This window comes from Trematomus bernacchii, unplaced genomic scaffold, assembly GCF_902827165.1.
Source record: "Trematomus bernacchii unplaced genomic scaffold, fTreBer1.1, whole genome shotgun sequence".
Lineage (NCBI taxonomy): Eukaryota > Metazoa > Chordata > Actinopteri > Perciformes > Nototheniidae > Trematomus > Trematomus bernacchii.
This window is the reverse complement of record NW_022987728.1, coordinates 1140643-1211738: the sequence shown is the minus strand read 5'-3', so window position 1 is coordinate 1211738 and position 71096 is coordinate 1140643. Positions and strand designations below refer to the sequence as shown.

Genomic DNA, 71096 nt, shown 5'->3' with positions numbered 1-71096 from the left:
CATATCATATCACATCATAATGTATCATATATTTCCTTATTTGAGTCAGCTTCTTGAGCCGTATCTGGCCGTGCAACACTCACAGTGTCACATACTGTATGCAGAAGTATTATTTTAAGCAACACATTAAGTTGACGAAACACTCGAGTCAAATGTAATTAAAGTCAGATCCACTCGTGTCTTAGACGGGGCAGTGATTTCATAAACCTGTTAATGTACGCATTCAAACGCTTTTTCTTTTACCAGCTGTATTCACCTTGCAGGTGCAGCTATGTGGCTTTTATCCTGGATAAAGTGTTTAAGTCATGGATGTTTAAAGTTTAACTTCTTCATATATGACTAATATTAAAGTTCACTTTTCATTCAGGAAGTATGACGCTGCGCTGTCAGTACGCTTGTCCATGTTTGTGATTGGTCGAATGCTCCAAATACCACCCCTTTCATGTGAACGCGCACCTAACTAGATAGGACACGGCTGGCTTGAGCGATCCACTTGATAACCAGCGTCGTAGTACAGTTTAGCGAGAGCGCGTATGTTTTGGATTGGGCCAACCGGCTAACTCAAACATATCCAGGTTAGGTTGAACCAGCTTCGTAGTACAGGCCTCTGGAACACATCCTTCTCGGGGTGTAGATGACCCCGAGCCATAAGCGACAACAAATGTGATTCAGCGTCCTCAGCTGTTTAGTCTATCTATTGAAGAATGTTGATTACTACACTCTGAACTAGTTAAAACCTCGAGCTACAGGAGGGTTCTTCAGAATTGATTGTGGCGTCTCAACCGTGTGGTCAACTCGTGGCCCGTGACGTGTCGTGTGAATTCTCCGGCCGAAGCTCCAAATAAACCGTCAGTGTTTGCCATCAAAGCTCCAGCTCTCCATCGTGTCTCTCTGAGTCCTGACTCCAATTGCTTCAGAAGTTTCCCCCACACATTAGAAAGAATACAACTTTTATTTATTTACTTTGAAAGTATTTACAGTCTTTGTACATTGAAAACATACACCCTCATAAAAAACAAACATGTTCTGATCATTTGTGTTTACAAATGTTGGCAAAAAGAATCAATTAAGCACACTAATCTATATGAGGGTAAACAATGTTTTCCTTAATAGGCAGAACTTAAATAATAAATGCAAAAAAAAGATCCTCATCGTACATTTTTGTAGAAAGATGTGAGAAGCAGTTTCATTTTCGGGAACTTAAAGAAACGTCAAAAGTGTGGTGATTTCTTTTTACAAAAATAAAGTCGGGATTATTTTTACAAATGGAAAAATAAAAACAAAAGTGTCTGTCATCCAACAAAAAAAAGTGATATAACTGAGTCCCAGAACCAGAACATATTTACAATCACATTAAAGTCCTGTTTACGGTAGCCACATGTGCTCCAATGGTGGTAGCCATCTTGATTTTTTGAAACAAGTCAATCAAACGCTGTACACCAAATGTTACAATTACTTTTATAAAACATTAAAAAAGGGTTATTCCTAAGAGAAAACCATGGACAACACGACAATATTGAGTAAGCAACCTGTCGAAAAACACGTTGGCCCCACCAAAAAGCTTATTACTCATTGGAATATCATTTACAAAATAAACATCATGCTGTATTGAAGAAGACACTAAACTAGCATTCGAGAACAAAAACTCATTATGATAAAGTTTACTGAGGTAATAAATCAAGTAAGAAGTAGAGTCATTTTCTCATAGACTTCTATACAACTGGAGCCCCCTACTGGCTGTTTAAGGGAATCACGTGGTTTTGGCAAAAGGGCAGATTTGTTTAGTTGGCTGTTCTGGGATCAGAAGATCCATGAGTTATATGTGGATGGCTGTGATTGTGCACATCAATAATAGGCCTAAAACACTTTAAAGGCCTTATTTACTATAGTGTTAGTCAAACTTTAACTTTCTCACGGCGGATAAGGAAATGTTCATGGACTTTGCCCTCCAAACAAGTGTGCCTTTAGTCTCCTGTTAAAATGCTGGATCTAACTAACTAACTACTGTAACTAACTAACCCCTAAAAGGCCAGATTAATCTCCCCAGGGGTCCCAACCTCAACGGGACAGATGGTCAACGGCGCGGTGTTCTTCCCGTTGTCATGAAGACACGGGTTTAAGTACGGGTAGAGAGGCTCGGTGAAAAGACAGCCTGTGAACGTGTAAATGTGGGTCTTTGCGTCTGCGTTGTAGAAGGACACCGACCCTTCCTCGTAATCCAGGAAGACGGCTACTTTCTGGGGTTTTTCCTGGAGATGGAGGGCGACGGAGGGTCCGGCACAGGCCTTGAATTCGATGCCTTTTCGCAGACAAATCGCCCAGTAACCGGCGTCAGGACGAACCGTGATCGCCCCCTTCCTGTTGATGGACTCCCTCGCCACACCAAGATCCCAGTCTGACTTATCCCCAACCTGAAACCATACGTAGAGAATTGAGATAAGTAATATAGGCAAATGAAAGCTGCAACCATGCTCACTTTTCCTAAATGCAAGCGGCCTGTAAACAAAAGTCGGACACACCTCCACAGGACATAATTTAAGTATTCTGTCACCCTCTCCAGGATTAGAAATAGGGGACAAGGTTGGATCGAAATGTATTCCAGTCCCTGATGATCTTGTCTTCATCTGTTACAAAGAACATCCTTACAGCCACAAGGGGGCATTGAAGAGCTATTCTTTCATATCAAGGGATGTGCAAGTGTTTTTTTTCTTTCCTGTACTTATAAACATGGCCGTACCCGTAAAACAGATATCTAGATCATGAAAATTTAAAAAAAAAGCCCCCCTACGGGCCCTAGCATGTTTTGGACCTCGGTATTTACGAAATCATAGATACGGGCCTGCTTATAGATGACATCCATTGGTCAACTTTATTTTGAAATACAGCCAATCCATAAAGCAGGAATACATCCTTTTAACCTTTGACGATTGGTTGCACTTGGAGAGAACAGTGTAGAGTAGAGCAGGGGTGTCAAACTCAAGGCCCGGGGGCCAAATCCGGCCCGCGACTTCATTTAATGTGGCCCCACAAGAGCTCTGAAAGAATATAATAAGTTTATTATACGGTTACATGCCGATTTACAGAAGCACGTTGCCCATAAACTACATGTCCCACAATGCATCTCAAATATGAATGTTGTTCAGAATTGGACTCTTTTCTCAGAATTTGACTTTTTTGCTTCAAAATTTCGCATTTCTTTACATTTTCAAATCTTTTCCAGATTTTTTTTTTTATCATTTTGTGACATTCTCACTGAAGAGACTTCCAATTATTTGCCCTAGACTTCTGCTTTCAGACGTAGTTAATTATTAAGTTATTACCCTATCCCATAATAATCCAATGCAGAGGAAATATTGTAATATAATACATACGTTTATATATATTAAATATTTATATATGTATTTTTATATAGTCTTAAAGTTACAACCGGCCCTTTGAGTGCAACCATAATGCTGATGTGGCCCGCGATGAAATTGAGTTTGACACAGCTGGAGTAGAGGGAATATCATCAACTTCAAAAACGTGCTTATTGAATGTATTTCCCTCATCCCAAGTTACATTTCTCATGAAAGCAGATACAGAAATGTTGAATTCTGGAAAAATAATATAAACCCCATTGGCAATAAATCTGGTTCTGGTCTGAGTTCCTACCTGGACCACCCAGTAACGTCTCCCCGAGGTGAAGCTTCGTTTCCCCAGAACGGAGACGCAGGAGTCAAATCTGCGAGGGTCGTCAGGGGGGGGAGGTTTCTTCTGCTGGCTGCTGACGCTCACCTGGAGATCAACAACAACAACATCACTTACGTTCAAGTGTTGGAATATATCAGATAATTCCGTCATTAGTCTTATTAGTCCATGACATGTTACTTGTTTCCCATCTGCGGACAAACACAGCCAGCCAGAAGCAGTCACTGGATCCAACGTCACGTCCACTGGAGAAGGAGGAGTTGTAAGTCAGATCACATTCAATTAACTTCACCAAATTAGACTATATGAGCGCTATTGGGTTTAAAGTCCAATATTTCACTTGTACAAATATTCTGGTGCAGGTTTTGCATGTACACACAATAACTGTACAGTATGCCAATACATTCAGACAGAAATAACAGACTGAACCTAGATAATAGCGGACTAAAGCTGCTTTTTGGCACGCAGTTTAGAAGTGCTGCAGAACTCAGATCAGTTTTGTGACTGCTGTGTTTATTACATGGATACATAATGTATACAAACTCTGGATAATGTTCAACGAGAAGTCATTAATTGGATATTTTCTCTTTAAGTACCTATTTATGGCCATTTTTGTTTCTAGGGACTAAACATTAGTGACAATGGGATGATTTCACATATTCAGAAACATACCTGCATATTGACTTGCCTTACTCATCTCTACAGAAAAGAAGAACATAATTGTTAGTTACAAACATGTATAGGCTATGTAATGTTGATTCATTTGACAAATGATCATGTGATACACCTATAATAAAGTATAATACGCTCAATGATAGACAGTTATAAAGTGTTTATTTGAGGATATAACTAACCATGTCTTGAAGTTACTGACCTTCTGCAGACAGATTCTTTTCGAGCACATGACACACATCCATCAGCTTGGTGAAAGATCTCCTCAGAGTTCCTATGTTGTCCGAGTAAACTCTGACCTGAGACCAGTCCTTAGCGGCCAGCGGAGCACTCAGAGAGGGGAAACTCTACCACAGGAAGCAGAGGTGGGAAGTAGTGGAGTACAAATACTTCGTTACTATACTTAAGTACATTTTTCTGGTATCAGTACTTTACTCCACTACTTATTTTTCTGACCACTTTCTACTTCTTACATGTTGAACCCAAATACCTGTACTTTCTACTTCTTACATGTTGAACCCAAATACCTGTACTTTCTACTTCTTACATGTTGAACACAAATACCTGTACTTTCTACTCCTTACATGTTGAACCCAAATACCTGTACTTTCTACTTCTTACATGTTGAACACAAATACCTGTACTTTCTACTTCTTACATGTTGAACACAAATACCTGTACTTTCTACTTCTTACATGTTGAACACAAATACCTGTACTTTCTACTTCTTACATGTTGAACACAAATACCTGTACTTTCTACTTCTTACATGTTGAACACAAATACCTGTACTTTCTACTTCTTACATGTTGAACCCAAATACCTGTACTTTCTACTTCTTACATGTTGAACCCAAATACCTGTACTTTCTACTTCTTAAATGGTGAACACAAATACCTGTACTTTCTACTTCTTACATTTTGAACACAAATACCTGTACTTTCTACTTCTTACATGTTGAACACAAATACCTGTACTTTCTACTTCTTACATGTTGAACCCAAATACCTGTACTTTCTACTTCTTACATTTTGACACAAATACCTGTACTTTCTACTTCTTACATGTTGAACACAAATACCTGTACTTTCTACTTCTTACATGTTGAACACAAATACCTGTACTTTCTACTTCTTACATGTTGAACACAAATACCTGTACTTTCTACTTCTTACATGTTGAACACAAATACCTGTACTTTCTACTTCTTACATGTTGAACACAAATACCTGTACTTTCTACTTCTTACATGTTGAACACAAATACCTGTACTTTCTACTTCTTACATGTTGAACACAAATACCTGTACTTTCTACATGTTGAACACAAATACCTGTACTTTCTACTCCTTACATGTTGAACACAAATACCTGTACTTTCTACTTCTTACATGTTGAACACAAATACCTGTACTTTCTACTCCTTACATGTTGAACACAAATACCTGTACTTTCTACTTCTTACATTTTGAACACAAATACCTGTACTTTCTACTTCTTACATGTTGAACACAAATACCTGTACTTTCTACTTCTTACATGTTGAACACAAATACCTGTACTTTCTACTTCTTACATGTTGAACTCAAATACCTGTACTTTCTACTTCTTACATGTTGAACACAAGTACCTGTACTTTCTACTTCTTACATGTTGAACACAAATACCTGTACTTTCTACTTCTCACATTTCCCAAACAGGCTGGTTCCTTTAGTTTGAATGTGTGTTTGGTGGCGTGATCATTATTATTTAGAGTCATTGCGTGCCTATTGATTTGAACACGATCCGTGTATCCATCATTTCCTGGTCTTCTCTAAAGAAGAGGGACCAATGAAAACGTTGTCATGTTGCCGTTGTTCAGCATGGAAACATTCATTAGCTAACAATGACATTATTGTTCTATTAATATAAAGGGAGGTCAGGTACTCTTTAAAACAGCTGCTAGTTATGGGTACTTTTTACTTAAAGTGGACCTATCATGCTATATTTGAATAATATAGTGTAGGACCATACCTATATAAGGCATATTTATACTTTTTTTTTTTCAAAATACCAAACAGATCATGCATTTTAGCCATGCCTCATTTTGCTCAATTTGACATTTTCTAGCTCTGTTTTAGCAAGGGCTGATTCAGTGAGAACAGCACCATCTACAGGCCTGGCATATGTACTACAGCGTCTCCAGCGCTTTCGAACGGCAATGGCCGTGGCTGTCTCCTCCTGATTGGTGGAGTTGGCCCAATAGCCGTAGCGCCACCGTCCTGACGTCAGGACAGTGTTCAAATCTGGATCAGTTTTTATCAGATCCGTTGCAGCCCCTTTTTTAGAGATTTGGGTATTGGAGGAAAATAGAGAGGGTTGTGTTTTCTGACACTTGGTGAGTTCCCTGGAACACCGGGGACACATATTCATGTAGAAAAGACGTACAAAAGTGCATTTTGCATGATAGGTCCCCTTTAAGTACATTTCAAAGCCCTCTTTACTTTTACTTGAGTAAAGAAGTTTAGTCAGTACTTCTACTTTTACCAGAGTATTTTAAAACACGAGTATCTGTACTTCTAGTTGAGTAAAGGACGTGTGTACTTTTGCCCTCTCTGACAGGAAGACAGTGACAACATGATCAGCAGAAAGTATGAATAAAGGTTGTTTCCATGCCATTCTCACCTGCAGCAGATGAAGAGGGTCCTCGGTGTTCTCCAGGTGCTTCAGCTCACTTCTTCTTTTCCGCACTTCATTAATTTCCCGTACGAGATCTTTGATAAACTCCTCCTCCATCCTCTCAGCCGCTTCGTGCTTCTGCTCGATCTCCTCCACGATGAAAGAATGGTCTCTCTCGATGGCACTTATCACCCCGGTGACCACCTGAATGCTTGTTTGGATCTGCAGTTCTTTGTTTTTCTGCAGATGTGCACAATTTGGTGTTAATTAATATGTAAAATAATGCAAAACACCACATCAGAAGAAAGTTAAACCAGAGTTTATATCTGAGTTGTGTTACTGGCATGTGTGCTTTACAGTCATACTCTAATCAGTAGATTATATGTTTATACATCATTTAGAATCAGTAATATTTTTTGTTTATCAATTTGACACTGATTAATTTGGTATTGTATAATAATTCTCATGTTACATTTTTGTTTTACACATTTGAAATAAATCTAATCAAGTAAAAAAAAAATAAAAAAATCACACCTGATTCTTTCCTCTTTGACAATGCCAATTATTGACCAATGTATCCCACTTGTCCTGTTCCATTTTAAAGTACAAAAGGGAAATGTCATTTGTAGTGATCATTGAACACACGAATTGTGTCTAAAGCCCTTTAATAGTGTTTTATTTGTATTTATTTTTTGTTGTCAGAGTATATATATATATAGATTTTCTATCTTCACAGTCTACTGTATATTTTCTACTTTTTAATGCCGTTTTAATTCTATTTTGAGATGTTTAATTTCTAGTATTGTTTATTTCTACTCATGTGCAATGCCTTGTTTTTTTGTATGCTGCTGCAACGCAAAAAAAATCTCAATTTGCGATCAATAAAGTATCTGTTATATTATCTTAGTGCCATAATTTGTACATAAACTAACATCTTCCAATCCAATTTCAAAACAGATGATGAAATTCAGGGCATTGCCAAAGTTACTCATCTACTGTAAGTGGGACATAAATGGCTGGAGTAAAGTTAAGGGCAATCTATAGTCTATTCCTGCTAAAAACAAAATCATACAGTTCAATGCTTTGTAATAATCTTTTTGTCTGGTTCCTACAACAAAGTCAGCTTCATTTTGTATTCTGAAATGTAAATTGCGAGAGTATCTACTGGAAGAAGGGGCTTCAGTTTCTTTATCGTTGAGCAGAAATAAGCCAAATGCAAAGAGACAACGATGACATCTCTTGTTAAAGTCAAGAAGGGACCTTCAACTTACTTTCCTCAACTCTGCCGATATGTTGATCTCCTCCAGCTTTCTGCTTCTTGCCTGGAACATCTGATTAAACTCTGCTTCCATCTTCTTCATCTGAGTCTGCAAAGGAATTCATAATCAAGAAAATGCTGTAAGGCAACTATCAGGATGAGGAAATGCATTTTGTTTTGCAGAAATGTTTTGTAATCTCAAGGTACACTGGAAAAAATGCTGCTCCGAACTTGTTTTCATTATTCTTTCACTTGTTTTCACTTGAAATAAGTACAAAAATCTGTCAATAGAACAAGTGAAAATTAGCTTGGTCAGATTTCTTGAAATAAATCAGATCTTGTAATTAGCTCGGAGAACTCATTTTGAACTATATTTTTACCAGAATTAGGAAATGTTGCGTTACAATATAAGCCTCAAATGCTCAAAAGTGTTCTGTTTTTTTATGTTAGTTGGTGATTTTCCAATAAATATATCAAGTTTCATCTGAGATACAACTCAAAATAAGATTATTTGACTTAACAAGATGATGCATTGTCTAAAAACAAGACCCTATATCTCACTGCAGTGTTACTTCTGAAGTTATTATGTCTTAGTGTAAAGACACATTCTGACTAGATATTAGACGAATATACTTGGCAAGATTTCAAGTTTTTGTCGTGTGTTCCTTTCCTCACCCTGACCCTCTTGCTTTCCTTCTCGATGGGGACGATCTCATGGCTCCAGTGGTCCATCTCTCTACATTTCACACAAATAGGCGTCTGATCCCTCTTGCAGAACGTATCCAGGATCATGTTGTGACTCTTGCAGAGGTGACTGGTGACGAAGAAGGCCGGATCCGTCAGTCCGTGCTTCATCAGCGGTGGATCCCTAAGATGTGGCCTCAGGTGAATCGTACAGTAAGACGCCTGGCACACGAGGCAAGACTTAACCGCTATGATGTCGTTTCCTGGGCAGATGTCACAAGAAACTTCTTCCGATTCTTGTCTCTGCACCATCATCTTCCGCGGGGCTGGCTTGTATTCACGATGGCCCTTTATAGACCTGTTGATTCAAAACAGATTTAGTTCAAGTCAAATTGGCTTAAGAGAGTATGTGTGATTATGCAAGCAGAGGTGGGAAGTAGTGGAGTACAAATACTTCGTTACTGTACTTAAGTCAATCTTTCTGGTATCAGTACTTTACTACACTACTTATTTTTCTGACGACTTTTAACTTTTACTTCTTACATGTTGAACACAAATACCTGTACTTTCTACATGTTGAACACAAATACCTGTACTTTCTACATGTTGAACACAAATACCTGTACTTTCTACTTCTTACATGTTGAACACAAATACCTGTACTTTCTACTTCTTACATGTTGAACACTAATACCTGTACTCTCTACTTCTCACATTTCCCAAACAGGCTGGTTCCTTTAGTTTGAATGTGTGTTTGGTGGCGTGATCATTATTATTTAGAGTCATTGCGTGCCTATTGATTTGAACACGATCCGTGTATCCATCATTTCCTGGTCTTCTCTAAAGAAGAGGGACCAATGAAAACGTTGTCATGTTGCCGTTGTTCAGCATGGAAACATTCATTAGCTAACAATGACATTATTGTTCTATTAATATAAAGGGAGGTCAGGTACTCTTTAAAACAGCTGCTAGTTATGGGTACTTTTTACTTAAGTACATTTCAAAGTCTTTACTTTTACTTGAGTAAAGAAGTTTAATCAGTACTTCTACTTTCACCAGAGTATTTTTAAACACGAGTATCTGTACTTCTACTTGAGTAAAGGATGTGTGTACTTTTGCCATCTATTCATAAAAAATGTGCACATACTTTTTAAATTGCTCGGTGATGTCTCTCAAGGCTACGTTGACCCTGAGATCTGGACGGGTTTTGAAGTCTTCTTTGCATAGAGGACACTCAAACTTATGCTTCGTGTCCCAGAAGCGTTTGATGCACCTCTGGCAGAAGTTGTGTCCACATGGGATGGAGACGGGGTTTCGGAACATATCCAGACAGATGCTGCACAGAAACTGATCCTCGGACAACGCAAAGGCCATGTTTCTGACTGGAGAAGAACATTATTTTACTCACACAAGCGGTAACAACACTTATTGTACATGTTATAATGTAAAAAAAACGTTGCTTAAAGTTGAGTTTTAACCTAAAGGTGTTGGGAATGTGAGAAAAGTACAAATTAAACTTTTCTGTAGATACTATATGCAGACGATACCTTGCTTTAAAAATCAACATCATCCAAAGCAGCTGTTTAGATCAACTGAATTGTGTCTTCACATTAAAAATACTCAAAGTGCATAGCGGTGGTTATTAGCTAGCTACACGTGGACTAAACACACACAGAAGTGGAGCCTTTTCCTGCTCAGGACGTCATTTCTTCACTGGTACTTTATCAGAATCAGATAATCTATTTAAGAAATGTTACAGGAAAGGGACAGTGCAGATAAAAGTACTAGATATATTACATAAAGAGGCAATAACCTTTAAAGTAGGTGAAAGGGTTTTGTTAAAAAGTACCTCACTTAAAAAATGTATTAACCTTTGGTTTGTGTCTTTGACAGATTCAATTATCCCTAAACACTGGTTAAAAGAGCATTTTTGTTTTGGTTTGAAAGTTTGTGCCTCATATGAAATCCACTTAAATTACACTTAGCCTTTTTTGGTTCATCGTAATGCAATCTTTATAATATCCACTTTGACGTTTCTAGCTCCGAAGCTTTTGTCTTTTAAAAACATTCCTGAAAATGTTAGCATTCACGACAATAATGTGTTCAAACTAAAGCATAGACTAGTGATACATACTGTTGTATATGCCAGAGGTGGGAGTAAGTCCTACATGTGCAAGTCATGAGCAAGTCTCAAGTCTTGACCTACAAGTATCAAGCAAGTCCCAAGTCACTGTGGTGAGAGTCAAGCAAGTCAAGTCAAGTCATTGCTCAGGTCAAGCAAGTCAAGTCATTGCTCAGGTCAAGCAAGTCAAGTCATTGCTCAGGTCAAGCAAGTCAAGTCATTGCTCAGGTCAAGCAAGTCAAGTCAAGTCATTGCTCAGGTCAAGCAAGTCAAGTCAAGTCATTGCTCAGGTCAAGCAAGTCAAGACAAGTCATTGCTCAGGTCAAGCAAGTCAAGTCAAGTCATACGAAATTCTGATGAGTAAGCCCAGTTTCCGCATTTAAATCAGTTAAAAGACAGTGGTTATGAAAATGGATTTAACCCACACTATGATCTTCATTACATACACAGTTAATCATTTGAAATCTAATTTAGACCGATGACAATCATATTAGATTCATATTAACCCTAGAACTGCAGACAATATAGCTACTGTAGGACTCAGTTAAAAAGTCTGTTCAAAAAGGCAGAATTCCAGGTAAGAAAATCATATATGGCATTTGCCATTACACATATTTAATTTAAATGTCTGTTAACACTAGAACCGCCAACAGCGTCAGCACCTACATAGATATCATTTTCAAATCATTTAATTTGTTCCTCTTCATAATTTCCTTATAAACTAAGTAGGACGATTTAAAACTCAGTTAATTGGGTTAATTTAGAAATTGCTTCAGTTTATCATCATAACAGATCAAAAAGTTCAGATTCATTTTTACAATAAATCAAGGAATGATGCACTTCTACAAACAAAACAACATAATTAAAACATTTAAACAAACTACTAAAAGTAGATGAACTACATTATTCAACAGTTTACAGTAACTTCTGAGAATAACACAGGGGAAATAAACGAGGCATCTCCTTTCCTCTCTCTCTCTCCCTCTCCTGACGGCCCGTCAGTATCGGGGTTAGTACAAATGAATCCCTTGGCGGTTCTAGTGTTCATTTACCGTTTTGTCTTCTCTTTGTAATGCTTAATCGATTTGAAACCAAGTCTAACGTAGCTTACACTTAACGTTAGCTTTCTAGCTAACACAACACATTCACGCACCTTTCTCTGTGGGTTTTTTTGTAGTGACGAATGAAGTTGGATGTTGTGGTGGTCGTGTCACTGATCTTTATGCTGCAGACCCTGCATACCGCTGTTCTCTTCTTATTATCGTGATCGACAACATAATCCTTGAATCCAAACTTCACTATTTTTCGAGTAATTTGGAGTAGTGCCATGTTAACTGACGCTCCTGCCGTCTAGTGGGTTGCGAGGTTTGCGCGCATGGCGCTATAATCACCCAATCACGTTTTTCGAAAAAACTAAATGTAATATCTCACTACAAAAACAAACGCAAATATTTAATTTTAAACAGACAAGTCCTTTCAAGTCATCTGTCTCAAGCTTAAGTCAAGTCTCAAGTCATGAATACCAAGTCAAAGTCAAGTCAAGTCTTTTATCAATGTTAGTCAAGCAAGTCTCAAGTCAAAACATATGCGACTCGAGTCAAGTCATGTGACTCGAGTCCCCACCTCTGGTATATGCTAATACTCTGTATGCTTAATATAATGTTTTACCTGTGCGTGTCGACGAACAGATGCTCCTTGTGTGTTGCTAGCAGTATGAATGCAGTCATAACAGATATCTTGAAATGAACACTGGTTCAAAGATCCTCCCACATTTGTCAAAACGTGTAATTCTGGTTCTCCTTCTCAGCCCTAAAGGGGGTTACAGTAACTTGTTATTGTCTTTAACTCTAACTGTTTTCCCTAAATACAAAGTGAGCACAAAATTAGCTGCATGTTCCTAAGAGTTTGTTTTAGCAAGCTAACCAGAGCATCAGTAGAACTATGTTTTAATTAGTCAATATATATATTCTTTACGGAAATGTGAAAAGCATGAAGTTATTTCTGGCTTGTTGAGTAAAGCACGCTGGGAAACAAACAACATGACTCACGTTCATGTTTCTATCAGCAGCCACATGACAAAGTCAATGTGGTTGATTATTGGATGTGGATCAGAATAGTTTTTAACCCTGAATTAGTGTAAATGTAAACGAAAAATGACCTATAGTATGTATGCTGATCTTTCTGAACTAGCTAACGTATATGGCGTTTGTCTGTTAATCCATTAAAGCAAATAATGTTATGTTTGAGGTGTTTTGCCTTCTCCTCCTTCCCTCTGTCTTCTCTCTCTCTCCTGTGCAGTGTGGTGATCGTTAGAAGGCGCAGCTGGTTCACAATGAGGAGCACCTGTTCTCATCTAATCAACTCCTCCATAAAACCCTGGTCATGTTCACACTCCAGTGCCAGATAATTCCGTCTCACTCGTGTCTGCTCGAGCCAGCCTGTGTCCTGCCGCCGCCACCAGCGTGAACTAGATCCACCTTCATTTTGTGGATTGTTTTTTAGTTGTTCCTTTTTGCCTTTATTAAACTTTGTTAAAAGACTGCATCCATCTGGTCTCTGCCATTGTAGGTCCTGAACTTTTGACCCAGCCCTAACAGATAAATAATAATTCAATATGTTGATGATTGCTGTATCACACATAAATATAGCTTTTAACCCTGAATTTGTGTAAAAGTAAACAAAATATTACTTATAGTATGTATGCTGATCTTTCTGAACTAGCTAACGTATACGCCATTTGTCTGTTATCCCATTCAACCAAATGAAACATAATTCAATATGCTGAGGATTGCTGAATCAAACATAAATATGGTTCCAAAAAGAAAAACTTAATTGGAAAACTTCCATAAAGACAGTTTCCAAGTGTTGTCGGTGTGTTTTTTTTTGCATGTTATTGTACACTCCTTTGAATTGTTGACCTACTGTATGGAGCCGTTAGAGATTCTGCACCTCCCTCTATTTATCCTGAAATATTCCTCTTTTGTGCTCCAGACTATCAATATCTTTTATAGTTTCATCTGAATGTAAGGCAAGACAAGGCAAGGCAAGTTAATTATATAACACAATTAAAAGTGCTTTACAAAATGTAATGTGCCTGGTTCAAGATGTCAACACCCTGTATTCTCTGATTCTCACCTTTCTGTTTATGGTAGTGTTTGCTTATGCAGACACAACAGCAATGACATTTTTTTAAGTTGGGTGATTGTCCAATTAAGTTCAGAGTAATTGCTTTTGACAATAACTCTGAACTTAATTGGACAATTACCTAAAAATGTAAAAACATAATTATTAAGATTATTTTCAATTGGAACATTTCGTATGATAAAATCCCCATAGATTAGTCTTTCTTTTAGGGATTTCATACTGTTGATATACCTTTTTGTTGCTATTTGCTACTATGACTGAAGCTAAAATGATTAGGACAAAGGCTGCCAGCGCATTCCACCTTGGAAAAAAAAGAATATGTTATATCTGAGGCTTTGAGCTGACTTTAAAAAAAAATGTTGTGCTACTAAATGAAAATATCTGAATGATTTACTTTTGGCATTATGGTAGCATGCCAAAAGTCAGCTTGCTATCACATCACATCTCCCTCATTAGTGCCGAGTACAACCTGTACGTGTGTGTGTGTGTGTGTGTGTGTGTGTGTGTGTGTGTGTGTGTGTGTGTGTGTGTGTGTGTGTGTGTGTGTGTGTGTGTGTGTGTGTGTGTGTGTGTGTGTGTGTGTGTGTTAGTGATTGTGAAAAACACTAGACCATTTTTCTTTTCTTATTTGAGAAAAATTTGTTCGACTGTAACTGACTCCAATGTTGGTGCATCTCACAAACAAATGTCTTTTTTGGGAAAGACTTCATTACGGGGAGATCAGTGAACAGAATTTTTATTTTTTCAAGAAGCACATAAAGGTCAGTTTGAAGGAAAAGGCTGTTTTTTTCTTCCTAGGCCTATATTTAAAAAAACAAACAATGAGGAACTCTCAACACTTTCTAACATCCCTACCTCTTTTTTTTAGCTAATTAATTTCTACTGTAAATATTTAAAACAGATCAAAAATATAACCTTTCATATTTTAACAAGACTGACTATAAAGAGTAGTGATGTGTCGGTCGCGAACGAGCCGATTCTTTTGAACGGCTCTTTGGTACGAACGAGGGGAACCGAGTCCTACTTGGTGAGAGCCGTTCTTGTTATCGTTCAATCGTTGGTCCGCACGGTCCGCACTCACTGCCTGCCAAAATCCACTCGCCTTTTAAAAAGCTTGATTTTGTTCCCCAAACGTATTCTGTGAAGACCCGCCACTACTCTGATTGGTAGGTTTCAGCACGAGGAGTGAGATGGGGTGGGTCTTAACGGAATACGCGCGAGAGAGAAATCATAACAAGTGGTACAGGACAGGGAGACGACGTGTTTTTCGGATGGAAAATGAGCCAAACGCGAAAACGCAGCAGCATTTGGATGCACTTCAACCAAAACCCAGGCAGTGATAAAGCGCACCATTTGTAAAGGCAAAAATATCCTTTAAAGCAGGGTCAACAAATAATCTCCATCGCCACTTAAAAAAACAGTATCTAATATTAAGAGTTGCATGAATTTCATTCAAGGCAAGGCAACTTTATTTACTTAACACATACAGAGGGTAAATTCAAAGTACATTCACTGACATGAATGACATGGATATGGCGCCACCTTGTGTCATGTTTACAATGCCGATTATTGACATTCGGTCTGGCAATCATTATCCTGGTGATTATTTTGCAGATAAACCTAGTAACCTTAAAAAAACGGCTCTTTTGAACGGCTCTTTGAAAGGAACGGAGCCATAAGATCCGGCTCCCTTCAAAGAGCCATAATTCCCATCACTAATAAAGAGAGCTACATGCTAACAGGCTAAGCAAGTATAGTGTTTGCCGTGTTCAGTGCAGCTTATGGTGGTGGAAAAAGACCAATTATTAAAAGATATCTTGTAAAGTAGTAAATAGTATATATATTTTCAGCTGATGATTCAATTTGGTTCACTTGTGAAGCAAATGTGTATTTACAGTATCACAATCGCGTATGTGGACAAATACAAAGTACAGTACCAATGTTTGACGTTATCAATCTTTTCTCCAGTGCACCATGCTGTGTGAATTTGTTTATGTACTTTACTGACCTGATAAGGAACATACTCTAGATGTCAATCTGTCGGTCAGAATGTGTTATTCAAACTGAGTCACTCTGTACAATTGCACGATAGGAACATGGTGTGCTTTGAAATGGGCGAGTGGGAATGTGTTCAGGAAGGGTGTGTGTGTGTGTGTGTGTGTGTGTGTGTGTGTGTGTGTGTGTGTGTGTGTGTGTGTGTGTGTGTGTGTGTGTGTGTGTGTGTGTGTGTGTGTGTGTGTGTGTGTGTGTCGCCCCTCCCTACTGGCCGATCACGCAGACTGCGTGGGGCCTCACCTCGCGGAGGGGGCCTCAGCTTGCGGAGGGTGCTTCATTTTGCGGAGGGTGCTTCATTTTGCGGAGGGAGCCTCATCTGAAGCGCAAATGCGGCGCACCTCCAGTGTAAGCGCGCCACAGTTTCGCCGCTGCGAGGCTCCACTAGCACCCGTCCGTCCGTCCGTCCCCGTCGACGCTCGCGACACAGAGGGCCTCATCATATAACTTTGCGTGGGGCCACAAGTTGGCCAGGGGCGGCCCTGGTCGCACGGTAGCCTCGCCCTGAATCAAACCTTGCTTTAACAACATTTTCTTAAAAATCTTGATATTAAAAAAAGGGTATATTTTTGCAACCATTGGAATAAGCCCCCAGTTGGCTTTTAAAGAAAGTTTAACGTTTAAGGCACAATTACATTTGATAAATGTTTTACAAAATGGAGCTAACTTGTGCGCTGGAGTTTCCCATAATTGGGTATGCTAACTTAATCAAGAATATTTTTAGAGCAGCCAATAGCATTATTAATCCAAAACATAATTACTTGAACTCACCTCTTCTTATTATAGAATAACATTTCCCACATCTATTTCATTCAATGCCGTCTTCTGAGACTGCATTCATTTGCCAACTTAATTTTTTTCACTGTCAACAATTACTAAATTACGCAATTACTCGAACCACATCTTAAATAGCTTCCTGTAGCAGTGCCAGCTGGAGCACATGCTTACAGTAAGTTGCCGTCACATGATGCCATTGTTTTTCTGTGGAGAGAAGGGTGCCAAGAACCATTTTTAAAAAGATCTAAATCTGACCTCTGTAACTTACTCAATTGTTGGTGCACCAAACATCCCTAGGGTTAGGGTTAGTGCTTGTTTGAGATACTAGACCATGTTTTAATTTTTTTTATTCTAGTGATGTTCACGTATGCGCCTTCAGAAACATAAGCACGCAAACAGGCACCAGAATAACCCCATTCTGTGTTTCTGTTGAACAGGCTTTGATTCTTAAAGCATCCATTTGATTCTGGAGTAGATAGTTCAAGCTCATTGCATTTTGTTCGATAGAAATGTGTGTGAAAGGTGTATGTGGAAGTATTTGTTTCCTCTTATGCCAAGAAGCATTTAAAACAAATCTAAATCTGACTTCTGAAACTTTAAACCACTCACTTTTTGGGACAGCGACCATCCCTAGGGTTAGGGTTAGTGATTGTGAAAAACACTAGACCATTTTTCTTTTCTTATTTGAGAAAAACTTGATTATGGGGACATGATCAAATAAATAAAAAACTGTTTTTCCTATGTTATTCTGGTGAAGTATGTGCTTTCAAAAACCAAAACACGGACCAGAATAGCCCATCCCACTGTTTCGGTTGAACAGGCGTTGATTATTTTCAAGTTTGCATTTGGTTCTAAGTATAATTGTTATGTTTATGCATGGGTTTTGTTGTTGTTGTGTTATTTCCTGTTTGCTCCTTTTACCCCTCACTACTCTGTCTCTCCTTCTCTGCAGGCCTGGTGTGTGACAGGAAGCGCTTGCTGCCCAAGGTGTAATTATAGGCATGGGCGTCGCAGCCATTATATGAGGGTGGGACAAGTCCCCCCCACTTTTTCAAATGATTAGTTTAGACCCCCCCACTTTTACTATGCGGAAAGTCCGTGAATCGGTCTATCCACTCGCCGCACTTTGTAGAGCGCTGTGTCAGTGCTTCACTATCAAATGAAATCCATTCCACTTGCTTATTGAGAGAATGCCCAAATCAATGAAACTCCGTACTCTAGTGATCACTGATTCATACACTGGGGTTACATAATTCAATCCAGGAACTACAGGTTGGGGGTATTGTTTCGCACGGACACATATCTTGACGGTACCTCCGGGGTACCTACTGGGTGTTTCTCAATCGTGAGTAAAGCTGCTTCAGAGCCACTATTTCAAGCATACTACGTCATCGAGTGCCGCCGAAGTACTGTTCCAATCTCCAGCATACTTGGAAATTTATTGTTGTATATAAATGTACAAAAAATGGGCATTTAAACTGCTTTTTATTAATTCAAAGACAGCTCTGAATTAATAATCAAATATGTTTCCTTTCTTTACTACTGGATGAAATTACAAAATGTACCCATCATTTTCCTCATGCTAGTATAGCCACATAAAAGTATCAAACCACCTGTTAAAATGCACCAGAATACAGGAAATCTATATATTTTTTTGCCCCCACACCCCCCGTTAAAAATGTCCCCCCCACATTCAGGATGCTTCCTATGCCCATGATTATAGGGCATCATGACAGAGCCCTGCAGAAGGTAATGGAAGCGATTCAGGAATGAACCTCCGGTGTGACCAACCTCGGAGGCCGTATGGATCAGGTCGCAGCACATCTCTCCACGCGCCCGCTGACTGCCAATGCTCAAGGTCCAGATCCTGCTCCTCCACCTCAAGCTGATCCGGAACGACAGCCCTGCAATCCTCGTGAGCCCTTTAGCCCCACTCCCGTCAGGTATTCAGGAGATTTAGGGTCTTGTAATCAGTTCTTGCACCAATGTAGTCTTGTGTTTGAGCAACAACCATTCACTTGTTCCACTGATAGATCTAGGGTTGCTTTTATTATGAGCCTACCAGTGGCGGCCGGCCCATAGGGGCGCTAGGGGCGCCGCCCCCCCTCTTCCCACATTACAAATTAAAAAAATTAAAAAAATTAAAAAATATATATTTAAAAAATATTTTTTATTTTTATGTTTAATAAACAAGGTAAATATTATATAATTGGTATCAGTAAAATGTATAATCTACAATAAAATCTCGTTTAAAATGTTTCCTGCCGGCCTCATGGTCTTTTCATCTGCCGTGGGTTAAGTACGCCCACAACTCCCTGGTATGCTCTGCCACAGGTATGTCACCTTTTATGGCTTCTAACGGCTTCCAACCCCCCCTTTTTCCGGTTCAAGAGAGAGAGGTGGCGGTTCCCTCGGTGCAGGGGCATCTCCGGCGAGCCCGCAGAGTCTGGCGTGAAGCCCGGGCAGCTCTCACCCGCACCTCTGCCCGGAACCAGAGGCTGGCGGACCGTCACCGCCGACCAGCTCCTGATTACCAACCGGGCCAGAAGGTTTGGCTTTCCTCCCGTGACCTCCCTCTACAAACTGAGTCTCGGAAACTCACTCCCAGGTACATTGGACCTTATGAGATTGAACGTGTCATCAATCCTAGTGTGGTTAGGCTCAAGTTGCCTCTTGCCTTGAAGGTGCAGCCAACTTTTTATGTGTCACTCCTCAAAAAAGTTCCACCCGGCCTTCACTGTACGGCGGTTGCTGAACGTTCGAAGGCGGGGCCGTGGTTACCAGTACCTAGTGGATTGGGAGGGGTATGGGCCAGAGGAGCGACAATGGGTTTCTCGCTCGCTCATTTTGGACCCTGATCTCTTGAGAGACTTTTATGCCCGGTACCCGGATAAGCCTGGTAGGCCGCCAGGAGGCATCCTTTGAGGGAGGGGTACTGTTATGTTTATGCATGGGTTTTGTTGTTGAGTTATTTCCTGTTTGCTCCTTTTACCCCTCACTACTCTGTCTCTCCTTCTCTGCAGGGCTGGTGTGTGACAGGGGGCATGGCTGGTATTCTCCTGGCTGCAGATGAGGCACACCTGTTCCCACTCAGATAATCACCTGCTCTTTAAGAGCCTGGCCCTCACCTCACTTCTCTGCCAGAAAATTAAATGCTATTCGTCGATCCAGAGTGCCTTTCTGCAGCCTTGAGTCTTGTTTTGTTTCTTTGCAGTTTTTGAGCAACTTTTTGAGTTTAGCCTGGGACGTTTTCCCTCTGCTTTGTTTTTGGACCTTTCTGCAGCCAGCCAGCTCCCTGTCTTCAGTACCTGCCTTGGCCTATTATTTATTAAACACCTTGAGCTTTACTTGTGTCTGTCTCTGCTTTGGGGTCCAAGAATCCATACGTCACAATAATGATAGTTCAAGCTGGTACAAATTGTTTCTTCAGAACTTTTTGAGACCTTTGCAAACTATTTGTTCGACTGTAACTGACTCCAATTTTGGTGCATCTCACAAACAAATGTCTTTTTTGGGAAAGACTTCATTACGGGGAGATCAGTGAACAGAATTTTTATTTTTTCAAGAAGCACATAAAGATCAGTTTGAAGGAAAAGGCTGTTTTTTTTCCTCGGCCTATATTTAAAAAAAAACAAACAATGAGGAACTCTCAACACTTCTGAGTACAACCTGTACATTTCTGTGTGTGTGTGTGTGTGGGGATACTGCAGATAAACCTGTCACATTAAGGATAGTGAGATGTGTGTGTGCTGATAAACTGTGTAAATAAAGACAATCCTTTCTCTGTTCATTGTTCCTTTGTCAGGTTCTCATGAGAGTTGTGCAATACCTGCTTAAAAAACTGAGGGTTAGGCTAGGTTTCTTCTGGAACAAGTCCTGTTTCTTGCTCGAGGCCAGAAAAAGGCTAGTCTCTGTGACCTTTTTACCTGTGCTGGACTATGGTGATCTGATTTATATGAATGCACCTGCCCATTGCCTGGTCAAGTTAGATGCTGCGTATCACAGTGCTCTGAGATTTGTGACAAACTGTAAAGCATTAACCCATCACTGTACCCTGTATGCAAGGGCTGGTCTGCCTTCACTAACTGTACGGAGGCTCAGTCACTGGTACATTTTTATATATAAAGCCATGTTAGGGAAACTTCCATCCTACATCTGCTCCCTGATCTCACGGCGAATTGTAAGTGGCTACAGCCTGAGATCGCATGCTGTGGTTTTATTAAATGTGCCAACTGCTAGGACTGTCTTAGGGAAGATAGCATTTATATGCGCAGCTCCACTGTCCTGGAATAGTCTGCAATTGAAATGGAAACTGAGCAATCTGGTGCCACTAAATGTTTTTAAAGCTCGGTTGGATGCTACTGAATCGGAAGCTGTTGGTACCTGTTCATGTGGATAGTTATGTAAATTGTAATCCCTGTAATGATGCTGTATGATGTCCTTTTGTTGTTCTGTTTATGTTTTTAATGTTTCATGTGGAACCTACTTGAGCAGGTCTCCCTTGAAAAAGAGATCAATGATCTCAATGGGATACAACCTGGATAAATAAAGGTTTGAAATGAAATGAAATGAATACCTCCCTTTGTATGCATCGGTGAGCAGAAGATGCGTCACACTTCAATCCTCCAGTCATGTATCTCTGGCTTTATTTAGCCTTTTTCACCGGCATCCAAACAGTCCTGTTTATTACGGCAACAACAGCAGTTTCTGACTCCATCATGCAGCCCAAAGTCATCCGATATCCAAAAAGTGAGCACGCCTAAGAAATCTAACTGCTGTCCAAATTAAGGGTTAAGCCATGAAGTAGGTCTGTAAACTGTTATGGGTCTGTGTATAATTATTTAACTGTTAACTGTGGCTAACTTTGGTCTGTTTGCCTTACAGCTTGGGCTTTTTTTCCCAATTGGACCTATTTTTCTTCAGCAATTTTGCCTTGCTTGTATTAGTAGTGCAATAGTAGGGTCCATGTAAACACACTAGAGGTTTCCATTACATTACATACTCAATACTGTGGGCAATCCCCACAGGAGCAATTTGGGGTGAAGTGTCTCAGGGACACAACGACATGCTGACTGCAGTGGGGTTTGAACCTGTGACCCCCTGATCCGAACACCAACCACTAATTATGTATAATTATGAAAATGTTCCCAGCCTTACCAGGATTTTGCACATGACATGTTATAGATGTGAACTTAATGCAGTGTTATTCCCACCCATTACAACAAAAAGAAAAGTCTGACTGCATTGTACTTCATTGCCACCGAGTGGAGCTGTCAGGAAGTGCTAAAATATCTATCGAATGCATTCATTTATTCAATTAACTTCTGATCCAGTAGTGGTTTGAAATGATTATTATTGTTAAAACAAATATACTTTGTGTAGCTGATACTTCTCATACTTTCATTTTGATTCACTTATGGATCTTTCTCATGATATTCCTCATCAAAATTGAGTCGATCATTTACAGAATATGCACTTGCATTTCATGATATATGTCTCCACATGATCTGTTATTGCCAGGAACCCTAAACTATGAAAATATATTGAATTAAAGTAAGAAATAAGTTGTTCTTTAACTTAAAAGCTTAAATCGACCCACAACATAATACATGCAGGACATAATAAACATCAATGTTCAACAAAGGTAATGCAGGACTTAATTAAGCACATTTTGTACCTTATTGTGTATTTTTATCTCCTACTTATGTCACTTAAAGCAGATCCTGTTTGAACTTTATGGACTTTTTAAAGGTCCCATCACACACCTGTCACATGATCTCTAATCTGTCAATGAGCAACTGTTTCCAAGCGTTTCCTTATAGTAAAACTCCTGCTTTGTTTTTACATGTAATGATGTGTTTAGAGGCCTTAACTGTAACCTAATCTGCTTTTCTTCTTGGTGTTGATTCAGGCGTAAATAAGGACGTTTTATTTTAATTTTACGAGTAACAGGCCGACTTACAGCATTCCTCAGTTCAGGCTGTGGTGTAAACTCTGTTTCAGGTGTGTCATAGCGTGGAACATGTTAACCATTGGACTCAAACACCACACCCATGAGGCAAACACACAACTTCCCTGTGTGAGAGCTGCTATTACTGTATTTCCATGATCATATATACACACACTAATGTCTTCCACAACATGGGAGCGTTGTAAAATACACTAACTAATGGAAGGTTGTGCCATAAATGCTGCTATTTAAAGATTAGGTAGTGAACTGAGAGAGAAACCAGTGTTTTGCTCGGCAGAGGGAGGGTTGGGGCTGATGAATAACTGTGTTGACGTTAGATTTTCCTGTTTCACAGCTGTATTCATACTCATTCATGAAGCAGGAGTGCCACCTGCTCCGTCACAGAGGACAAGAGTGAGACTGACCATCTTCACGGGAGAAAAGCAGCTGTAAGTATGAGAGATATGAAATACTAGATCTGTTTGGTTGTTAAAAATACTTGGCAGGTGAATAAAAGTTACTTAGGTAAGAGATGAATGATTTGGGGGAACAGCGCTTTCATAGTCTGAAAACTGACAAATATGCCACTGTATGTTCACCATGGAAATTGTAAGGTTTGTGCTTTGTCGTGGTTGCCTTCAAAATGTTTAAATTATCCACAATAACAGTTTTGAACCAATAGTTAATTAATTTCATATTTCCTGATTATTGTGGAATTGAAGGATGAGAGGAGCAGCAGTTTAGGTTTGATGACTCAGGTCTGTGTAAATAAAGCCTTAAGCCTTACTTTGTTTTAAATATGTGTGTACTAAGGGAATAGACCTATTTAGATTCAAGATAAACGACTTGTTTGAAGTGTTTTAGTGTTTAAAAAACAAGATATATGCCTGCTATGTTATCAGTGTGCTTTATATATCCTGCTAAATGGATTATGTTTGCTTTAGGAGATAGCCAGGCCAGCTGTTTAAAGCCTTTAATGTTAAGCTAAGCTAACAAGATGCTAGCTGTGTAGCTTCATATTGAGTGGACAAAGCTATGCTAGCATGCTAACATAGGACCTGATTAGATTGACAATAAAAAGAGACATAACTAACCTGTAACACAAAATGCTGTTTAATCATGTAGGATGGAATATTTTGAAGTTAATATCACAAAAAACATACTTCAAATAACAACATATTACAATAATAATGTAGTGATGAGAAAGTGTTGGCTAGTTAGCATATTGGGTCTTCTGAACTGCATGAATACTACCAAATCTGAAATGATATCTCTGTATGCATAACACCTATACCAGAGATTGGCATTTAAGTTTAATATAACCCTCTAAGCATTTCAGCAGTTTTATAGGCTAACACTATTATTTGGTTCATCTCATCAGTAATGGGGTGTTGATGCACTTAATTATGTGGATACTTTCTGTGGGAAGTGAGGGTTTGTCTGGTCTGTCGTGTGTATTTAACCTCGAAAACTATGACTAATAGTTGCAAACCAAACAGTGCAGGGTGTACAGTTTAAGTCCTGAATTTCAAGTCATGCATCGAAACTCAAATATACACAGTAGCCTACTTTTGTGTTTGTTCTGTGGATATAAATCGTTGCATGCACTTCCTGTGCACCTAACTTCCTATTCTTTGTATTGTTCTGCAGACAATGCGTCCTCAGGCAGAGGTGGGAAGTAGTGGAGTACAAATACTTTGTTACTGTACTTAAGTACATTTTTCTGGTATCAGTACTTGACTTTTTACTTTGACTTTTTTAACCCAAATACCTGTACTTTCTACTTCTTACATGTTGAACCCAAATACCTGTACTTTCTACTTCTTACATGTTGAACCCAAATACCTGTACTTTCTACTTCTTACATTTCCCAAACAGGCTTGTTCCTTTAGTTTGAATGTGTGTTTGGTGGCGTGATCATTATTATTTAGAGTCATTGCGTGCCTATTGATTTGAACACGATCCGTGTATCCATCATTTCCTGGTCTTCTCTAAAGAAGAGGGACCAATGAAAACGTTGTCATGTTGCCGTTGTTCAGCATGGAAACATTCATTAGCTAACAATGACATTATTGTTCTATTAATATAAAGGGAGGTCAGGTACTCTTTAAAACAGCTGCTAGTTATGGGTACTTTTTACTGAAGTACATTTCAAAGCCCTCTTTACTTTGACTTGAGTAAAGAAGTTTAGTCAGTACTTCTACTTTTACCAGAGTATTTTTAAACATGAGTATCTGTACTTCTACTTGAGTAAAGTATGTGTGTACTTTTGCCATCTCTGTCCTCAGGTAACATGTTACCAGAAAAGCAGTTCCAGTGTAACATCTGTCAGCAGGTGTTCACCGACCCCATCACCACTCCCTGCGGACACAACTTCTGCCAAACCTGCATCGAGAATGTTTGGGACAGCAGTGATGTCTGCCAGTGTCCCACCTGTAACAAAACCTTCATCTCCCGTCCTGAAACAAGCATCAACACAGCCTTCAAAGAGCTGGCGGACACATTGAGAAACATCATAGTGTGTAAGTCTGCTGCCCCGCTGTGTGCAGCCAAACCAGGTGAGGTGTTGTGTGATGTCTGCGCGGCAACCTCCATGCAGGTGAAGGCGCTGAAATCCTGCCTGGTGTGTCTGACGTCGTACTGTGAAACCCACCTGGAGCCTCATCAGAGAGTGGCCACCTTGAAGATCCACAAGCTGATCGATCCGGTGAAGAACCTGCAGGAGAGGATGTGCAAGAAACACGAGAGGCTGCTGGAGATGTTCTGCAGGGACGAACAGAAGTGTGTGTGCCAGTTCTGCACCGAGACCGAGCACAAAGGTCACCAGGCCGTCAAGATAGAGGACGAGAGTGCGGAGAGGAAGGTAAAATGTTCAGAGAAGACTATGTGTTATTGATCAAGTTATAGAAAGTCAATGCAAAGACGCAAACCAGGACAATACAGGCAAAGGTTATCCTGACCATAAGCAGACGTGACTGTATTGTCTATTTTACTCTAAACTGTGACTAGGACTCTTACTTCTCTAAAAATGGACAACATACTGTTTTGAAGAACTGTTAGAACAAGCTATTAAGACTATAAAGTCATTAGGAAATCTTTACTGTGGTAATAAATCAAGTGAGAAGTAGAGTCAGTTGCTCATAGACTTCAATTGGACTTCATCCCCCTGATGGAGATAAAGGAGAGTGACGCTTTGAGGTCTGTCAGCTCTCTAGGATTACACCTGTTTTGGAGGAATGGTGACCTTACAAATGTTTTTGAAGGCATCTAACTGTGGTACTGAAACGTGTAATGTTCAAACAGTCAGTCAGGACCTTTATCCTTGGTGATAGGAAATTAAATGATTCATATTTACCTATTTCTGTTTTACAGTACATGTTTGTCCAATGGTCTCATTTGCTAGTTCTGTCGGTGAAAAACGTACTTTCTGTCGACTGAAAGTTTCAATTTCTGTTTTGCCTAAAACAGGTCAAAATAAAGAATACTGAAGCAGATTTCCATCAGATGATCCAGGAGCGCATGAGGAAAGTGGAGGAGATCAAAAACTGTCTGAAGCTCAGCAACGTGAGTCCTAATCAAGTTAAATGCCTAAATATTTGTATTTGTTTGAATAAAATAACTCATAGCCATTGATTTCACTTTAAACAAACTCATGAAAAGGAAGCAAGTCCAACTTTTCTTTACTATCATATAGAGAGGCTTTGTCGTGGCAAGATACTAATGAACATGCTAACACTTTTTAAAAACTTGACCTTATTAATGTTAACCTTTCTTATGCCCGTCCAGACGAGCACAGAAAAGGAGCTGAAGGAGAGCGACCGTCTCTTCACGTCTCTGATTCGCTCCGTCCACGAGAGACATACTGAAGTCAACACAGAGATCTCAGAGAAGCAGAAAGCAGCCGAGAGGAGAGCAGAGGAGCTCGTTGGTGATCTGAAACAGGAAGTCTCTGAACTGCAGAGGAGAAACACTGAGCTGGAGGAGCTGAGGGACTCGGAGGACCATCTGCACGTCTTACAGGTTAACATCCTCCCAAATAAACGGTTATTACTGGATCTTTAGGTTCCAGTTTAGGCTTCATAAACACCTTTTTCACCATGATAACATTTACATTTCTTCACCGTGTTTCCCCTCATATAGAGGTCACCCTCTCTTATGTGCTCTCCACCCACCAAAGAGTGGATGGAGATCGGCATTCACCCCGAACTCTGTGTGGGTACGGTGAGGGGAGCCATGTCTAAACTGGACAACACTCTGAGTAAAGAACTGAATAGTCTGAAGGAACAAGGTAAAGTGTAGAAAATGTGCTTCACTGAAACTAATCATCATCCTTCTTATGTCTTCATTTAGCCTCTCTAAAGTTTTGTTTCAATTCCATATCTAACATGTCTCATTATCTTCTTGGCAGAGATGAAGAAGATGCACAGATATGCAGGTAGGACCTCACTTTAATCGATGTTTGCTTTTGCCATGTTTAGGTGAAATGCACATTGGCATATTGGATTGCTATACAGTAGTTAAAGTAATATGGCAGGACTTTGCTGCCCACTTGTGGTTGTGTCACAGAAACCTGAGGAAACCGAGATAATAGGGCTGAAAGCAATCACTGAAACAGTCCCATTTTCTACACACTAACACTTTAATTGCCTTAAACGTCTGAACATATGTACTAGGGATGCCAGAAACTGACCATGATCAAATTCGAAAATCGGACAGCCCTGGCGAATATTAATCGATTATTATTATATTGAAACTAAGCCAGGAAAAAAAAGAAAAACCTAAATAATAATAAAAAAATATATAAATAAAATCGAATTTTAAATAATAAATAATTTTCGATTATGGAGACTGTAACGAATATTCGAAAAATCGAATAATCGCTGGCATCCCTAATATGTACAAGCATGGAGAAAAGTGGTAAATGACTCATAGTGTAGAAGTGATCGCAGTGGCAATGGTACTATCCTGTTGGTTATTTTCCCCAAATGGCTGCTCAAAAGTATATTTGCAATTTAAACATTTTCCATGCCACCACAACATGCATAATATTTGGTTTTGAACTCTATATTCAACTTAAGAGAAATAGCATTATGGGAGTGAAGTCAGAAATTCTCCGATCCTAGTTTATTTATGATTAAAATCTGTACTGTTGTTGTAAAAAGTTAGAACAGTCCGTGTTAAAGTAACTGCACTATATGTGTACAGAAATAGACGTAATCAGTAGCAGGAAGTGGATGCAGAAGTGATGTTTTTTTCCTTACTATTAATTAAACGTTTCTCCGTCTTATCTCCGTAGTTGATGTGGTTTTAGACCCAGAAACCGCCCATCCAAACATCGTCCTGTCAGCTGATGGGAAGCAGGCGGGTCGGGGGGAGCTTCTGCACATCGTCCCAGACAACCCCAAACGTTTCGACCCCGTTATCTGCGTTGTGAGCAAGAGAGGCTACCTGTCCGGGAGGTTCTACTTCGAGGTCAGGAACTTGTTTGTTGACGGATCAATTGTTCAATGAACCGTCAGAATCTTCTCTCAAGGATTCAAGGATTCAAGGCTTTTATTGTCATGTGTACATAGTTAAAGTGTAGATATGTCAAGGAAAATCTTAGGTCACAGGCTCCTCCAATAGTTCCTTCATTTATTCCCTCCATTAATCACATGAGATACAAGTTTGGATAAAACTTGAGAGAAGGGAACGAAGAATCTAACCAGTGACCTTTCCAACATTATACAAGTGGTCTATTTAGGGCACCTTTTAAAGCATTTTGTATTACTAGATTCAAGGCTTTTATTGTCATGTGTACATAGCTACAGTGTAGATATGTCAATAGAAATAGTGCAAGGAGAGTCTATATACAAGTAATTGGAATATTGATATATATAACTTGCACACAGATGAATGTTTTGGATGTTCTCTCAAAAGTTCAGGTGTTTAACAGTCTTGCTTTGACCATCAGGTTGCAGTTGGGCCAAAGACCTTCTGGGACCTTGGCGTGGTCAAAGAGTCGATCAACAGGAAGGGGATGATCACTTCCAAACCAGAGAACGGCTATTGGACGGTGCGTCTGAGGAACGGAGAAGAGTATCGAGCTTTGGACTCCCCCTCGGTGCTTCTCTCCCTGAAGAGGAAGCCTCAGACGGTGGGAGTGTTCACGGATTACGAAGAGGGAACCGTGTCGTTCTTCAACGTGGAGGCCGGGTCTCACATCTACACCTTCACCGGGTGTATGTTCTCCGAGAGGGTCTTCCCCTTCTTCAGCCCGGGTGTTTTTGATGATGGGAAGAATACAGCGCCATTGGTTATCAAAGTGGTAAATCATGAGACTTAATGTTGAGGCTTTGACTGCTTTCTGGTGCTTCAAGAAACCAACAGAACGGATTGAGAATTTAAAGTTTGGTCTAGTTTTATTGGTATCTGGGTTTCTACTGTACGTACACCAACAGTTTCAATTATGATCGTTATGAACCACAACCTCAATACAAGGCAATTTGAACCTTTAAGGCCTAATGGGAAATGTTTAACTGTTGCTACCGAACTATAGACAAACTATTTCCTAGTTGGAGAGAAGATAGAAAAATAATATTCCAATCCAGGACAATTGTACGCCATGATGCCAAATGCCAAACCTAAACTAATCATCTAACTTGTGCTTAAATATATATATATATATATATATATATATATATATATGTGGGCCGGGGCGGTACCAAAGTGGGCCGGTCGAGAGTCCCGGGCTGATTTGTAGTCCCAGTCCGCCCCTGATATATATATATATATATATATAATAAAGGTTGTGTGGTGCTATGGACTCTACAGGCTTAGCATAGCATTGTTGTTTCACTGCAGCCTTTTGAGTGAATTCTTTACATTACATTCATTGACATTACAAAGACTATTGGGGATGCTGATTACAATTTAAGATAAAAAATGTAATGAGAATAATGCTACAGCTAGCATGTTTGGCTAGCATATTTGTTTGTGTCGTGTTTAGGGTGACCAGGTGCCAGAAAGCCACAAGTGGGACAGAGAGTATGTTTGTGTGGGACAATGTGGGACATGTAAATGTAATGTTGACGCATGAACTGTCAACGGGGGGGGGGGGGGGGGTTGGGTACACTGTGGACCTCTGTCGCCTGTCAGCGCAACTTACATAATGCCGTTTAAAACATATAATAATGGGCGGTGCCGGCCTTTCTCCGCAGAAAAGCGTTTTGGCCAATCAAAATGAAATATGCGGGACATCGTCTCAATTTGCGGGACGCACCAAAAGTCGTGAAAATGCTGTGCAGTCCCGTGCAAAGCGGGACATCTGGTCACCCTATAGTCGTGTTTGTTTTGTGTGTCTCACCTGGTGATTTGTTTTTTAAATAAAAAAAACTAGTTTAAATCGTGTCCCAGAAACCTTTTATGTTTTGCAAAACCTTTGCATCCGTCCCGACAGAGCGACCCTGTTTCCATGTGCTTTGCATTGTTAGAGGACATACGCCTCATGCAAGGAGGATTAAGTAACACGCATTCATTACATACAAATAAAGAGCGCCGTATTCTTTTACTAAGTCAGTGTCTGTGCAGCTCTCACTGCTTTCTCTCTTGTAAAGACCGTCTGATTTCTTCATCACAGGTAAGTTTTATCATCACAATTATATGATGTCATAGTTAATCATCCATTCATTTGTTTTGAAGATCAGTCTTGAATTTTCTTTGTGTGTGTTTTAATTTCCTATAGAAATTGCAAACCATGGATAGAAGAATGTTTGGCATTTTGCTCTTCTCAGGTGAGGTAGTGAAGAACATCTTGCTGTGACGCATGATTATTAACGGCCTAGAGATACTCTTGTATTGACCTTTACCATACTTTTGCATTCTGCATTATAGTTAAGTACATTTATTGGGTACTTGTACTTTGACTTAACAGATAACGATACCTTTAAAACTAAGATTTCAAATAAAAGAACACATGATGAGTTTATAAAACACAATAATCTGTTAAAGATTAAACCAGGAGTTTCCAACATATTGGTTTGCGACCATGAATTGTAGTTTCTCTGAAGGTAGTCTTGCCCTCTTTACTTCTAAAACTGATTCAATTAAACACCTGTTTAAAAGCTCAAAAGCTAAATAATCCAATATCTCTAGAAAAATAAGAGATGTGCAAAGTAAAAATAAAACTGGAACTTCGTTTTTTTCTACTTTTCTAGGCCATACATGTTCTTAAAAAACCATTGGCGGGGAAACGTTGTCTAAACATTGTTGTACTTATTAAGGGAATATCTATATATATATAGTTAAGTACATTCATTGGGTACTTGTACTTTGACTCAAGATACTTTTAAAACTAAGATCTCAAATAAAAGAACACATGATGAGTTTATAAAATACAATAATCTGTTAAAGATTAAACCAGGAGTTTCCAATATATTGGTTTGCGACCATGAATTGCAGTTTCTCGGAAGGTAGTCTTGCCCTCTTTACTTCTAACATTGATTCAATTAAATACTTGTTGAAGGCTAAACGATTGATTCCAATATCTCTCAAAACATAAGAAAAGTCCAAAGTAAAAATAAAACTGGAAGTAGTTTTTTTCTACTTTTCTAGGCCATACATGTTCTTAAAAAAAACATTGGCGTGGAAACATTGTTTATACATTGTTATAAAACGGACAAGTCAAATCAAGCAATCTGATTGGTTCTTAGCCGTGATATAATGAGCGTATATCACGGGTAGAATTGTAGTTACTTTTCACAACAAGTCAGTATCCCTCCGCGTCTGAGAAAAGCTACAACCGTTACAACTGTTACATTACGTCCGTTACGAAACTAACTAACTAACAAAGCTTAAGATGGAAACATGTAAGGGATAATGTGCAGCAAGGACTTATTGACCGTTGTTAAGGACGCTCACGCGAACTGAAGAAAGAAGTCCGGTCGCTTCGCGTCGGGCCGAACCACGCCCCTTAGCTGTGATATAATGAGCATATACCACGGCCTGTCGTGAGCTATTGCTTAATTGTACTGGCCATCAAACTCTTCACCCTTCAGTAAAGGGAACTGAGAACTTCCACACCACCACTATGTGCAATATAAATACCATTACCGTCATTACAAAACACGATACCACTTTACAATAAAGCTACCCTTATAAAGGGTTTACGAATAGTTTGTAATTTATTTATTAATTAGGTTGTGAACACTTTATAAATCATTAATAAGCTTTTATAAGACATGAGATAAACAGGGCAACTGTGACCGGTTGCTTGCCAAATAGTGAGCCCACATTTATCTGTACTGCTAAGCCTTATATTGGCTAGCTTACTTCGTCTCCTTCATCAGCCAGCATCCTTGGTATCTGTTGCTCACTGAGTTGATTCTCGCTAAGTAGCCACTATAAGGCTTAGTCATCTTGCCAAATAGTGAGCCTGTGATGATGTATGAAAACTATGTTAGAACTGGTTTATAAATGGCTCTTAATGATTAAAGTGTTTACAACCTAATTCATAACCTAATTATGAAAACCCTTTATGAATCCTTTATAAGGGTAGTCTTATTGTAAAGTGGTACCCAAAACACTCGTTGCTATATAACATGTGCAATATTATTATTATTAATAATGTACTATGATAACGTGCAATTACATATCTGCCACTACGTTTTTTTTTTGCACTACTAAATACTGGTAATAATTACATTAATTATGTGACGTCTATGTTTCACCGCGAAACTCAGCCTGGGCACACACACCCGCAGCCTGGCTGGGAGTTTGTGTGTGCGCCCAGGCTGAGTTCCGCGGTGTCTCGCTGTCTCCCAGCGGGACACCAGCTCACAGTGTCCCGCTCCTCGCAGCAGCGAGCCTCGCAATGTCCCGCCGAGTGTGTGTGTGTGAGAGGAAGTCCGCGGATTGGTCCAAACGCAACGGCTCCGCGGACGTAACGTAACTATACCCGAAATACGTCACTCTACCCAAGAAGTAAACAATGGAAAAAGAGAAATCCCCAACGAGGCGTTCTGGGGCAGCATAGACAGGTCTTTTCTGTGTTAGAGTTGTACTCGGACTCTGCAGACCGTTTACATGCAGAAAAAGCTACATAACACACAAGGGGACGGGTATTAACCAGAAAAGCATGACATGGGACCTTTAAGGAAATATCCTAAAACTTCTTCCACCCCTGTCCACAGGTTTGTTCCACGTTGCGTTCCCTCTTCATCGTCCTCGGTACAACTTCATCGACGAGTCCAAAACGTGGCTCGAGGCCCGTCAGCACTGCAGGGAATATCACACCGATTTGGCCGCCGTCAACGATGAGCAGGACCTCGTGGATCTAGGTAGTCTTGTGGATTCTGAATTCTCACACGTCTTCATAGGTTTGCAGAGAAGTTGGGGATGGTCAGTGTCCGACGCTGACGACCACAAAGAGGGAGAACCGTCCTACTGGAACTGGGCGAGTGATGAACCTGAAGGAGCCAAACATTGTGGGTTCATAAGAAACACCGGAAAGTGGTTTGCTGCAAAATGCAACACTCCTTTGAAATTCATCTGCTACAACGGTAAGTATTCTCTTTGATCCAAACACAATTACACATTGGTTTAAAAAGTTACATTTCATTGAAAAATGTAAGAACCCACTGAAAATAAACGTTTTTTTAAAAGAATTTATTGTTGACTAAGAAATGGTGGTATTGTTGACTTTTTATTTTAATTTCTGTTGTACCTATATGTTCACTTTGTTTTATGGGGTTTTATATTTTTATATTGTCGCATCGACTCAGTTGTCTTGTGTCATTATTTATTTTATTTTATTGAATTTGTATTATCATACCTTTTACCTCCTTGTGTCTATTAACCTGATAAAAGGTTATATTTTGCTGCATGTACCTTTTAAAGTTCTTAACAAATAATCTGAGGGGAATTGTTTTTTACTTGTGATGTGTCATTTTGTAAAGCACTTTGAGCTGCATGTGTTGTATGAAAAGTGCCATATAAATAAAGCTTTATTATTATTATTTGCAGAATCCACAACCGATCTCTCTGAGAGGTTTTTTTTGTATAACGACCTCGTGGACTGGCCCTCGGCTCAGGCGTACTGCAGGGAGCGGCACACAGACCTGGCCAGAGTTAGAAACCAGCTGGACAACGAGGCGCTGCTGGATCTATCGCTTAGCTTCCGGACATGGATCGGGCTGAAGGCAGAGTCCTGGGTGTGGTCCGATGGGAAGGAAGCATCCTTCATACCCTGGAGACCTCAGGAACTCTTGGGAGTCGCTGATTGTGCCGCACTGGATGTCAACAGCAAACCTCTGGGAATAGTGGACAAGGATTGTGCTGAAAAACTGCCCTTCTTTTGCTACACTGGTAATACGTATGATATAATAATAATAATAATAATAATAATAATAATAATAATAATAATAATAGATTACATTTGTATAGCGCCTTTCAAGGGACCCAATGCCGCTTGACATGGTGAACAAACAAACAAAAGGGCAAATAATAAGGTAAAACAAATAGAAAATTCAATAAAAAGCAGTAGGAGTGGAAGCAGGGGCACGGTGACGGGTTAGGGGTCAAACGGGTTAGGGGTCAAAGGCCATGTGGAACAGGTGAGTTTTTAATGAAGAGTTGAAGATGTCATGATGATATGGTACATCTCAATATGTGTAGTTATGAGAAATGCTACTGATATGCACTGTATATGAAAAATTAAGATTTTTTTTAAGGGGAATAGGGACATTATTTTTCCATTATATCATATTTTACATATCCAATCCAACTTTATTTATATAGACCAAAGTGCTGTACATCAATACATATATAAAAAGCAGCATAAATACTTTTAGACCAAACCGATAGGATATACAGTATATGTGTATACATTTTACATATGTTACATATATTTTTGCATTTTCACACCACAAAAATAAAATGTAATATACCGTTTTTGATGTAGTTCATAAAGAGACACCACTATTAAATTGAGTTTCATGACAAGTGTATAGTTTCTCTCATTGATTTTAACCAACAGACTGTCCTACTCTTGCTAAAGATGAGCATACTTCCCAAAAATGTTTTACTATTCCTTTAAATAGGCAAAAAATATTGTCCCTTTTTTCTTTTTTAAAGAGCCAAGGAAGAAGTATTTGGTTGAAGTGAAGCTGACGGCTGACGACTCTGTGAACATGACGGATCAAGCTGTGTTGGATTCAATCTTGAAAACGGTGACTGTTCACATTTTAACCTTTGACGAATTCCTGACGACTTGTATGGAGTCATTCAATTGTTCCTGGTGTAAAATCACAAATCCTCCCTGATAAAACCCCTTTGAATCAATGATCATGTGTTCAATATAACATTTTATACCTCTTTTTGTTATGCCTAGGTGGAAACTAAACTGGGCGCCACTACAGATGTTCAACTGCGCTGGAAGAAGCTTCCAGAGATGGAAGAAAACTCAAAACAAGAGCAGACTGAAACACCTGATTTACAATGTGTTCCATAAAACACACATTTAGTTTGATTTTGTGTCAAATTCCTTTAGGGTGATGTTATATCTGAAAAAAAACATATTTATTAGAAAATAACAGAATTATTGTAAAATATATGCTACTTTCAATTAGTGTCTTCATATTTAAGTAATGCTAGTTTATATAACAAATGTACAATATCCAGAAAGTAGATGCAACATATTATATAATGTTTGCATCTACAACCTTTCCCCTGAAAGAGTGTCAAATGTAAGGACCGTTTTCAGTGATGACATTAATAAAGTTTTACAAAACGCTTGAAGACAGCTGGGTTTTATTTGTCCAAGCAGTGAGTACACATTTTACATTTAAATTAAAATCTTACTATCTGCTTTGCATCCGGATCAGTGACAGTACATTTCCATTTGTCTTTGTATCCTGGTGCTCAAGCCTTAGAGTTTTTTTAATATATCAACCATGATGCTGGAATAATTTAAATATAGTTCAAATCAAAGATCAGGCTGCTTTTAGGGGAGAATATATAGTAATTTAAACTAAAAATCTATCTCATTGGACCTCTGCAATTGTAGTCTGTGTTAACTAGAATTGGAGTCCGTTGTAATGCATTTACTTGAAGCCCTGAATGTTGATTTACTTAGTTATTATCACCTGCAGATCAATATTCACACCCTCTGAATCACCGACGATAAAGCCAAACTTGCTTTTTCTTTGCACGACATGCAAGACAAGTTAGTTAGCATTCGCAACTTTTATGAATGGATAACTATAGAGTAAGTTGAGTAGTAGTGTGGTGAGCCATTCGTTTTAAGTGATTATACACTAATGAGCATAGTTCATATTACATGAAATCTCTGCCAATAAACACTACTTTATTCTACACATATCATAGGTCGTGAAGGACCACATTTGGTTCTGGTTTTTAGCACCATAGTAGCAATCTGCGGTCACTAGAGGCAGTCGAGCCTTTACGCTATTTTACGCATTTGACGTAATGACGCAATGACGCAATGACGCATAGACTTGTACGTAAAGAAGGAGGAAGGTGTTGCCTCTCTCCAACATGGCGGCGACCATAGATACCAGCAATGCCGTTCAGGCTACAAAGAAAAAGCATCTCGGGATCCCCGAAGCTATTTTTGTGGTGCGTAAAACTGACATGTACTGCTTTAGGTTGTCAGAACTCCACATTGACGTCTGAAGGGTGAAAACACAAGTGTTATTGTTGTGGTTTGTGTGTGGGCGCGTCATGCTGGCTATGAGCTAGTTAGCTTAATGCTAATCCTGCAGTGTGTGCAGGGCGGCTCCTCACGTCCATCTATGGACATCATCCCAGAGTCTGTGTGTGTGCGAGCTGCTTCTGCATTTTACTGCACCTCTTTTCCTCTGTAGGCTTTTAAACAACTGCAGTTAGCTACATGTTAGCCTAATAACATGCTCTGCTAATGACAGTCTGACTAAATTAGCATTAGCTGCCTCCAACCTCTTCCCTTTTTCAGGAAATATCAATACTGTGGAAGGATATTTCACATTATTTACTGAAGTAAAAGTATACTTTCAATTCTCCACTACAGATTAGTGCCATGCATTAAGTAGCACATGTGTAACTTATCAACATTATGTGAAAGTACTGACACAGTAGAATGTGTCAGTCAGTGTTTTCCTAATATATATATATGACGTTTTTGGATTGATATTACGATAGCATCATTAATGTATTGCACTACTGTAGATGTTTCAGCATTGTAGTAGACTAAAAGTATAAAGAAGCATGAAAATAATGTATCAAGTAAATAACATTCACTCAAATTGTATGTATTGTAAGTACCTCAGTTAATCATTCCCTTCTGTATACAGTAGAAAACATGTACCTCCTGATCTGGTGACACAATGACGTTTGAAGTGTTCATAATATATAGGTTAAGAGTAGACTTAACATTTATCCATTTGAAAAAAGAAACATCATTTTTTTTTATTGGTGAATTGTTAACCAAGGTGCACAATTTTCAGTAGAAATGAGAATGATATGTTAATGTTTGAGGTAGTTTTAAAATGGTTTTGCTATATCATCGGAAGTACCCAACAGAGACTGGTCAATTCTACCTTTGCTGCTCTTTGACAAATGTTTTTAAGGCAACTCAAAGTGACCCAACTTAAAATCTATGCTAGATGATTTCTCTGTTAGGTTTTAATGTCCTGTCTCTTCTGATGTGTCCTACAGGAGGATGTGGACTCCTTTATGAAAAAGCCTGGCAACGAGACGGCAGACTCTGCGCTGAGGAAGCTGGACGAGCAGCACCAGAAATATAAATACATGGAGCTCAACCTGTCCCAGAAGAAACTCAGGTAACACCAACAAAAAGAGACTTCATCTACTTGCATAAAATAAGTTGCAACTAGTGTTTGATTTTATGAAACTGGACTGTCTTACTGAAATGTTTTACTTCTCTTGATGTGTAGGTTGAAAAGCCAGATCCCACAAATCTCACAGACGCTAGAAATCCTGCGACACATGCAGAAGAAAAAGGTGTGTATTGCTCTTATAAACGTACATTTATAAATAGTAAACTCAGTATCCTAACTGATGCTATTTGTTGTTGTTTTTGAAATGATTTAATCATGTTTTTATATTGTATCTGCCTTGCATTTTAATTTAATTGTATTATTATAATGTTTTGTTCTCAGGACACCAAAACTCCCATGGACACGCACTTCCTATTGGCCGACAATGTTTACTGCAAGGCTTCAGTGCCGCCCACCGATAAAGTGTGCCTATGGTTAGGGGTAAGTACCGCTTAGATTAAAGTCAGTTGTATTTCCTGATGTGTGGTCTGAGACCCTGCATGAGAGCTGTTTTACGGAGACAAATATAAGAGGTGAAGTCGGTGAACGCCATAACTGAAATCCTCTCTCCATCTTTCACTCCTTCCCACCCCGACATTTCCCTCCGAAGGCTAACGTGATGTTAGAGTACGACATCGATGAAGCCCAGGCTCTGCTGGAGAAGAACCTGTCCACGGCGTCTCGTAACTGCGAGACACTCGAGGACGATCTGGACTTCCTGCGAGACCAGTTCACCACCACCGAAGTCAGTATCCTTCCACAATGTAGTCCACTCAGGTTGGGCTTACCGCAGATTCTAAGTTCTGTGGAGGTGTTTTTTTTTTTTTTACAGGTATTTTTCAACACAAACTCATATGTTTTAATATTGTTTTCCATAAAGGTGGCTGTGCATTTGTGTTGAAATGGTGCATTGTTGAGGAGCATTTGATTTAGAGAACGGTGACATCTGCTGGCTAAACTTCAATGATGTGTGTATGGATGGATACAATCAGTTGGTAAGGGGGTCTCACTACTGTCTTTATATTTTTGGTAAAATAACACGGATACATACTTCAAATTTTCCAGAAGCATTAAGCCCCATAAAGGTTTAACATATATTAAAGGTTATGTAAAACAAATCTCAATTGAGTCAGGTTACCCACATGTACACACTACATTGCTAGATACTTGAGGTAAGGGAACACATATCAGTTTGAATGAACTGAACCTTTTTAAAGATGAATGAATGCCAGAGTGAATAACCATCACAATTTTCTCAAACAATGTCGATATTAAAATGTATAAAAACAGCCAATCCTCACATTTTAATGACCTGGAACCAGTTGTTTTTTTCTGAAACATTTCTGGTGGTTTTATTATTTTTGATCAATGCATCTCATGAAGTGTTTTAGCCCAAATGTAACCCTAACCCTCTTAAATAAAAAAAAATGTAGTATTTCAGGGTTCTTACGGTCATTAAAAACCTGGAAAAGTCATGGAAATTCAAAAAGCTAATTCCAGGCCCTGGAAAAGTTATGGAAAACAATATTTTTCCCAAAGTTTTGGAAAAATCATGGACATTTTTACTGAAGTTACATCAAATTAGTATATTTTATCTAATCGCCAAAATAGTAATACTATAATGATAATACATACTGTATAGTAATGAAACGTAAAATGGCATTTAACTGTCGAGGTATTTTGCTGGTGAGAGATTTTAGTAGAAGCTAGTAAGCCTATTTGATTTGTTTTAGATAGGCACAACATGTTTCATATGCAGACCTTATTTTCCTGTTCCATGTTAAAATAATCCATTTTCAGTGGTACCGCTGAGAAAGAGTCATTTTTTTGGTCATGGAAAATTAGGTAGAGGTCATTGAAAATCATTGGTGAAAAAGTGTATGAACCCTGGTCTTTGTATTTGTAGATCTTACAGTTTACATAATCCTATACATTATAAAATAAAAATGTAAAACACTGTTTTTTATTATGAATGATTCTGCCACATCCTGCTGCTGTCGTTCCTCAACTCCCGCTCCCTCAGACATGGCACGAGTTTACAACTGGGACGTGAAGAGAAGGAGCAAAGAAAACCTCCTCAAATCTGCAGACAAGTCTTAATACCGACAGCGTCCACATCCCGTCTGCTAACTATGTTCTACTCTCATAAATACGAATAAAGACCCAGTCCCCTTCAAGTCATGTGTATGTTCACCCCTATAGCTCTGTGGAGAAGAGGGCATATTTCAAATATAAAAGTTGTGTTTGATTTAACTCATTGAGATTAAATCACTCTTCATTTGAAATATGCCCTCCGTTAAGTCAAGCTTCCACCACTACTGTTATCAGTTGATTTGTTACTTTTTAAAGTATTTTTTTCAAGTAAAAAATAACAAAAACAAAGGCAATTTTTTGTATTCTTTTTTTATTGATTTAAGTACTCCTATCTTTGGCAGATTTATGTGTGAGGGTTTTCTTGCATCGTTTTTCCCTCCCTCCTGATTCAGACTTATTGGATGACAAAGTGGTTCAGTGTTCACTCCTCCGTCCTTTAACACTCTGCCATCTCTTCCTCCTCCTCCTCTTCCTCCTCAGCCGCTGTTCTGTCTGTATTTATTTGTCTCACTGTATTCACTATACGCTGAATGAAGTAAAAGAAGAACATTTGGGCAACGAGAAAATACCTTCACCTGGTGTGTTTATTCCTCTGATTTGAACAGATGGGTTAGAAAATGTTTTTTTACCTGCAGGTTAAAATGTGGTTGTTTTTTTTAAGCTTAAATGCAACATTTATTTACAGTAACTTACGTACAATTAAATATGTACGGTATATTCCTCAGGTTTCATAAGAAGTCTTGACATTTTGGCAAATTCTTAATTTAAGGGTCATTCAAGAAATTAAGGACAATTTAAACATCAACACTTTTGAAAAATGAACCCTTTATTTTCACATTTTCTTTGATGTATTTGAGAAACACGGGTAGGAAACCATACAAAAATGGATTCCTCCAGCTCGGGAATCTATCGTACTTATGTTAAGATGTATTTTTTTTTGCTTTTTTAATAGCAATCTAGACTGTGCTAGACCGTGCTAGACCTTTTGTAGAAATGAATTTAAATGTCTATTTACCTCTTGATCGAATTATCATTTTAACAGAGGGGAAATGGTTGCAATCTTCTGGGTTTAAACGGTTATATATTTAACACCAATGTAGATTATGCTTACTTAAACTAAAGATAATAAATTGAGCTGCAGGAAATGCAACACAGTTACTGCAATTACTCTAATTATAGTAACACGGTTGCAAATCTGATTTTAAATCTACATTCACTCATGGAAACCAAAAATATCAATGAAATATTTGCTTGTTGTCCTCGTACTTTTCCATTAAGTCAAACGTACGTCGCTTCCTCCTGTTTTTCCTCGTATAGCTTTCTCCATAACTTTTCCTTCTTCCCCTAAAAAACAACCCTTTTCCTTTCATGCATCTTGTCCTCTTGCAGCTTCTTACTTAAGATGGAGAATCCAAAATAAGCTTCTAGTAGAGGAAACATTTGAAGGCATTTTTAACAGAACACAAATGTGCAGAAACCTGCTTCTCCGACAGTTTTTTAGGATATCAGATGGTGTTGTCAAATGTGTATGCCTCAGTGCTTCCACCCAGTGGTAATGTGTTGACACAGCAAACTGTACAAAAAAGCATTTTTTCTAAGTATGTTTAAAGATAATGATAGAGGGAACTAATTGTAATTGCATCCTAATGATCAAAAGAGAACCACCACCTTCTCGTGAAAGTGACATGACAAGATAACACTTTTTTTTTTACAATACTATCTTCAATCACATCTGTTTATGTATAGATTTTAATTGATGTATCATCCTTTAACACCAATAAGCTTAAGTCAAGCACATGCACATTTGGAAATATGTGCTTGTAAGATATTCCTATTTAATGTCAAACATTTTTAAATCTTAAATTACTCATTTAAACGACATGAAACATATTTCCTCTCAAATACTCTACGGTAAAAGCCACAACCTTGTGCGTAAAAACTCACAATGACATGTTTATTTTTCTAGTCACATTTTATTTATTTTTTAGTACATTTCAGTTTGTTGAGAGATAACTAGAGTGGAGCAAGAGACTGTCCGATGTAACCCAGCAGGATTGAGGACAGTGATATTGTCTGTACATCTCCGAGGGTTGAAAATAAGTGAGTTTTTATTGTACCACGACTCCTGTGAGAAGAAACACTGAGGGCAGGACATAGCTGTCGTCACCCAACAGATTCATGCTTTTGATGTCAGAGTGGCAGGGTAGAAAAGACAGCTACAGTTCAATTTATGTCCCCTTTAAACATATCTATGTGCAAAGTCAAATTAAAGAGTAATTTGGAAAGTCATGAGGCGTTTCATGTGCAAAATGTTAACAACTCCCAGAAATTACACACAAATATGGACATTCATTTCCCATCCCCCGTAGGCTCTACAGATACTACGTTTCCTTTTACATCGTGGACATGGTAAAACATTTGAGATAATGATGAGGCTTTAAAGAATGTGACAATGCACATTAGCTTCTATATGAAAAAATGACACCAATGGCATGTCGGTAAATATGAAGCGACAAACAGCAGTCTGCTAGATTAGCTTAGCACACAAACTAGGTAGCAAATAGTGTTTTGGTCCACAAGCAGTAACTTAAAGCAGAGTCTTAAAAAGTGAGTGTCAGGGCGCTTCTAGCTGGATTTCTTTTTACTATGTTTGGATAAGTGAAACTAGCCGTTTTACCCTGTTTTCACTTTTAATGCTAGGCTAGCTGTCTGGTAGTGTTAGCTTAATTTTCAACACACAAATTAGCCCCAGTTTGTGCCTCTTTTGAATATGCATTACATATAACATTAAGTCACAGAGATAACCCTAGCTAAGCCTTTTAAATGAAATCTAACAATATTTCATGATGGACTCAACTTGGGGCTAACTAACTGTGTGTGATACAAATAAAGCTACAGCTAGCCGCTTGTTAGCTTAGTTTAGCATGATGACTGGAAACGGGTAAACTGCTATTTTCTGTCCAAAATCTGAAACTCTCTACCTATGACAAGACTTCATGACTCATTTAATATTCCAGCACATAATTCCCCTTCAAAACTAAGATATGCCATTTTTACATCTTGTTTAGTTGTAGCCTACAGATTAAACAAAATAATATGAAATAATATAAAATGAGACTTTCAATCTGAATCTCTACATACATTTGACTAGAGTTACAGCAGCACCCTATTTTCAACTTGTGTGTGTGTTGATAGAGACCTGTTAACTTGACATGTTCAGTGAATTAGGCAGTCATATGTATTCTGTGCATGAAAGCAGCCTCAGTTAGATCCTTCCTGAGAACAGTGCAGTGCCAGTAAATCACCCTGTGCAGTAAGTTCCTCTGGAAACGAGTGCTGCTTTCAAGTTCAGAAACCTCATGTGACTTACTGAAAGGAAACATACTGTATTGTATTTGTGTCATGTGAGGCCAAAACATTAAAAGCCTCTTGCAGACAGTTAGCAGCTTCTGGGAGAGAAGAGGCCTCTCAATTAAAGGAGGTCTTTTAAGCGTTTAATTGCTGACTCAATGTTTCACACACTGATCGAATTGGGTTTTACTAGAATCAGCTGTCTGGGGTTAACCTGACTTCTCTTTGCCTAAATAGTGTCCGTTTATTTCGTCCTTTATCCAGTCAATATGACACAAAATAGACAGTATGACAGCAGGACATAATTCAAATCTGTCACTTAAGATGTGTTAATTACAATCGTTTAAACAATGAACCAAGAGAAAAAGCCTAACATTTTTTACGTTTTCAGATTCGACAAGATTTCAATGTTTTCAACAACAGTTACAAATAAATTGTTACGTCATGGAGTCTGATATTACAATCTGGCATGAAACATGAGAGACAGATTAGGAAATGTACCTCAATCAAGCATTTCTTCACCTCACAGTTCCTTAAAAGACAATATATGAATCCCTTAATGAGACTTTTTTTTAATTTTCAGCTTGCACTTTTCTTTGCATTATGACTGTTAATTTAAAGACTCATAAATGAAATGAGAACCCAAATCAATATTATATGAGAAGGCAAAAATCATTATTGACTGGGTAACAAATTAATAAGGATAACACAATATTTGATAGAGATTTAAGAGAGGACTCAAGAGTATTTTATTGCAGGTATTTTAAATGAGTGGATAGTTGTGGATAAAAGTATTTAAGTATTCAGTACTGGTGATAATACAGCAAACTGTTTATAAGGAAAAAACAATATTCAATGTCAAAAACACAATGACATCTGGGAGATCTTTTATGTGTTATTATTTCTGGAATGAATTTAAAGATCATTACTTGAATTACATTTTTCTTATGTCTGGAAGTATTTCACTCTAAGTTATTATGCAGCGCTTTTCTCCAAGCTTTTGTCAGACAAAGTGTTTTGCATTGACACATGTCTTGTTGTAAAAACCTCACCTTTTCCCCTGCTGATACATTCATGTAAAAATATAAAGCAGAAGGCTTTGGAGACGTGTAAAAAGAAGGCATACAGTGTGATAAAATGTAACTGTAATTATGAGCTGCAGGGGGAAAGACAGTGGATGAATGTATTTCAAAAAGAAAGAAAGAAATAGAACAGACATCATAGCAAGGACAGACAAATCAAAATCCCAAGTAACCGTGCCGGGTACATCAATCTGTTGCATTTAAGTATTTAAAAAATGAAAATAAAGGTTTGTGACTTGCGCAAAAACATAAAAAGCATGTAAACCACCGAATCAGGACAAAGTGTAACCTTGTAATTTCCGTGATCGCCTGTATCTGTGTTGGGTTGATTTAACGCCCGCCAATTGGACATTCTTTGCATGATTATATTGCCTGTATGCGTGCATTGTGGATATTGTGTGACCCTTGTTGTTTGGAGTCCATGGTCTGGTCCGTCTCTTTGCTTTCAAGGAATACATTATCTCTGTGTTCGTCTGTAGTCCCAAACGAGGCTCCACAGTTAAGTTAAACTTGGCTGTTAAAGTGCTTTCTGGCTCCAACACTCCTATTAGTCAATCTTAACAATTCCCCAGTTCAAGGCATACAATGAGGCGTCGTAAGTTAGTCCACCTCGGTCCGTTTAGCTGTACACGTTGTCTTATCCTGCTAAAGGAGTCCATTAGGAACTGGATGGGTGACAACGTTTTATTATAGTGCGGTATTTAGCAGAATGATACTGGATATTACCATGAAGTCAATGTCATTGAGCTCACAGGAGGCCTTAATTGCTTCAAAGAGAAATAGTGTTCCCAGCTCCAGGAAAGGAAATCCCTCATTAAACGCAGGCCCTCCAGGACTCCTCCATTGACCCCTGATAGTGGAATGTGGAGCAAAATGTCAGCACAAGAGAAACAAGACTCTTGTTAACGAGGAATCTAAGGGCGCCCACTTAACTTTTTTTAAATAATATGTGCTCTGAGGATGTTGCACCTCAACGTAAAGTGATCATGTCCTAAGTGATCATGTAATTGCATATTGGAGGAGAGATTAGTGGAAGGCTAGGTGAATGTGAAAGAAAGATTAGTCTCATTGATTTTGGCGAAAAACCCAAATGGATCCTTTTCCTAAGGCCTTTCTAAGATGCTAAGGGTGAGATTTTCAAGCAAACCAAAACAAATCATTTGAGCCCTCGTGAGTAAATGAGCATCTGTTATCCTTCCTCTCTGGGAAACCAAACAGATATGGGCACAACCCTTTTGTGTCCACCCACGTTCAAGGTGTTCTTGTCTGGTTTTTACCTTTTATTAAAAGTCCTCAAACCTCTCCTTTCGTATCCAGTCTGAACCACAGAGGGTTAAAGTCAAGAGGGCTGACATCTCAGCCCACTCTCCTCTGAATCCTTCCTGGATCCCTTCCCTCTTTTCATCTTCAGTTCCCAAAACTCTTGCCAGATCAACACAGACAGCGGCGGTCGCTCTTGGTCACTTCCTCCGAGGAGTGAACCACATTGGGGACGAACCCACTCTTCACGCCCTCCCATCCCTCCTGGATCGTGATGTCTCCGGTCCGCACCAGAGCGAAGATATCTCTGGTCAGCTCGGTGAAGGCGTGCTCCACGTTGATGGCGTCGCGGGCCGACGTCTCGACGTAGCGCATCCCGTACGCCCCCGCCAACTTCTCTGCTTCCTGCCGAGTTACCTAGACGACCAAAGGAGATGAGATGAAACTTCCCAATGTGGTAGGGCAGTGAAGAGCTAGTACCAAACCTCTGAAGGCAAGGCAAGTTTATTTATATAGCACTTTTCAACACAAAGTGCTTTACAAAAATGAAAGACATTGAGAGCATTAAACACATTGATGTTGATAGTTCAATTAAAAGCAGCGGCAAAAACAAAGTCTTCAGCCTGGATTTAAAAGTAGTAAGAGTTGCAGCGCACCTGCAGGTTTCTGGTAGTTTGTTCCAGATATTACCCCTAACCAAATTCTCACATTCCTCTACCCCTAGTCTTCCCGTGAAATTAGGGATGTCCCGATCAGCTTTTTTTGCTCCCGATCCGATTCCGATCATTTGATTTTGACAATCTGCCGATACCGATTTTTCCCAATCCGATCTTTATGCAATGCATTAAGAGAAAAAAAAGGTAACAGATAACGGCTGGTCATCCAACGCGATGAATTCAGCTATCTTGGCTGTTCTTTTTTTGGCCTTTTCACTGTTTTGGGGCAGTTTCTCTTTCCTTTTAAAAGTCTCTGAAAGTGTTGGTTGTTTCAGTGCCGTTACCTGAATGGCCGCTGTGTACTCGTTGTGTTGTTGTTGGTGTTTGTATTAGATTGGTCGTGTTGAACGTAGCTCTGTTCTTTCCACCACGCGGAACCTCCGCCTTGCAAACATTGCATCTGGCTGTTGCACTGCCTTCGCTTTCAATTTTATAATACTTCCAAACTCCTGACATTTTCTCTGTCCCGACTCCCGAGTCACCAGCTGAACGTAGCCTCTTGTTAGCTTACTGCTACTATTAGACACTGCGCCCACTCTGTTGCCAGATTTGAGAGAAATAAGCAACCAGGTCTATGAAAACAAGCCCAAAAGAAGCAACACATACATGATGTTGTGTCATTTTAAACCAAAACTAAGGCCTCAGGATGACTTTAAGACGTGAACATGGTCATTTTTGTTTTGTAACATTAAATAAAATAATAAAAATATTTGATAAAAAAAAAAATCCCGATCCCCGATTTTTTTCTACCGATTCCGATCTTTTGAAAATCACGTGATCGGCTCCGATCCCCTATCACGTGATCGGATCGGGACATCTCTACGTGAAATGATAGTTTTTTTGACAGTTTTCTAACCTTTTTATATTCCTTTCATCCTTCTGAAGTCCTGAATCCAGATCTGGAAAGGACTACCCACGGTCCTTTCCAACAAGTCAGTCCTACTGTAAGAACTAAGGAGCACCAGGAACTGAAAGCAGGGATTTCAAGCTAATAGTTTGTGAGATTTAAGATGAACGTGTTGCCTTTTTCCCTTGGTGCGGTTTCATTTCACACAAAAAATGTAAGAAACTCGAAATGCGTCATTGTGACACACAGGAAAATGGCATTGAAAAAGGTCCTCAACAAGATCTCAACAAACGTGTTGCTAGTCGGGGTCTGAACTAATTCATTGATTGTCAAGGTGTCAATGTGCACCTCAGGCAAAGTGCACCTTGGTGTAGGAGCTTTTTTTGTCTCGAACTTGCAGAATATCCCTCCTAGTTGGATGAAGACTTGTTCCCTTTGCTGATAAGAATGAAGTGGCTTAGTTTGGACATTTTGAACCCTGCTGAAACATTGCATTTTGAGTTTAGACTCACTGTTCTTCAGAGCGTTTTGCAGTATCATCCAAGTCTTAATTTCAATAGTGATATTTTTGCTTTCTGTCTGCCAGCTGCCCCAAGAGAATTAAACGACTTTCCTCTGATCTAAATGTGAACACAAGGTTATTTTTTACTGCTGCACACTTTCTTAAACACTCTGTATTACATAAAAAACAGCCACTATCCCCAGCAACTCAACAAAGATTTTGTTTTGTTCACTTTTATACTTTACACACCTGGCGCTGTGCCTCCAGGTCACACTTGTGGCCGACCAATAAGAAGACGATGTTGTGCGGCTGGACGTGGCTGCGAGCTTCCTCCAGCCAATCATGGACGTTCTGGAAAGAGCGACGGTTTGTGATGTCGAATAGGAGGAGGCCGCCCACAGAGTTACGGTAATACGCCCTGGTGATGGACCTGAAGGGGTGCAAAAAGGAGAAGCAAGGTAACGGCACTGGACACATAGGGATGAACTCGGTACAAGATATACATGACATTAGGGCTGTGCGATTATGGCAAAAATCATAATCACGATTATTTTGGTCAATAATTGACATCACGATTATTCATTGACTTTGAAAACATCAATTTATTGAACTTTAAAAAAAATACAAATAATAATTTGAACAGTATCTTATAACTGTTGATTTCCCTGAACGTATAATTCAACTGAAAAACCAATACATAAAATAAATGATACATTTATATTTACATTTAAATAAATAATATCAAAATAATAAATACCAATAAACAAGATCAACAAATATTTTGGAGCGCACTTCAACAAGCTAATAAACATATATAAATATGATAAATACAAATAAATGAGATCAAATATGTTGCAGTGCACTGTCACAACCTAGCAAAGCAAAATAATAATAATAATAATTTTTCCGATTATGTTGTTTTCGTAATTGTGGCAGGCCAAAATCGTAATTGCGATTAAAATACGATTAATTACACAGCCCTATATGAAATCAATTATTGCAGCGTAGATGTGTCCTAGTATTTAGTATTAGGTCTAAAATGTAGGATCACCCACAAGAAAGTTGTTAGATTTATGCTATAGTGTTTGTATTTTTGATTTTAAGAGAAATTAATGAGGAACCACTAATGATTTTGACAAATGTAATGCTACCTCATTACGTGTGTTCAACCTAGGTTAGCAAACTAGTTAGCCATGCATGCTAACGTTTGCAGGTTACAGCAGGAAAAACGCGCAGATGAATACGCTTCTTAGACTTTTTCCTCTTAGGTATTAGTTTTTAGGAAGACTATTATCTTAGGAGGAAGATAACAAGAGATAAAGGACATCCAGGGAAAAGCTTCTCACAGCGAAAAACTGATGTCAGGAGGTGTGAAAGACAGAAAAAGAAGCAGAGGTGTCGGGTGGAGGAGCTGAGAAGTTAGGAATGAATTATGTTGACAGTTGAGTGTGAAGGATCACACTTTAAATGATCGTTTTGCTAAATGTGGAGACAAGTTTGATTTGTTGCAATGATTTAATAAAAGAAAACAGATGGTTTTAATGGTCAGTTTATTATACTGTATATTTCGGAACAAAGAAAGTGTAAAATATGTTTTTGGAGAACAAAATAAAATGAAATAACACAGTTTAAATGTGTATAATACTTATATTCTGATTACTAGCCATTTGACAGTTCATTCAAAGGACAATTTCCTGTGACAAAATTAAATGTATTCAATTTTTAATGCACTTTTTGTGTCTACTACTAGCATTGACTAAATTGAACTAAATATGAAATGGTACATATCACAGGGTATATGCAGGAAACCTTTTTTAAGACCCTTTCCATACATTTGAAGACCTCATCGCCACTTGGAGTTTTAACCGGTTACCTTGGCGACACACTTTACCCCACATTTACTATATACAGTATTGATTGTCCTTCCTCCTTATCTTCCAACCATTTGGACGCAAACTTGCATTTCCCCATAACGATGTTGTTTAACAACCGGCGTAAACGGACCTTCGCGCGCTATCAAGCAGTGAGCGTGCGATGTCCTGTTCAGATGACGTCAAATCCAACGGGATGCCATAAATAAACTACACAGAATCACACTACACACCTACGCAATGATTACATTCAGGCAGACTGTAGAATACAACCTCTTTGGACAATTTATATACTTATTGAAAACAAGCTACAAAATGTAATACCTTGGAAAATGCCGTTTAATACTTTTTAATAGCCTTAAAGGTGGGGTAGGTAAGTTTGAGAAACCGGCTCGAGATACACTTGTTGTTATATTCCATGGAATGCTCTTAACATCCCGATAGCAATGAATATCTGAAGTGCTTTGACAAAAAATCCATTAAAAAATATCATCTGTGGAAGCCGTGGTACTGTAAAAAGCACGACCAATTATTTTAGCCGGCCCAGCTAAAATAACTGGATGGCCTACCTGCCTGTCAGCCTTCCATCGGTGCAAAAACTTATCTCGTGCCCTCATTGGTCATGTGCGCGTTCGTGTGTGTTGGAGGAGGGGCTCTGTAAGGAAGTGGCAGATTTTCTCCGGTTGTGTATTTTCAAATTCTAGCGATCTCGAGCCGGTTTCTCAAACTTACCTACCCTACCTTTAATTTTCGCTGAATTGATTTATCAACTTTTAATACTTTTTAAGACCCCGCGGACACCCTGTATCAGCACTGCCAATTCATCTATAATGAATAACTGTACAGGCATTGTTAACTTGCAACAATATCAATATCGACCTTTAAAAAGCTGTTATCCGTTGAGCTGTGGGATGAAAGTGTTTGATTTTACAGAAACAACACTGCAGCCCAGCTGGGAGGAGAATAGCTGCTAGATTTTGACAAGATGTGCCACCCTGCATGCAAACAAACGCACCCCAACCCCCTCATGATGCATCTATCTTCCCACAGCAGACAGGAAGGACAGACGTGTCATGAAAGACGAAGAGGGGTGGATTAGTCGACGGAGAAAAATACAGCAAGAGACGAAGAGTAGGTGGAAACATTTCAGAAACAGCGAGTGATTCATTTGATCCAAAATGCTGAAACGCACATATATATTTATGCAAGGAAAGAAGCACACAGAAAGAAAAACAATGACTAAGATGATATTGGGATGAGGTGGATTCAGATCAGAGGCTTTGCAGTTATTTGTAGAAGCAGGAAGAAAATGGCAGAAATCAACTACAGCAGTCCCAAAATATGTAGAAACATCACTACTGGATAAGTTATTTTTTTGTCACAATGGCAACCTGAATGCAGTCATGACAGTATATTGTCTTGAAGCTTAAATCCAAACTAAAACTACATTACAGAAGAGAAGAGACACAGAAGGGAAGATGTATGACACATTTAAAGTGGACCTATCATGCTATATTTGAATAATATAGTGTAGGACCATACCCATATAAGGCATATTTATACTTTTTTTTTTTCAAAATACCAAACAGATCATGCATTTTAGCCATGCCTCATTTTGCTCAATTTGACATTTTTTAGCTCTGTTTTAGCAAGGGCAGATTCAGTGAGAACAGCACCACCTACAGGCCTGGCATATGTACTACAGCGTCTCCAGCGCTTTCGAACGGCAATGGCCGTGGCTGCCTCCTCCTGATTGGTGGAGTTGGCCCAATAGCCGTAGCGCCACCGTCCTGACGTCAGGACAGTGTTCAAATCTGGATCAGTTTTTATCAGATCCGTTGCAGCCCCTTTTTTTAGAGATTTGGGTATGGAGGAAAATAGAGAGGGTTGTGTTTTCTGACACTTGGTGAGTTCCCTGGAACACCGGGGACACATATTCATGTAGAAAAGACGTACAAAAGTGCATTTTGCATGATAGGTCCCCTTTAAGTTAAAACCCTTGTCTGTGCTGAGTGATTCAGTGATGACGTATTTTTGCAGAGCATAAGCTCTGTAGCAAACACACGTTTATGATACTTACACGTTTTGTTCAGCAGGATAATCTCCACATATTAACACCACTTTTATAATAGCTGAAGTAAAGTGCAATTGCCAGAAGTAAATAGCTAGCATCGTGCTATAAACTCCATGAAGGTCGCTAAGCTAAAGGTGGCTAATGTTCGACAGGACGATGTTTAGCAGTTTCAGTTAGCCACCTGTTAGCAAGCCGCTTTTTTGTTGGGATGTGTCAGTGTTGCCATGGAGACACTAATCACACTGACAGGTGAGACCAGTTCCCTTCTGTCAGCGTGATGAGTGTGTGTGAGTGTGTGGGTGTGTGTGCAAGAATGTGTGAAGTTGCATTTTAGATGATAAGACATCATTATGTTTTACTCTTGGTTTTAGGGATTAGGGATCCTTTAAATGGCGTAAAGATATTTTATTAAAAACAGCCTCATGAGTAGATTGGCTAAAGTGATATATTTGTCCAGTTCTTCTGATACTTCATTTGACAGCATTGACATTGACAAATGCAAATTACGCGTCAAAATACTATTTTTAAAGACATATTGTGGTGCTGGAGAGATATCTGCCTACAAATCATATACTACAGGCTCAACTGTAAACATAAACATTGAATTTGAATCGTAGAGGGTACTAAAAAAGCATACCTCAAATAAAATGATGTGTAAACAGAGAGCATTACATATACTCTAGTAAATAAGGAATTATTTTGGACACATTCTGCACCTTTTATAGTGGGATAAACTACTTTTGTATCACAATACTGTCCTTAGTGCTTGGCAGGTGCATATGTGGATAATTTCTATTTTAGCTCTGCCTACTTTCAATTTAAGCAAAGATTTAGTCAGCTTTTATAAGTTGGAACATCTGCAAGGGTGCGCAGAGCCCCTAGTCAGTCTATTATTATAATATATTGTATTATAAATACTGTACTAATATTAAATATAAGCGCTGAGATCATGACATTATGGTGTCCTTCCAGGTGTCTCCTAACATCTCGTTAACACCATATGAAAATACTTTTAACAGTGTGAAAAAAAGCAAAGTACTGGAGGCAGAATCATCCGTGCCATTTACGTTTACACTCTTAATTTCGGCTATCAGGAGCACTTTCATGTGTTTATTAATTAGAATCAACCCCTCCAGCAGTTTTCTCTGCCAGTATCACCTAAAAGCTTGTTTGAATAACTGCTCTCTCTTTTTATGGGCAAACAATTTAGTCACAGGTAGCTTTTCAAGTTTTAAGACCTCAAGGCTACATCATTCAAATATGAAGCGTTTAATATCATTAACGTCCATTCTTTTAAAACTTAGGGTGTATCTTTTATACTTGGATATAAACTACCAGTTTCTTTTATGTCTTTGAAGAATGAGGAATATACAATTAATTTTCTATTGATTGATATTTTAAATGCGAGTCCATAGAAATGTACTAAAATGGTGTGGCTAGTCCACGATCTAACCTGTGTAAAGTTGGATTTTCTTTTAAATCTCTATAAATCTTTGTACTTCAGCAGAGAGGTCAGCCGCAGGTCTTTCCAAAGAAGAAGCGCATCTACTTCTCAGTTCTTTAAAAGCAGCTGTTTTCCTATTAAATATCCAAAAAGCAGAATTAAAGTTGTGTACCACAATTTCCTTATTTGGGACATCTTGTGTTTTTAGCTGTGATAAAGCTACATTTCCCAGAAATCACTTGTGCACTTTGAATTCTCTTGACCTGATTTCTGTGAATTGTGTACTAAGTTAGTTTAGTTCTGAGTTTCAGTTTTATTCGTCAGTCAGTTTCCCAGCTCTTCTTTCTGTGTTAAGTCCAGAAAATACCATGTAATGCTTGACTTCCTGTTGCGCAACAATTATCATCATTAAGTCAAATGGTTTTGATTTACATTCTTAGAACACCCATCTATACGTTTCTTATAAACCCTCTTAAAATGTCTTATAATCTGACAAAACATGTTAAGAACTTTAATATAAAGAGTCATACGTTTACTTTTCGTACTTTAGGTACATTTAGTTTAAAAAATACGATGGTAGAATGTACTATATTTTTCTTAAAACTGAGTTTATGCTTCATATCTTATTAAGATATGAGAATACGCTTCTTTCTAAGAGCTATAGGAACCTAATAACATGTACAAAAGTAATACCTTTACCTATACTTTGAGTATATTTGATAAAATGGTAGAATGCTTAACTAAAAATTGAGTATTTTTTGCAGTGTAGTAGCCTACTGTTACTTTCACTTGTGCTGCCATGTTTTACATAACAATGAATGAAGCTCAAGGGGCAAACAGGTGCAACTAATGGCATATTAAAGTAACATCATGATTTAAAACCGAGTAACACCTTATAATAAACCCAGTATAATGATATATGTATTTCCACACCTGAATCGCTCCTGCCCCGCGGTGTCCCAGATCTGCAGCTTGATCCTCTTGCCCGGCTCGATCTCCACCAGGCGGGAGAAGAAGTCCACGCCGACCGTGGGGTCTGAGACCTGGGCGAAGCGACCCTCCGTGAAGCGACGGATCAGACACGACTTCCCCACCGTGGAGTCCCCGATCACGATCAACCGGAACTGGTACAGCCAGATGGCCTCCATGCTGTCTGTCTGGCTGTCTGTCGCTCTCCGGGCTGTCTCTCTCTCTCTCCCCGGTCTGTCTGTCTGTCTCTCTCCGGTCTGTCTCTCTCCGGTCTGTCTCTCTCTCTCCGGTCTGTCTGTCGCTCTCCCGTCTCTCTCCGGTCTGTCTCTCGCTCTCCGGTCTGTCTCTCGCTCTCCGGTCTGTCTGCTCAGGTGAGCGCGTGAGGAGGCGGTGCGTCTGTATACAGAGAGAGATCATTAGATTATGTGTCTAAAATATATCCCAGGCCAGTTGTAGAAGAGGTATACTCATAACCTTACGGAAGAGGATTAGGGACACATGAAAAAAAAAACGTGGGGATGTGAAGAATTTTTTTTTGTTCTGAGAAAAATGTCAGAATTCTGAGAAAAAAGTCTGAATTCTGTTAATAGGCTAAATTACCATGTCATAATATGGGTTTAGATATTCAGCTGTTCATAGAGACATACAAATTAACCCCACATCTGCTGGAGGCAATAATACATTAATGTAATGCATCCAGTAGTATAATATTGCCTATACTGTTGTGAAAGGGGCAATTTTCATTAAGACTACTTTTTATACCCCTCTTAGGATATATCTAAATCCTTTAACCGTTGTATAATAGCAGTATCATCATTAAGAGACTAGTATGCTTTAGGTACTGAACATATCTTATATTTCGTAATCTGTTTATCATCTTTACTTTTGATAACATGACTTATTCTGCGCTATCAATGTATAGTACTTCAAAAAAGGTCTTCATAACTTATCTTTCAATAACATGAAGGACCCTATTATTGAGCACAAACACCTCAAATGAATGTAATTGAAATATATTCCCAGCCTTCACTGTCTGACCTCTGACCCCCTTTGATTGGCTCTTTGCCCACACCACACACAGAACTGCTTCATTGTGTTCGGTGCGTGATTCAATCAAAGCCACGAGTATGAGAGAAAATCCTCTTGTGCTTTTCTCCTCACTCGATGGCGTCAAGTGATATTTGAATAAGCCTGATTTCTGGATTATTAGCCGCTGCCTAATGCCCTGCTTTATACGAGGCTTTGGCATTTCAGTGTGACCTTCTGAATAATTAGAAAGACCTATAGTATATTATATACTGCTAGCTTTTGATTTTACATAGTGGGATCATAGGAGCACTTTTCTACGTTTGTCAGGACTTTAGTACCACACTTCCAAACAGACACCATTTTGAAGTCTTTGTACTTTTAGTTGTATTAATTTAGCTTAATTTTTAAAGGGAATATTGCACTTTTAACTCAAGTTTGTGCACTCAACTGAGTATTTCCCCTCTGTGCTACTTTTTTCTTCTATTCCACTACATCTCAAAGGTAAATAAAATACATGTATTTTAACTCCACACATGTATTTAAAATATATATACTAGAACACACAGCATGCTCATATGTTACAAAGCAGCAACATACTATCAATCTACCATTGTCGAAAGTATTGATGAACTTCAACATAAAAATGCCCATGTATTTCTTAACAGTATCAAATACTCTAATCTTTTTTGAATGAACCGTTTTGCTTATGTCAGTAGCATCATTTTTGCTAAATTACATTTTTTATTTAGGACTTTTACTTGTAGTCATTCAACTTTTACTCAAGCAAAGGATCTATTTTAAGTAGAAAAGTCAAAACAAACCTTTAAAGAATTGCAAACAAAGGTTAATTTTGGATTTGTTTTGCATCATCAGTACGAGTAAAGTTAATTCTGCTACTGATAGTCTCTCACAGCCTTTCTGCTTGTGCCTCTGCAATCTTAAGGAAAATGTCATAAAGAGTGTAAGTGTAATTGTTTCACCTATTATATATCTCTATCTCTCTTACAGTACAGTAGCACACCATGGCCAGACACATGCCTCCCCCCCCTCCCTCTCTCTGGTTGCGTAGCTCGGTCGGTATGCAAACATCAGAGGCTGAATCCCCAGAGAGCTGCAGCCCGGGGACTCTCACACCGGAAGTGATGTCGGGGGTGATTTAGAGGTCCATCCCGCCACAGAGGGTATCACATATCCCACATTTAAAGGTCCCAAAACCCTGTCCCATCATGAACAGTACTATATCTCCATGTGGGGCTTTATACAAGCTGAGATTGAATCATATTGTGCTGTTTCCAAAACGGTTTTTTTTAATACAGCTTTATTTGTAAAGCACTTTAAAACCTCCAGACCAAAGTGCTGTAGGGAGAAATAAATACAAATACAAAAAGCACACAGCTGAGCTCACAAACCATAACATAAGTAAAAAATACAACAACTAAAAAGGTAAAAACTAAAATAAACAAGAATAAAATAATAGCCAAAACAATTCACAATTTAAAAGAAGTAAAACGTACAATCTACAAAGTGTGGAGGCCTGTCTAAATATATTAATCTAATAAAGAGTCTAGCACAGACAGTCTGCAGGCTATTATTAGACCAGTGCACATAATAGCAGAATACAGGCCTATGTGCTTTCTTAAGATCACTTTTAGGCTTAATAGCATGATAAATATATGGCTTTAATGGTAAAAAGAAAGCAGCTTACTTGCGGACTCAGATCGGTTCCTCTTCTGTTCCCTTTGCGCTTTTCAGGAGGCTGGTGTGGACTCCATGGCACCGATTACTTGCACAAACTCTCCAAAAGCTCGATGTTTGTCTCTGATCCTGCACACAGACGCTCGTGCACAGCAGGCCCTGGGGTCGGCACTGATTTCCTTGTTGATGTCAGGCCCGATCGAGAGCTTGAGAAAGAAAAACGCATCCAGAGCAGGTGCAATAAAAACCGGATATTGCGCTTTCGCTCCAAGAATAAACCACCCAGAAATGCGCGTTTCCACGCCGGGGAGCAGGGATGTTTTTGGGGGGCTGTCAGAGGGGAAACCCGCGGTATCACTTGTGTGTTTGCTGTGTGTTTGTAGCGTTTCGCTGCTGATGAAATGGCAGCAGCAGCAGCATCATATAGCCTGACTCATCCCGCATCAGTACCACTGCCGTAAAGCACCGTGCAGAGGCGCAACACTGAAGGAAAACCATGCACTGTGGTCCATTTAAGAGAGAGTTTGGAGGGAGAGAGAACTATCGGACATATACTTAAGATACATGTTAAAATAAGGAATATTGTGGACGGTTTATTAGTATTAGTATTCGTTTTTGTCAGTAATAGTTGGATTAACAAAATACATTGTTGCAGTTTGTGATGTTAGGAACATAATGACAAGGGTTGAATGTTAATATATCTTTAAATAAGTAAATAAAAAGAACATTAAACTCATGGAAGCCTTACTTTGGTAAATTATTATTATAATGGATTTGTTATGTTTGTATACTTCAGTAAAAGCAGAGCTGCACACTCACTGCTCCCGTGCGCTGTCCGTGTGCGCATATCTCAGTGCGCAGACACGGAACTGGACGAGTTGCAAGCTGGGAGTTGTAGTTTCTTCTCATGTGAGTTTGTTGTTGTTGTATTTTCTACACGAAGGTAATCATTTGAATACTTTTAGGTTAAACAAGTTCATGTTTAATGCTGATGTATGTTAGGTTGTATTTTATTTTGAAATGCTAATCCAAATTCTGGATAGCCTTTGTGCAATATCAGACATTTCCAAGAAACATTTGAAGTCCAGTCAAGATGGCTAGTCTTTCTCGTTCAGATTTTTTTACAATAGTTTATTTTATTTTTATTTTATCTGTAATATCAGCAGACCCTGAAACGCAGACTCACACTATGGGTTTTTGGGGGTGTGGTCGTTCTCTCTCCAGCTGAGCACAGTTTGCTCTCTGGCAGCAAACCAAACAGCAGGAGATGTGCACACAGACCGCAGGCTGAGCAGATAACACTGACGTCTTTATCTTTCACTTCGACAGCACGACAGCAACTTCTCCTTTTTTCTCTTAAACTTTTTTGCACTTTTTGCAATGTCACTTGACGATTTGCTTGGACTGTACGATGACAAAACGACACCTTGAACCACATTTTTACAGGTTTTTGCATCTGCAGGACCCAAGACTCAGATAAAAGCGACTTTCAGAGACATTTATGGATATACAGTGTACTGTATGTCCTCTCAACATTTTTATTTCTAATACTATGTCTGCTAAATAGTTCCTTTTAAAGCTTAGTTTTCATTCCAGCGTCGAATATTGCGTATTGCTCAGTTTTGCAGCATCCACTACAGTATTCTGCCTCTCAGTGGCCAAACCCACCTTCATGCGAGTCCCATAATTGGAGACATCACCGTGCCATCCCACTCAGCGCGCGTCCTCGCCCGGAGCAGTAATGCAGCACGAGCGCCTGCTCAAAGTCCTGGTCATCGGAGATCTAGGAGTCGGTAAAACGTCCATCATAAAGCGCTACGTGCACCAGGTGTTCTCCCAGCATTACCGCGCCACCATCGGGGTGGACTTCGCCCTGAAGGTGCTGACCTGGGACCAGGGGACGGTGCTTCGGCTGCAGCTGTGGGACATCGCTGGTGCGTAAAGATGACCTTGTGTCTGCAAGTGAGATGTAATGACAGGATTGTGTGTTATATAAGCCAGAGAAACACTTTAATTTAAACAATAGCTTGTATTCACAGTTTATTTGCATGCTCAAAAAGTTTCAGGGTATATACCAATATCCAAACTTGGTGTAAGGTTGGGTCAAGTTTAATAAAATGGTATCATGGTTAAATATAACTTAATTAAGAGAATAATACACTGTAATTTACCACTCGTAAAGTTGACTTATCAGCATGCAGCATGCTTCTGCTTTGTAAATAATACTTGTAGTTGCATACATTGTAAATATCATGAAGTACATTTTTTTACAGGATTTGAACCATTTAAGATGTATTTTTGTATACAAGTTTATTTTTGATTAACAGATTAATTATTTAGTCAGTAATTGGTACATGTATTTTTTTAAATGCTGTCACAACTTGCCAGCATTATAGGTGAATTTTTCAGGTAGCACAAGGGAATTCTGTATGAAAGTGGTTATTGTAAGACATTTTTTATTTGGACTTAGGCGCAGCAAATAAATGGCAAGCAAAAAGCTGATCCTCACTCGTCAAAATGCATTTATAATTGTCCTAAATTAAAGCTTTGTCACATCATTAATGCTTCTTTTGTCACCTTGTGGTTAATCAAGTATCAACATTGAACTGTACCAGTAAAATTCAACCTAGAACACAAACACACATCCAGTAAACTGCAGTTTAAAGTTGGCTGCATCTTGCTGACATCATCCAACGATGATGATGCATGATATGAAAAGAGACCGCCTACCAAATGTGGTTAACCTCAGTTTCTGCAGAACATTTCTTTTTTAACTCTACCCTCCAGTAAACAATTACCTTTCAGACTAGCCATTTTTAAAGAAAAGCTACTTGTGTTCTGCTTATAAAACCCACCATTCCTCCCTAATTGCATGTAATTGGATGTTCTCTCTCTCTCGTCTCACAGCTGTTTCACACACTTGCTGACTGTCTGGGTGTTGAACATGCCCGCTGATAAGAAACATTCATTTACATAAAGACTTCCATCTGCTGGACTTTAGACCAGTAATGAATTCACACTGTAGTCATTGCATAGCAGGCGTTTAAACAGTGGTACATTATTCTCGTGCTTTAAAGTGATAGTAGTATCATTGTTTTGTGTTTGGATGTTTATTCGGGTGAAGTGAAATGAAAGACAATAAGCTTGTAGTGGCAAATTCTGACAGTATACACTCCATATTAACATGTTTTTATAAAAAGACAATCTCTATGCAAATACATGTTCAACTGTATTTGAACCACAACTTTACAGTAAACCAAAAGATAAGATTGAGCGCTTTAAAACTCACGGTGGACAAAAACCCTAAGTACAACCAATATACAGATATTAGTTGTTTTATTGTGTGTTTAGCTAGAGGTGCATATGGTGTTGAATCTGACTTTACGTATTTTATGCTTAAACTTGTTGCTAATAAAATAGGCTAATCCCAATGTGTTGATGCAAGAAGTTAGATATTTGATCTAGAAAACACACCTTGTATGAACTTTCATTTGGTTGGTTTATAGGTGTTTGGACAAACCTTATGTCTTTACAAGGTGTGTGCCATATGCCATATAGTCTTAAACTGTGACTGATAGTGATCAAATAGCATCATTAAGAGTCTTACACTCTCTCAGAAAAAGATAACATCTGCTGTTAGGCTAGCAAGTCAGAGGCTGTTTTTTTTTTTGTATCAGCTGTGTTTTGCTGCGTAGGTCGTGTGTGTGCTGTGTGTGTGTGTGTGTGTGTGTGTGTGTGTAGCCTAGTATTACTATACTTGTGGGGACCTACATCTGTTTACACAGTCACGTGTGGGGACTCGCCTCCCTTATGGGGACAAAATGGAGGTCCCCATAAGGAGAATCATTAATTTTAGGGTGAAGACTTGGTTAGGTTTAGGGTTAGGGTTAGGCATGTGTTGGTTATGGTTAAGGTTAGGATAAGTCTCCAGGAAATGCATGTAAGTCAATGTAATGTCCCCTGAAGTGATGTATACATGGTATGTGATGTGTGTGTGTGTGTGTGTGTGTGTGTGTGTGTGTGTGTGTGTGTGTGTGTGTGTGTGTAGCCTAGTATTACTATACTTGTGGGGACCTACATCTGTTTACACAGTCACGTGTGGGGACTCGCCTCCCTTATGGGGACAAAATGGAGGTCCCCATGAGGAGAATCATTAATTTTAGGGTGAAGACTTGGTTAGGGTTAGGCATGTGTTGGTTATGGTTAAGGTTAGGATAAGTCTCCAGGAAATGCATGTAAGTCAATGTAATGTCCCCTGAAGTGATGTATACATGGTATGTGTGTGTGTGTGTGTGTGTGTGTGTGTGTGTGTGTGTGTGTGTGTGTGTGTGTGTGTGTGTGTGTGTGTGTGTGTGTGTGTGTGTGTATCAGATGCTCACTTGCTGATTCACCACTCTATTGGGATCATGTGAAGGAAGTTAGGGAGCAGGATAGAGGCTTATTCAGTTATACACGCATGTGGCCAAACACATACTTGCACGCAACAAAAGAGGCATTTTCTCAAGTAATTATTGTGTCATCTCTCTTCTTCTACTTCTTTATTAGGGCAGGAACGCTATGGCAACATGACCCGGGTGTACTACAGGGAGGCGGTCGGGGCCCTCGTCGTTTTCGACATGACCCGACTGTCCACGTTTCAGGCCGTCCTCAAGTGGAAAGGAGACCTGGACTCAAAGGTAAATAAGAAAATAGGCAGTTTAGTTTTGTTAACTTTAAAATTGTGTTCCAATACAATTACTAATTAACAGTTAAAAGACACAATTAAATTCAAAATGTGAAAAAAGACAAGAACAAAAAAGGAATATTGCTGAAATGTCACCAGTTCCCAAATACATTTATTCAAATTAACTTACAACCTCGTGGTTTTTCCTCTATTATGTTTGCGCTACCTACATTTTGACGTGGTTCACTTATTCCAGGCTGGGATACCACTGGGCAAAAATATGAACAAATAACTAGATGAACAGGGAAGTGTGCAAACCATCCTGCTTTTTTAAATAATTTCCCATATTCTGCTTTACACACAGATACAGAATAATAAAAACAGTTTTTTAAGGCCTATAAACCTTCTGATAAGCTGAAACATAATTGAAGGAAACTTTCTTGAAATATCTGTGTTTATCAAACTTTCACTTCACCTTCCTTTGTAAAGAACTCGGAGGTGTTTGATTAACAAAACAAACACATCTTGGTGCAATTTTCCTTTCTTTTAACACTGTGAATGTGCTGTTTTGTTTCAGCATCTTCTCTCCGCTCTTCTTGTACTTCTGCTTCAGTCATGACTAGCCATTAAACCAGGAAGTCTTTTTATAACCTCCACAGACAAAGCAATAACTTGTTTTACTGCATTGTAATCTGCAACAGGAAGCTTGTGTTGGATTTTTTTTGTTTTACATTACCTACAGTTGTGTTTTTCCTATGCATTTGAACCCAAATGGTAAAAGTCAATTGAAGTTTGAATATCCTCCAGAGACCCACCCATTCATTGTTGTCCTCTGTGGAGGACATTTGGTTTTGGTCCATAACTATGAGGTTATACATGCCACAGCATTAAGTCCAATTGTACTCCACAGAGGACATCCTGGGCTTTTCAAACATATGACATGTGTGGGGGTGTGGCTTTGAAAAAGATAATTTCATTGTATTTCAAAATGGCGTCCATCAACACAAGCACTAGAAAGAGAAATGGTAAGTTTGTAATTTTGTAATTACCAGTGTTGTGAGTTCAATATTTTAATTAATTACAGTAAGGGAACATCTTAGGAGTTAGTGTAGTGAGTTTCAAAGCAGTGTAATAATTATTTGACCTAAAACTAAATGTTTTTATGACTGTCCTCTGAGGAGGACATGGGGATTTGTTAACTTTTTATTTCACCCCATTTTACACAACACAAATGGAGGCAGCTCACTAACCAAGGCAGAGAGAAATCTGAACAGAATCATTGAGGGAGACTCAGACATAGACCTGTCAGATGATGAGGATCCACAGGCAGTGATTGAGGAAGAGGAAGAGGTTGACAACTCAGAGGAGGAGGAAGAGCAGGAGACGGTTACAGAAAAAAGGCCCGTCGTCCACTATGGGCCAAAACTAACACGTAGGTTTCTGTAGGGTTCATGGCAGACAGATGCAGTGGGGAAACATACATCAAGTGCCTCAAGTGTCAGATGTATCTCTGCATTTAAAAAAAGGATGGAGTACTACAAATGAGGGCTCAATATTTGTTCTCAAATGACCAACAAAGTGTCAACAAGTGTTCAGATACCTGGGTGAACAGACTGCCAGTCGGTTTATATTAGTGGTTAAAGAAATACTCAGATCTTTGAAAAACTACTGACAAATACTCAACAAATAATTATATTTAAAACCCCTCTAAATCTTTAATAAAAGTAAAAATAGGAAAATTACAAAATGATTGGCTCTGAACTATATTTAAAATTAAAATAAGCTATTATAATTACTTATATCTATCACTCCATTAGAAGTAGAAGTAGAAAGTAGCTGAAACAGAAATACCAAAGTATATTTTGAGTAACTTGCACTTCACTTAAATACTACAGTACATGTACTTCGTTACTTTCCCGCTCTGTTTAACACACCTTTCTTCCTATAGGTCGCCCTGACCAACGGAACGCCGGTTCCTGTCGTCCTATTGGCCAACAAGTCGGACCAGAGGAGTCAGGGTCTGTGCCCCAAGCTGCCCAAAATGGAGAAGTTCTCCAGAGAGTACGGCTTCGTCGGCTGGTACGAAACCTCCGCCAAGGTAACATGTGACTGATTTTTGTGTTTGTGAATCCTACACATATTGATTCAACCTGAAATAAGTGTCTATTGCTCTTGTCTTTTCTCTCTGTAAACACATTTCACAGCAGAGTATTTTCTAATTAAGATCATTTTAAAGCTGTGTTGTGTGCAAAAGTCACCATGCAAGCCTGTCTGCGCACACAGGAATAAGCACACAACAACTTCAGAAAGAAAGCCAAGAGTTGTCCCTTAACCTAAGATAAACTTGCTTTATTATGAACAATTTTAAAGTGATGCAAGGTCACATAACAGCCATTTACTCAAAATACAAGCGGCTCCCTATCGTAGATGCCGATGCCCTGTAACATGTTGACATGCTGCAAATAAAATAAGCAACACTAAACCGGGAATTCAATTCAAACCCAGAGACTTTTAGGGGGGGGGTGCTAGTGAACTGTCAACTGCTGCGGTGCCGTTCTGTGATTCTCCAGATGGCCAGTCCGCCACTGCTCACCAGCTTATTAAGATCCAATGCTTTAGTGCGTTTTGAATCAATGCTGAGAGCACAGCCAAACTTGACAGTCTCTTCTCTGTCATTGTAGACCGAATGCTTCTCGCTTTGCGCCGTCCCGTTCAAATGACAATCATATTTCCATGCTCGCGCCAGAGCCGGGGGATGGGTTACAAGGCTCGCGTCTTGTGCTGCATTCACTTGCACTCGGACATTAGGGATTTTCTCTCATTAATGTCCGATGAGCCAAAATGTTTCTTTCAAAACAAAGCTGCCAACTGTGGTGGCAGCATATGCACCACCACCCCTCGCCCTCCATGATCAAGCGGCTTCTCCGATTTTGTTGTCAATGTTTTGACTGAACTTTGTTACTGTTCACGTATAAGTAAACATTACGTTTGAATGATTTAGTGAGCTGGTGTTAATTTTTTCAAAGCACAAACCGCATATTGGCTATTTCAGCACCACGCGCTGTCCACCTACTTATTGATCCACTATCAGCGTCAGTGCACCCCGCTGCCAGATTGTGCCTGTGCTGTGTGTCATTCACTCTCAACATGGATAAAAGTACAATAAGCATTCTTCAGGTGTAGGTAGATTCTCTATTCGGACATTTATAGCCTATATGTGCGACTGTCGGTCCGATATAAAAAAAGAAAAAAGAATCTCAAAAAAATATTTTATTTATATTCTCAAAATAATTTTCCGGGCCAAATATTATTGCTGGCGGGCCACCCATGCAGTAGAGACACTGGGTGTTTCTCAATCGCGAGTACGCTTGCTTGGTAGCACATGTCTGCCGAGCATCTTGCTTCAGAAGCGAGTCAAGAATACTTCCTGGCATTCGGAAAACAAAGAGTGGAACAGGCTAGCAAGTGTGCAGGTGTGCGTCATATGAGAGGCCCCGCCTTACATCTTCCGCCACAGATTTGGGGAAATTGGTCCGTGCGCAAAGCATTGTGGGGATTTTAAGACCGCGGAGTCTACTCATGTGCAGCCTCGATATTTCTCCAAACGGAGTACGCCGGGTAGATTTCCAAGTATGCTGGAGATTGGAACAGTACTTCGGCGGCACTCGATGACGTAGTATGCTTGAAATAGTGGCTCTGAAGCAGCTTTACTAGCGATTGAGAAACACCCTCTGTGTGTGAGGAGGAGGAGGAGACAAAGAAGACCGTGCCAAACAAAAGAAACAAGCATAACAAAACCAGGCCTATCTCTACATCTATCCTTTGAAACCAAAACTCAAATAAAAACCCTCACTAACTAAACTACTCAGAATTGGACAAAACTAGTGGGGAACCCAGGGTGTTTCTCAATCGCGAGTAAAGCTGCTTCAGAGCCACTATTTCAAGCATACTACGTCATCGAGTGCCGCCGAAGGACTGTTCCAATGTCCGGCATACTTGGAATTCTGTGTAGACTCCGCAGTCTTAAAATCCCCACAATGCTTTGCGCACGGACCAATTTCCCCAAATCTGTGGTGGAAGATGTAAGGCGGGGCCTCTCATATGACGCACACCTGCACACTTGCTCGCCTGTTGCACTCTTCGTTTTCCGAATGCCAGGAAGTATTCTTGCCTCGCTTCTGAAGCAAGTGACTCGGAAGACATGTGCTACCAAGCAAGCGTACTCGACATTGAGAAACACCCACTACATACTGATATGAACCTGAAAATAAGCATAAAATGGCCCCTTTAACCCTCCACCTCCCCCATCTCTCTGCAGGACAACACCAACATTGACGCCGCTGTCACTTGTTTGGTGAAGAGCATCATGAAAGCAGAGGATGAGAAAGCCTCGGCGGGGAAAACTGAACCTGAAGGCAGCGTCCTGGTTCTGCCACACTTCGACTACAACGCCAAGGAGAAGAAACTCAGCGGCTGTTCGGGATGCTCCTCGATCAACACCAGAGACAACGACTGAAGGAGGGACTTTCTGGAGCAAGAGACTGAATGTTATTGTGTTGAAGGGTTATTATGTTACAAAGATACATCCACTCTCTCCCGTTGTCCTCACAAAGCACTTCTTCAGAGAGGAAACAGTTAAGCAGTTTGGGACATTTCAGAAAAATCAATTACAAGATAATGTTATTATTCTATTTTCATAACAGAAATGGAGACAGATATTTGTTCCACTGTTGAGAAACCCTTTGTTTTTAAAATGATACACAAATGTACTTGTAAACAGGGCCGTCCCTCCCTACAGGCCGATCATGCAGACTGCGTGGGGCCTCACCTTGCGGAGGGTGCCTCATCTTGCGGAGGGTGCCTCAACTGAGCCGAAAATGCGGCGCACCTATGCGCTTAAGCGGCGCAATGAGTGTGGCGCGGCACGGTTTCGCCGCTGCGAGGCTCCACTAGCAAAACAGAGGGCCTCATCTTATAACTTTGCCTGGGGCCTCATGTTGGCCTGCTTGTAAACATGGTGTTTATAAAGATATTTTAATATTTGTATATAGCACAGCAACATCTTTAATGATTGAGACTGATGGATTTGTTATATAATCACATGTATGAATCAGTCCTTTTCTTCACATGTTTAACAGATAAAAAAATACATGTAATGCCATTTTACATTCATAAAAAGCACTTTTAATTCGTCACACATCTTCTTATTTTTTGGCTTTACATTTCAAACCTCTTATTTACTATCTATGTTTTTATTATTTGATGCTAATTTTGTAAAAATGTCTGCTTTTTTTAGCTTCAAATAAAAAAAAACTTTAAATTATATTAAAAATCGACTTTTTCGAATATTATGTCTAGCGTTTTTTCTGAACACTGTGCTAGGTTAGCAGCTACTTTTTTGATGCCAGACTTATTCATATGTTGGTCTCTAGTTAGCATTTTTTTACATTTGTTTTCAGTATTTGTAATGTAAAAAGTGTTGATTCCATTGTTCATGATCTCCTTAAAGCACACTGTGTGTAATAATGGTCATGTTAGTCAAAGGTAGGGTAGGTAAGAATGGAGAAACCAGCTCGAGTGCGCTAGAATTTGAAAATACCCAACCGGAGAAAATCTGCCCCTTCCTTCAGACTTCCTTACAGAGCCCCTCCTCCAACACACACGAACGCGCACATGACCAATGAGGGCACGAGATAAGTTTGTGCACAGATGGAAGGCTGACAGGCAGGTAGGCCATCCAGTTATTTTAGCCGGGCCGGCGAAAATGATTGGTCGTGCTTTTTACAGTACTACGGCTTCCACAGATGACATTTTTTTATGGATTTTTTGTCAAAGCATTTAATATATTCATTGCTATCGGGATGTAAGAGCATTCCATGGAATATAACACAAAGTGTTTCTGAAGTGAATTACCTACCCCACTTTTAAGGAGGTTCATCATGAGACGAATAACAAGGAAACAGCGACGTCTAGTGGTGAGAGTGAAGAACTCCATGAAGCCTTCAGTGAGCCGATGAAGGCAAGTTCATTATTTTTTCCTTTTTCTAAAAAGTGCACTCAGGATTTTCACACCTGATCTCACAGATGTCAGCTCAGCCTTTCTCAGGGAGCAGAAGTCGAATATGGTGTCTTTTTTAATCTTCGCTGACAGCAGGTGGTGAGATGGGTTGTTCAGAGAGGTCAGGTGTCTTACTGAAAATGTCACAGCACTTCCACACATTCAGGCTAGTTTCACATTTGTTCAAGTCCTTCAATAATCCACATGTAAGTATGCACATTCAAATGTATGTAATTGGTGGTCTTTGTTATCGGACCTCGCCTCCATACTGCCTGCTAAACAAATACTCTCAAAGTAATTTCAATGTAAATGATGGGAAACACAATTTATATACCTCGACCTTGCAAAAATGTACTTTGAATTTAATCTGAAGTTAATTTCAGGTTTAAGTGAATCAAGTGAAGTGTGTATTCCAATTTAATTGATTAATTTACTGCAGTCTTTTTAGTAAAAATACCGATTTAGTTTGGAACTTTCCGTCATATCTCAGCACGAAAAACAGTGGAAGTGCAAAAAAAAGGACTATAACTTAAAATAAATACCAACGTAAGCAAGCGCTCATCATTAATGAGATAACGTTAATTTGATTCAACTGAAAAATATACACAGACACAGAATATATTTCACACTTTATTTTCGATTGTTTTCGATGTTTAAGCCTCGAATATATGTACACGTACATGCCCAGAAAAGAACATTACAAAACAGCCATTTATGCAATGAATCATGATACAAAAAAAACCACTATGCACTTGAGTTGCAATCTCACAGACCTGTGTTTTAATTATATATGTAAAAACATCACTGTGGAATATAATTCTATCCAGCTCGAGTGCTATCCAGCTGTTTTGAAGCATGACTCATTCGGTGGACTAAAACGATCCCTGCCTCTGCTTTTATTTCTATCTTTCTTATTTCCATCTCATTTTGGCAAATACCCCTTCATCTTCCATCCTCTTATTTGTTGCTTTTCTTGAGATTGATCTCTGTCCCGTACTCTCTTGCTGTCTTTCTTCTCTGAATGCGGTTGCCAGTTTCTACAGCTGTGTCCCTCTGGAGATAAAAGCTTGAAATCCAACTCTAATTATGTGGAGGATTTCTGAAAGCAGTGTGTTGCTGATCTCTTCCTGATGGGTCAAATATACAATTCTGCGTCCATGGGAACATATCACCCATTCACTGGCCCTGCGTATGTGTGTTTTTTTCATTCATGCAACATGTTTTCACTGTCTAACCTTGGTCTATTGTAAGTGCTTTGAATGGCAGTGATATGGCAAATGTACACTAATTAGAAAACCTCCTCTCTCCTGGAGGACAATGTGGATTTAATGGTATCTTATTCTCTGAATCAGTGTGCAAAATCAAATACAAATATAATTGAATGAGGACATATTCTGCTCATTTTCAGGTGCATATTAGTATTTAGTGTCTCTACTTTAAAGAGTCCTCTCCTGCTGATGTTCAGGTGTATATCAGTATGTAGTGTCTCTACTTTAAAGAGTCCTCTCCTGCTGATGTTCAGGTTCATATCAGTATGTAGTGTCTCTACTTTAAAGAGTCCTCTCCTGCTGATGTTCAGGTGTATATCAGTATGTAGTGTCTCTACTTTAAAGAGTCCTCTCCTGCTGATGTTCAGGTTCATATCAGTATGTAGTGTCTCTACTTTAAAGAGTCCTCTCCTGCTGATGTTCAGGTGTATATCAGCATGTAGTGTCTCTACTTTAAAGAGTCCTCTCCTGCTGATGTTCAGGTGTATATCAGTATGTAGTGTCTCTACTTTAAAGAGTCCTCTCCTGCTGATGTTCAGGTTCATATCAGTATTTAGTGTCTCTACTTTAAAGAGTCCTCTCCTGCTGATGCTCAGGTGTTTATCAGTATGTACTGTAGTGTCTCTACTTTAAAGAGTCCTCTCCTGCTGATGTTCAGGTGTATATCAGTATGTAGTGTCTCTACTTTAAAGAGTCCTCTCCTGCTGATGTTCAGGTGTATATCAGTATGTAGTGTCTCTACTTTAAAGAGTCCTCTCCTGCTGATGTTCAGGTGTATATCAGTATGTAGTGTCTCTACTTTAAAGAGTCCTCTCCTGCTGATGTTCAGGTGTATATTAGTATTTAGTGTCTCTACTTTAAAGAGTCCTCTCCTGCTGATGTTCAGGTTCATATCAGTATGTAGTGTCTCTACTTTAAAGAGTCCTCTCCTGCTGATGTTCAGGTGTATATCAGTATGTAGCGTCTCTACTTTAAAGAGTCCTCTCCTGCTGATGTTCAGGTGTATATCAGTATGTAGTGTCTCTACTTTAAAGAGTCCTCTCCTACTGATGTTCAGGTGTATATCAGTATGGAGTGTCTCTACTTTAAAGAGTCCTCTCCTGCTGATGTTCAGGTGTATATCAGTATGTAGTGTCTCTACTTTAAAGAGTCCTCTCCTGCTGATGTTCAGGTGTATATCAGTATGTAGTGTCTCTACTTTAAAGAGTCCTCTCCTGCTGATGTTCAGGTTCATATCAGTATGTAGTGTCTCTACTTTAAAGAGTCCTCTCCTGCTGATGTTCAGGTGTATATCAGTATGTAGTGTCTCTACTTTAAAGAGTCCTCTCCTGCTGATGTTCAGGTTCATATCAGTATGTAGTGTCTCTACTTTAAAGAGTCCTCTCATGCTGATGTTCAGGTGTATATCAGCATGTAGTGTCTCTACTTTAAAGAGTCCTCTCCTGCTGATGTTCAGGTGTATATCAGTATGTAGTGTCTCTACTTTAAAGAGTCCTCTCCTGCTGATGTTCAGGTTCATATCAGTATTTAGTGTCTCTACTTTAAAGAGTCCTCTCCTGCTGATGCTCAGGTGTTTATCAGTATGTACTGTAGTGTCTCTACTTTAAAGAGTCCTCTCCTGCTGATGTTCAGGTGTATATCAGTATGTAGTGTCTCTACTTTAAAGAGTCCTCTCCTGCTGATGTTCAGGTGTATATCAGTATGTAGTGTCTCTACTTTAAAGAGTCCTCTCCTGCTGATGTTCAGGTGTATATCAGTATGTAGTGTCTCTACTTTAAAGAGTCCTCTCCTGCTGATGTTCAGGTGTATATTAGTATTTAGTGTCTCTACTTTAAAGAGTCCTCTCCTGCTGATGTTCAGGTTCATATCAGTATGTAGTGTCTCTACTTTAAAGAGTCCTCTCCTGCTGATGTTCAGGTGTATATCAGTATGTAGCGTCTCTACTTTAAAGAGTCCTCTCCTGCTGATGTTCAGGTGTATATCAGTATGTAGTGTCTCTACTTTAAAGAGTCCTCTCCTACTGATGTTCAGGTGTATATCAGTATGGAGTGTCTCTACTTTAAAGAGTCCTCTCCTGCTGATGTTCAGGTGTATATCAGTATGTAGTGTCTCTACTTTAAAAGAGTCCTCTCCTGCTGATGTTCAGGTGTATATCAGTATGTAGTGTCTCTACTTTAAAGAGTCCTCTCCTGCTGATGTTCAGGTGTATATCAGTATGTAGTGCCTCTACTTTAAAGAGTCCTCTCCTGCTGATGTTCAGGTGTATATCAGTATGTAGTGTCTCTACTTTAAAGAGTCCTCTCCTGATGATGTTCAGGTGTATATCAGTATGTAGTGTCTCTACTCTTAAAGAGATC

The 71096-nt window shown here is 39.2% G+C and overlaps 5 protein-coding genes across 5 annotated transcripts; 3 read left to right on the top strand and 2 right to left on the bottom strand.

Annotated features, from left to right (window-relative positions):
* Positions 1–937: 937 nt before the first annotated feature.
* LOC117494641 (E3 ubiquitin-protein ligase TRIM21-like) lies at positions 938–12266 on the bottom strand. The gene is made up of 10 exons (XM_034145573.1): positions 12234–12266; positions 10106–10340; positions 8950–9316; positions 8288–8383; positions 7023–7256; positions 4562–4706; positions 4360–4386; positions 3868–3932; positions 3652–3774; positions 938–2411 (listed from the first exon to the last, which is right to left on the bottom strand). Exons 2-10 carry the CDS (start codon positions 10330–10332, stop codon positions 2022–2024), a joined length of 1674 nt encoding a protein of 557 aa, XP_034001464.1. The 5' UTR covers positions 10333–10340; positions 12234–12266; the 3' UTR covers positions 938–2021.
* A 10912-nt stretch (positions 12267–23178) lies between these two features.
* Positions 23179–29662, top strand: LOC117494607 (E3 ubiquitin-protein ligase TRIM39-like). Its single transcript, XM_034145538.1, has 8 exons — positions 23179–23452; positions 25292–25866; positions 26472–26567; positions 26790–27023; positions 27144–27291; positions 27412–27438; positions 28300–28475; positions 28957–29662. Exons 2-8 carry the CDS (start codon positions 25297–25299, stop codon positions 29326–29328), a joined length of 1623 nt encoding a protein of 540 aa, XP_034001429.1. The 5' UTR covers positions 23179–23452; positions 25292–25296; the 3' UTR covers positions 29329–29662.
* Positions 29663–36494: 6832 nt separating this feature from the next.
* vbp1 (von Hippel-Lindau binding protein 1) lies at positions 36495–40478 on the top strand. Its single transcript, XM_034145536.1, has 6 exons — positions 36495–36617; positions 37695–37819; positions 37934–38000; positions 38159–38257; positions 38427–38565; positions 39840–40478. The coding sequence occupies exons 1-6, from the start codon at positions 36537–36539 to the stop codon at positions 39914–39916; spliced, it is 588 nt and encodes a 195-aa protein (XP_034001427.1). The 5' UTR covers positions 36495–36536; the 3' UTR covers positions 39917–40478.
* A 1395-nt stretch (positions 40479–41873) lies between these two features.
* Positions 41874–54431, bottom strand: LOC117494606 (ras-related protein Rab-39B). The gene is made up of 3 exons (XM_034145537.1): positions 53991–54431; positions 47918–48098; positions 41874–46020 (listed from the first exon to the last, which is right to left on the bottom strand). The coding sequence occupies exons 1-3, from the start codon at positions 54203–54205 to the stop codon at positions 45775–45777; spliced, it is 642 nt and encodes a 213-aa protein (XP_034001428.1). The 5' UTR covers positions 54206–54431; the 3' UTR covers positions 41874–45774.
* Positions 54432–57973: 3542 nt separating this feature from the next.
* On the top strand, positions 57974–66608 carry zgc:162171 (uncharacterized protein LOC565931 homolog). Its single transcript, XM_034145597.1, has 4 exons — positions 57974–58684; positions 61296–61426; positions 63362–63511; positions 65732–66608. The coding sequence occupies exons 1-4, from the start codon at positions 58492–58494 to the stop codon at positions 65927–65929; spliced, it is 672 nt and encodes a 223-aa protein (XP_034001488.1). The 5' UTR covers positions 57974–58491; the 3' UTR covers positions 65930–66608.
* The last annotated feature ends 4488 nt before the right edge of the window (positions 66609–71096 follow it).

What these genes read in the sequence shown, in the direction of transcription:
- LOC117494641 (XM_034145573.1), bottom strand. Translation starts at nt 10,332, where the DNA reads ATGGCCTTTGCGTTGTCCGAGGATCAGTTTCTGTGCAGCATCTGTCTG. An exon ending in AGGAAAGCAAGAGGGTCAGG is followed by an intron (nt 8,384 to 8,949) that starts GTGAGGAAAGGA and finishes ATTCCTTTGCAG; the next exon opens with ACTCAGATGAAGAAGATGGA. An exon ending in AAAGAATCTGTCTGCAGAAG is followed by an intron (nt 4,387 to 4,561) that starts GTCAGTAACTTC and finishes TCTTTTCTGTAG; the next exon opens with AGATGAGTAAGGCAAGTCAA.
- LOC117494607 (XM_034145538.1), top strand. Translation starts at nt 25,297, where the DNA reads ATGTTACCAGAAAAGCAGTTCCAGTGTAACATCTGTCAGCAGGTGTTC. An exon ending in ACCATCTGCACGTCTTACAG is followed by an intron (nt 27,024 to 27,143) that starts GTTAACATCCTC and finishes CCCCTCATATAG; the next exon opens with AGGTCACCCTCTCTTATGTG. An exon ending in CCGGGAGGTTCTACTTCGAG is followed by an intron (nt 28,476 to 28,956) that starts GTCAGGAACTTG and finishes TTTGACCATCAG; the next exon opens with GTTGCAGTTGGGCCAAAGAC.
- vbp1 (XM_034145536.1), top strand. Translation starts at nt 36,537, where the DNA reads ATGGCGGCGACCATAGATACCAGCAATGCCGTTCAGGCTACAAAGAAA. An exon ending in GACACATGCAGAAGAAAAAG is followed by an intron (nt 38,001 to 38,158) that starts GTGTGTATTGCT and finishes TTTTGTTCTCAG; the next exon opens with GACACCAAAACTCCCATGGA. An exon ending in AAGTGTGCCTATGGTTAGGG is followed by an intron (nt 38,258 to 38,426) that starts GTAAGTACCGCT and finishes TTCCCTCCGAAG; the next exon opens with GCTAACGTGATGTTAGAGTA.
- LOC117494606 (XM_034145537.1), bottom strand. Translation starts at nt 54,205, where the DNA reads ATGGAGGCCATCTGGCTGTACCAGTTCCGGTTGATCGTGATCGGGGAC. An exon ending in GCGGGGCAGGAGCGATTCAG is followed by an intron (nt 48,099 to 53,990) that starts GTGTGGAAATAC and finishes GCACCCCTTCAG; the next exon opens with GTCCATCACCAGGGCGTATT. An exon ending in ACCTGGAGGCACAGCGCCAG is followed by an intron (nt 46,021 to 47,917) that starts GTGTGTAAAGTA and finishes TTGGTCGTCTAG; the next exon opens with GTAACTCGGCAGGAAGCAGA.
- zgc:162171 (XM_034145597.1), top strand. Translation starts at nt 58,492, where the DNA reads ATGCAGCACGAGCGCCTGCTCAAAGTCCTGGTCATCGGAGATCTAGGA. An exon ending in AAGGAGACCTGGACTCAAAG is followed by an intron (nt 61,427 to 63,361) that starts GTAAATAAGAAA and finishes TTCTTCCTATAG; the next exon opens with GTCGCCCTGACCAACGGAAC. An exon ending in GGTACGAAACCTCCGCCAAG is followed by an intron (nt 63,512 to 65,731) that starts GTAACATGTGAC and finishes ATCTCTCTGCAG; the next exon opens with GACAACACCAACATTGACGC.